This window comes from Anarhichas minor, unplaced genomic scaffold (genome assembly GCF_050575085.1).
Source record: "Anarhichas minor isolate MPS153535 unplaced genomic scaffold, ASM5057508v1 ptg000043l, whole genome shotgun sequence".
NCBI classification, from domain to species: Eukaryota; Metazoa; Chordata; class Actinopteri; order Perciformes; family Anarhichadidae; genus Anarhichas; species Anarhichas minor.
In genome coordinates this window covers 6491781-6543860 of record NW_027466489.1, presented here as the reverse complement: position 1 = coordinate 6543860, position 52080 = coordinate 6491781, and the positions used below count along the sequence as shown (strand labels likewise).

General features: G+C 39.1%; 3 protein-coding genes across 4 annotated transcripts in view; 2 read left to right on the top strand and 1 right to left on the bottom strand.

The window, feature by feature from the left end:
• Positions 1–4107, top strand: part of nckap1l (NCK associated protein 1 like) — a 19578-nt gene extending 15471 nt beyond the window's left edge. The window contains exons 26-31 of one of the 2 annotated variants that reach the window (XM_076110525.1): positions 347–427; positions 1323–1416; positions 1530–1646; positions 2243–2352; positions 3005–3094; positions 3533–4107. In XM_076110525.1, coding sequence (XP_075966640.1) covers positions 347–427; positions 1323–1416; positions 1530–1646; positions 2243–2352; positions 3005–3094; positions 3533–3649 — 609 coding nt within the window. In that variant the 3' untranslated portion in view covers positions 3650–4107. Of the gene's footprint in view, positions 1–318; positions 428–1322; positions 1417–1529; positions 1647–2242; positions 2353–3004; positions 3095–3532 lie in introns of those variants that run through there. The other variant, XM_076110527.1, reaches the window with a different exon arrangement.
• A 6795-nt stretch (positions 4108–10902) lies between these two features.
• Positions 10903–23154, top strand: LOC142970416 (dual specificity calcium/calmodulin-dependent 3',5'-cyclic nucleotide phosphodiesterase 1B-like). Its single transcript, XM_076110625.1, has 13 exons — positions 10903–11016; positions 12502–12684; positions 13139–13205; positions 13339–13455; positions 14092–14232; positions 15311–15411; positions 17312–17437; positions 18310–18411; positions 18591–18711; positions 20537–20618; positions 20856–20973; positions 21918–22054; positions 22527–23154. The coding sequence occupies exons 1-13, from the start codon at positions 10913–10915 to the stop codon at positions 22622–22624; spliced, it is 1497 nt and encodes a 498-aa protein (XP_075966740.1). The 5' UTR covers positions 10903–10912; the 3' UTR covers positions 22625–23154.
• Positions 23155–26395: 3241 nt separating this feature from the next.
• Positions 26396–48418, bottom strand: LOC142970334 (protein phosphatase 1 regulatory subunit 1A-like). The gene is made up of 7 exons (XM_076110511.1): positions 48338–48418; positions 38233–38293; positions 31754–31791; positions 31520–31583; positions 29224–29406; positions 27317–27442; positions 26396–26475 (listed from the first exon to the last, which is right to left on the bottom strand). The coding sequence occupies exons 1-7, from the start codon at positions 48416–48418 to the stop codon at positions 26396–26398; spliced, it is 633 nt and encodes a 210-aa protein (XP_075966626.1).
• Positions 48419–52080: the final 3662 nt, after the last annotated feature.

The following is a 52080-nucleotide window of genomic DNA, read 5'->3' as shown; positions in this document are numbered from 1 at the left end:
TATGTTTTTCTGTCGACCACATGTTGTCATGTGATTGAAGTTCCATAACATGGGATGAGAAATGAGCAAACTCTGCAAGGTGCAGTTGAAAGCTTTGTGGGAAAAAAGTAAGTGGATCTTGAGTAATCTTTTTTTATTCTTCTTTTTAAGTCAAATACAGTTTTACTCTATTTAAATAAAGGAATAACAGTTTAAAAACAGGTGATTTATGGTTCCATGCACTGCATCTGTTATAATATAAAGCTGGAAGAAAACTGCCCTTGACTTAGTAGCTTCAGTATATGAAGGTCTTTACTTGATCATGTATGATCTCAGTAGTATTGTGTCATATAATCCTGTAATCTAGATCCTGAATAAGCATTGTCCAAACCTGATCGGGCCCATCGATTGCCTGATGGACTTCATCTCTCCTGAAGCTGACATCAAGGTAAAAGACAGCTTGTATACCACTTAATGGCAGCTACACTGGAAAAACAGCAACAGTATGTTAAGATCCCACAGAGCACTCTAAGTGCAAAAATCAGGATTTTCACTTTGCATGAATCATCCCATTACAGTTTATCAACGGTATGTTGACAGTTTGCTTTCACAGGGTCGACTTATCGTGGGAGAATTTATGTTGAAGACATATTGTTATATTTGCATTCATCTAAGCATATTTACATTTCAGACATTGGGGGATTGACTGATTTCCATCTTGGGTTAATATTACAGAATATACTAACAGAAAGTGTGCAACAGTGGATCTGAGAGTTGCAGAGGAACAGTTTTTTCTATTCTCTAGTTGCCTACCAACCAAATTAAATTCCTTATCTCCCTCTGGAGCTATCTGTGTGACTGTGACTCATGAACTCCGCCTCCCTTACTTACGTCTAGCCTCTGATTGAGGCATGACAGCCGTGCCACAGCCGCGGCCAGGATAACCCCAAAGACGTCAGCAGCCCCCTCATGCCTCCGTGAGAGAGACTCTGATCGCTGCTGCAGCTCTGCAGTCGAAACCACATCAGTGGAAACATTCTGCCCAGACAGGCCAACCATGCATGCAACCAGAAATAGGGCAATATCAAAACCTGTGTGTCATTACAAAAGCACCCACTGCTGATATAGTGTCATTGCATGTCCAGTATGTCACTTCTGTGGCTGCTACATAAAATACAAAGTACACACCAGCATAATGGCTTTTTTTTGTGGTGTGTATCAGCAACTAAATGCAACTAAATGAGGAAAGTTTAAATGGTGTAAAAATCTAAATTGCACTTTCAGGAGAAGCTTTAAACTGACTATTTTAGCTTTACTTCAACTAATGCTTTATGACCTTACAGGTGACTCTAAGCATTTTTGAGCTGGCTTCAGCTGCAGGGTTGACGTGCGATATCGATCCCGCCCTTGTCACAGCTATCAGCAATATGCAGACAGGTAACACTAAAACTACCAGTGGCACTTCTGCAAACAGCTTGATCTAATGGCTTAGTCATCTGTAATAAAGAGCCTTCTTTCATTTCTTAATGTTTTCTGTGAAAAACCTGCAGATAACACGTCAATTGATGAGGAGTACAAGCTGTCCTGTTTGCTGCTGGTCTACGTCGGCGTATCCCTGCCTACACTGGCGCTGGACCCCAACTCTTTCTACAGCCGAGAGCATGGAGGTGCATATCAATCCATTTATTTTCAGCTGCTACAAACTGCTTGCCAGATCTCAACCAAATGCTAATCGTTACTACTTCCAGCCATTACTTACCAGCCGCTGATAGAGGTTATCCACCGTCAAACATTAGGCTTAATAGCATCGCTGCATCATACTTTCCACATGATCCTCAGCAAACTATGTTGCTTAATGAGAAACACGTTTCTTTTGAGAAACTTTTGTTTACAGATAAGTTCAGCTGACGTGCATCGATACAGTTACTCTTGGCATGTGGCCCTGCTTACCCTAAGCGCTTGGCTCAGAGCCTGGGCAGCAACATTAAGAGCAGCAAATAGCCGAGATTTCTATCAGAGCACAGGGTGGCGTTTGTCTCAGATTATTTTCTTTGTCTCTATTTTCCATTGGCGTGTTGGAAATAGATGTAGCCTGTGAGCCTGAGGAAGTACGCTCAGTATGCTTCCTCTTAAGTGTTGCGGATCATCGAGTTAATTTCGCTAATTGTCGGGCAATGAAAACATCTTCTCTGTGGCCAAGGTTACAGGACACGCTACTCTGTTCTTTCTATTTGTCAGTGCTGATCTCTTTTTATTTCATCAGGACACAACAACAACATCCACTGTTTAGCTACAGCCATAAACCAGCTGGCTGCTGCCATGTTCACCGTTCAGAACAAGAACATAGAGCAGCACCTCAAAGAGTTTCTCATGGTGAGTGGCAAACATTTTGTTTTTCTTTATACAGTAAATGTCTTACTTTTCAAATTAAAATCTCCTTATTTAAGATAAAGCCGAGTGGAGCGTTGGTTATCCTGCATTTCATTTTAAAATAAAAAAGGGTTTGATTTTATACAACTATTAAGACAGTGCTTCCTAGGTGTCACAACTAGGGGTTTCAATCGGAACCTTGGTAGTAAATCAGAAAATCTAAATTCTGCTACACTAAATTCTGTTTTATATTTCTGACTATTTTTTGCTTCAGACCTCTAAAAGAAGCCTCTGGAATGGGAATCACTTCAATTGAACAGTGATAGACCTGCAGCCTGTAATACGTGTCTAAAGTAGACATAGATTTGTATTAAGGTCGAGGAGCACTGACTTCATAACGTGTTTCACAGAAAAGGCAGATGGTCATGCCATGGTGCAACGAATCTTAGAAAAGCCCTAAATGTGACAGGAATATGGCGAGGGATAATTGGTTTCTTGGGCACACTACACCACTGCTATGACAATATTTCAGTTTAAGAGCTTTCTCAATACACTGCCAACCTTTGCCCCAGCTGAGGTTTAGGTCGAGTCCAACAGTGTTGAAACTTTCCAGTTGTTTGATCTGCCTCTTTTTTAACTTTGTGTTATTCCACAGCTGGCCTCCTCCACTCTGCTTCAGTTGGGACAAAACGTGGAAAGAATGGAGAGCAAAAACCGAGAGTCCATCTACCTGCTTCTACACAGGGTAGGTTTCACAGTAAAATCATGTATTTTTAAATGTACAATAAGACTTAAGTGGGTTTATAATTGACTAATGGGAAAACCTATGACCTTTCATTAACTTAGGTTTTTCTCTGTGCAATAAGCCATCACACCTGCAGTGTTTTTTATAATGGATTTATTGTTTATCTTTAAAGCATTAATACATGAATGATAAACAAAAAAAAATACAAACAATTATTGCACCACTTTCTCCTGTTTGGGTAACGTTTACTTAAAACTACGGTGCCCAGCTGTTTTGAGAAATGGCTTAAAGGAAACTATATTTTTCCAGCCTAAAGATTTACATCTTCAATAGAAGTGAATGAGCAGACCGATTTTTGCCCTTTTAATGGGATTTGTTAACAATAATAAAAATATGGAGTAACTCAAGATTTAACAATTTTAACACTAATTCCTTCAGATTGTGGAGGAGTCTCCATTCTTGAGCCAAGACATGCTGGAGCGCTGCTTCCCGTATGTCCTGCTCCGAAACGCCTACAGAGAGGTGTACAGGTCCTTCATCGTCACTCTGGGCTGAAGACTGTTAAATATTACTAATGTAACATTTATTTATCCAAGATACTATGTGCATGCATGTTTTGTTTTCATTATTGTTAAGTCTCTTATTAATACAGATCTGTATGCTGCTACCTGCTTAACCATGGCCTTAGATATTTGTATATAGTGCTTCCTGCAAGTCAGTGTTCCTTATGTACCCACATTACAAAAGATCCTGCCTCATTTTACAAACTCTAGACTCGCTTTTACGATGCTTATCTGTCAGGATTATTGTGTAGATTCACGACTGCTGTTGTATTACTAAAATCAGGTGTATTCTGTAACGTCCCTCTTGTATTTTACACATCAGTGCCATGACATAAAGAAAACACGTTTTAAGAATGTAACCACATTTATTTCGATTTAAATCATTGTATTAATAGTTGGTGTATAACATTCTTTCTTACACATTTTACACAAATAAAGATGATAACAATATACTACTTGTTTTTTTTCTGATCTATATACAACAAGTGGGATTGTCTACTTCAAGTCTGTCCTCCAACCCAAATGTCCTCCCATCCTTCCTTTTTTCATGTACAATTTAAACAATGCACTCCGGTTTTGCAGAACCAAAAGTGGTTGTCTCTAAATTTAGACGGAACTTTAGTGATTTTATTTTGCAACCAGCACATTCACTATTTCCTTCCCGTTTCTTCTATCTCCTCCCTTCCCACCCTATTCTGAAGCTATACCCATTTGGTTGCCACATTGGACATCTGGATGTTCACACCTGTTTTACTGCAGCTTGTGTGTGTATGTCCAAGGGGACATGTTCCCCTCGCTTTTTCAGGATGGAGTGTTGTACCCCTGAACTTGAACAAACTAGAATTATCGCCTCATGGTCCGTCCAAAATGTCATGACTTCATATTATTTTATTAGGCAATTGTGTGAAATTGACATAATCAGCATTATGCATTCTTGAGTTATGGCCAGAAACATGTTTTGTGAGTTCACAGTGACCTGTGTCACTAAAATAATCATCAAAAATGGCATTGTATAGTCATTTTATTGTTCATAATAAAAAAGTGACATAATAATATTACATTCTCAATTATATTTTTTGTCATTTTTATAGCATTTGCAAGGTACTATATTCTACCATATTTTCATCAAAAAATATGACATACTATATTACAACATTTTTTGTGAAATATTATGATTTTTAAATGTTTGTGACATATTTAATGCTGTACTATATTATGCCATTTTTATGACAATTTTGTAAAACACTATGACTTTTGTCATGATTTTGTAAATGACAGACAATATTATGAAATTTGTAATGACTTACTATACTATAATATTATTTTTGACATATTCCTGGCATACTATAATTTGGCTTTTTTATGACATATCATACTTTAAGATTATTTATGGGATACTATACCTGCTATCAAAGTATCAAGACAATATTTTGCTTCACTGGTGTTTCCTTATGCCTAATTCGTCCAGCATCGATGTCATCTTAGAGCTGACTGAGCTGCTTCGGATTGGCCTCGCTGTCATTCTCCAGCTGTTTCCTCCAGCACTTTTCTGGAGGATACACACACAATCATTACTTGAAAAAAATCTTAACATGCAACACAACTGACAGTTAAATTAAAAGTCAATAAATAAATACATTGTAGTAAGAGAGCCAAAAAGTCAAAATAAAATACCTGGCTTAGTTGACCGTGTCCGTCTATTGATGTTGTCCTGGTGAATGACACTACTAACTCGTTTATGTTATTTGCTGTTTGTTTGAAGCCTGCTACTTGTCGCTTCCATGTGAATTTTTTATGATGTTTTTTTTTTACTTTTTGTTTTTAGGTCTGTGTTAAGCCTGTTTGAAACTTCTATGCTGCCATCTTGGTCATGGTCCCCTTGGAAAAGAGATCTTAAATCCCAATTGGATAATCCTGGATAATTATTATCCTGGATAAATTAAAGTTAAATAAAGGGGTAAAATCTCTTTCAACTCCACACTAACACTCACTAACCTTACCAACCTGCCACCAGTCTTGTTCATCAGCAAGAAACGTTCTAAGGCTCTGCATGAAAATTAACAGTGGATCCTGTCCTTAGACCCTGAGGACAGTTAATGGTGGAAACTGGTCCTGAAATAAGTCTCTCTGCTGATTGTGTTGGTGACACAGAGCCTCTCCTGACACTTGGCATCATACACACACACACACACATACTGTACACACACTGCAAAATACAGTATAAATACACAGAGCAAAGGACTAGATGTAACCGAGAGTGTAAACACAGAGCAGCATAGATTAACATAAACTACAGCACTATATACACACATTCAAACAGAGGACACATGCTGGATTTACAGTAACACATACAGGCACAAAGCTCATTCTGTGTTTCTGTAACACTTTCACACACACACGCACAAATTGTCTTCAGCAGCGTTCAGAGCCGAGGGTCATGACACCGACTTGCAAGATACACAGAGCAGCTGATAGACATCTCAGTCTTGTGACAAGGCGGACCACACTGGAACGGTAAGACTGCCTTTATTGGTTTACTTTTCATACTGTACACTTTACTAAAGTTTTCAGTCTCGCGTTGTTGTGGACCATAAAGTAGCAGAAGAGTTAGATTTGTTTATTCAGTGAATGGTGTCGTGTACAGTGAGGTGTCACTGTGTTTTCTTTTGCAACATGTAGACTTGTGATGGTTCTCATCAATGATATGACAACTAAAATACAATACTTAGGATGTTGTCTTTTTTACAACCAGTTCAATGTTAATGAATTACAAACAAACTAAATCATTTACAGATTTTCTCCCGTAACGCTACTGATTTCACATTTCACGGTTTCTTCATGTTTAAGTTCAAATTTAAGATAGAAACGATATCGTCGGAATGGTAATGCTCAGATTGTAACATGCTCGCAATAATAATGCTTACTTGCTGTTCACAATACCTCTTACCTTCACTATCTTAGTTTTACATGGTAACATAAGATTAGTTAATGAGCTCTAAATACAAAGTTAGTTTTGCAAGAGTTTGGTCATGAATCAAACTATTGGACGAATTAAAAATTTGACCGAATGACAGACTTAGAGGGAAATTCAAGATATCACCAAAGTTTCATGGCAAAGCACATCAATAGTGGTAGAGATATGAGTCCTGACCAAACTGGTGGACTGACCGAGCGACATTGCAACGGAGTCACACTGCTAGTGTGGCAAAAAAAAATATATATATATTAACATATCTTCAAAGAGACAATGTCCTTGTCACTCAGTGTGATCCATAAGACACACTGTCGATAGTGTTCAAGGACTATTTCTTTGGTGAAAAGTAGTTCCAAAGAAAATTATTTGCAGCATATTTTGTGGATTATTTAGAACAAGAGGAATACTGTTCCTTAAAGGAGAGATGTGTGGTGAGGTAGCAGAATACTCTCTCGAACATGGTTGACTTGGTATAAGGTTCATCCAAGAGAAACTTGATATAATAAGCCTTTGACCCTTTGACCATTGTATTCAGTCAAAAAACCCTTTGACTTGGGTAAAATCCCTTTGATTCCACTCTCCGTGCCCCTCAGTACCCTCAGTCTCTTGAACATCTAGTTCCCACGCAGAGACACGTCACATTTAGATGATTTATGGGGCCACATAGTCAGATTTCTCTCCCTGAAGTGTAGGCATAGTGAGTAATAATTGGCACATATCACTGAGTGGACAGACAGAGAGAGAGAGATCAGAGGGATCGTCATCATCAGAGGGAGACGGATGGAGAAAAAATAAATAAAACAGTTTACAGTGTAAAGCAAGCGGCTGGCAAGCACACAAAGGGAAGATCGTATTGAGTTTTTAAAGGACTGTAAGTGACACTAGATTAATTACTCTTCTTAAATGTTGAATTGACATTACAGTTTGAATGCTGTGTAAGTCTATCGCAGGAGCATCATTCTTTGGCATTCTTGATTCTCTTTTTTTGCTACATTAAAACATGTTGGTGAAAGCAAAACAGCTCAAAGTGACACAGGAGATGGAGAATCATATGTTGCGATGTTACTTCTCATCATTTTTGCAATATGTTGAGCCATGTCAAAGAGCATGGGAGCATGAGAGTCAGTCTGACCCAGCAGCCAAAGCAAGACAAGCAAGGAGGGAGGCGGACAGCAGGCAGGGGGTTTTCCCATGCAAGCCACGTTGTCGCACAGCTCTCACAATACTCTATAAATAAAGACTGGTAATGCATTTAGGACCTAGAACTATAAAAGTGTTTAGGGACGACGTTCATTGTCTCGTCTGATCTTGAAGGTTTGTGTGCTTTCCATTTTTGGTGTCTGGACAAAAACACGTTTGTTCTTTTTACTGCCCAGAAAACACTGAGTTTTGTTGTTGTGACATTTCCAATAAAAATGTGTTGACACCGCTTTTAAAGTAAATTGTTGATATGATCCTAATTATGATTTGAGGATCTGTGCTGTTGATTGAAGGTGCCACTGCTGGCTCTGTGGCTGCACTTTTTTATTTTGTAAAAAAGGTCTCTGACACCATATTTATTTTCTTTTTGCAAGGTGAATTCTGCAAATCAACTTCAACTAAAACAGATTAGTAAAAAAAAGAAGCAGTCAAAGGAAATGCATTTAAATGTTTGGGTGGCTATTTCCTGTGCAGTGCAGTATCAAGCACAGCAGTTAACCTATCTAGCTGTTGTGGCTGGCTTTCGGGGACAAGCTTTGTTTATGTATTTTGGTTTAGGTAACTGGTGGGTTTCAGTGAAAGACTCTCTGTGTAGTTCCCTAATTTGCGGCTACGGTGGAAAATTCTCATCGGGGATTTGAGTACACGCGGCTTGAAAGCCTCGCAGTCAACACTTCATCAGTGAGTGAGGTCAACTCACTCACACTTCACTCAACGTGTGTACACGTATACACAAACACTCACTCACTGACAAAGACGCACTCTCCTCCCCCCCACACACACACACACACTGACACAGTTTGGGCCTGCATAACCAATCAGAGTGAAGTGGAGTCGGTCCCCCCAGAAGTGGGTGGGAGAGCTGGTGAAACAGAAGTCTGTCTCAGGACACACAAAGTTTGCGTTGGTGGTTTGGAGAACTTTTCTGCTTAGAGCCTCTGCAATCATTTTCCTTTTTTTTTGTCCTGTTATTGTTTTTCTCATTGAACTCTGGGGTCCATTAGGGCACAGCTTGAGTGTGGAATGGCTGAACTGGTGCGAATCCGTAAGAAACGGCTGCAGATCCCCATCTCTAGGTAAGACAGGGTAAAGATTAGCACGGATGATATCATAGTTAGATACCTACACGTCCAGCCGTTCTGTGACTGAATTAATAATGCTGGGGGACTTTACCAAACATGCTACATCTTTAAATGTAAGGCGGTCTGCATCACATTCTGATGTAGGAGTTTTCTTGTTTTGCACCAGTGGAAATATGTGAGTCAAAAATACAACCTGTACAGCACAGTGATGAGTGATAATGCAGCAGCACTCTGCAGATTCTTTGACTCAAAGAATTATATCTTTACCTTGAAAAGTATCCTATAAACAATAGAGTTGCCCTCTTATTTTTAATTTGCAAGAGATTTTACATATTTCATGCATTCATCAATATTTTCTCCAACTACACTTAGCAGCATGAGAGCAAACACTTGTCACTCCAAGTGGTTGCGAACACTCATCTTTACTCATGCTTTTTCTGTGGTAGGAAAATGTGCTGCAGAAGTGATAGGTCATGTGGTTTTGTTTTGGTTAACACAATAATGTATTAGTGTCTGCAGTGTTCAGAGCTGCGGTTATTGTTTGCCATAACTTTATACATTTCTCATGTCATGAAAGTCTTTTTTTTGTTTCAATTCATAGCAATTTTATGATGGTATGAAATATGATCTGATATGGGTTCATGTTAGCATTTTCATTCTCAATAAAATTCATGCAAACACATGAATATATTTCTATTTTGATTTGTGCTGACAAATCTGATACCATTCAAACTCTTATATTGCTGTGCACCTAGTAAAAATGGCACTATGTGTAGATTCAACAAAGCCTGGGCCAAAGGAGGATTTGTCATTTCTCTCTATAAACATAGTTTCACAAGTGCACTTGACAAGTAATTTCCTGTAAACGTCCTGTCTAGAGGCTCTTCTACTGTGAACAGCTGAAACAAAAAGACTGTGTTATCATGAAAGATTACTTGAGATTGAAAGTGAGCGGTGGCATTCAGATGCGTGCTATTTATATGACTCAACAGCTTTTGAAAGCCTCTGCCAGCGTGATAAACACTTGAAAAGCTGTGAGCGTCTCATCCCCAGGAGTTGTCTCCATGGCGCGGTTTGAACACAATCCTTCTGGTCACGTTAGCGTACGCGCAGCACAACAACATGTTGAAGAGAAATCATCTGTGTTATCAGATCAAGTTCATCTCTTTCAAATGACTACAGAGAAAATAAAAATCCAATCAGAAAAAGATAGAAAGATTCCACTTCTATAGACTACAGGTGATATTTTTCATCAGAGCTTTATGCTGCTGTGAAAGCTTTTGGATTGACTACTGTGATGAGATTACATTAACACGCTGCAGGTGGGCAACTTTGTAACATGTGCTACAGCATTTGCTTTTTATCGTGCTGCAGGAGATTAATTCTGTTCCAACAGTTCTCTATGGTAATTCGATTTAACATTTCAAATTGAGCAACATGTTCTCAGACAAGATCAGAATGTGGCCAAGACTCAAAAACATAATTTTTCTTGGAGCCCACTTTGACAAAATGTGGGTTACATAAGACCTCAACCATGGGAAGTTTTCCTCTCATGGAAAATTTGGCACTAATGATGCCCTTTTGCCACTGGCTTTCTTTGGACAGCTTGGCATTTCAATCACTTCCAAATGAACTCTTTCCTTTCAGGAAGATTTCTCAACCTGTTAAAGCGATCGTTTCACCAACTCAAGACAATCTTGTCAATTTGTGTTGTCAATTTACAGAGCTGTGCTTAGAAAGCTTGTTTCACACAAAGTGCCCATTTTGTACAAACTGAGCTTACTTTTGGAGCTATAACTTTTATTGCTGTATGCGGTGGGATGTAAGGTGAAGACTTTGATGCCAAACTGCTGTAACCTCCAACCATTTTCACACAACTATTACCTCTCGGCAACTGCTGTTTTGAGAGGTGAAAACAGTTACAGCACTGCATCTGCCTTTTTATTTTGCTGTGTTCACATCCAAATAAATGAGTGTGTTTCCTTCCAGGCTGAGGAGCATGCTCAAGCAGCTGGAGGAGAAAGATGTTGACTTTGAAGAAATCAAAAAGAATCTGGATTTCACAGCGTCATTACTGGAGGCAGTTTATCTCGATGGATCAAGGTAGAATATAGTGGAATAATTTGATGTTGATATCTTCTGCTCTCTTTTAGCTCTTTCAGTGAACAGGTCATTAATTTGAACTTGCATAGTAAAAATGCAAATAGGCATAAAGGTTCCACAAATGTCCTGAAAGGGCGTAAAAGACTAGAACTTTACTAGAACTTTACTGCATCTAGAGCCACTTATCTTTAGCAGGGTCGCAGGGGCCTGAAGCCCATCTGTTCACACTGGGCATGAAGTGGGGTACACCCCAAAATGGTTGACGGTCAGAGTGAATGGTTAAGACAACCATTCACTCTCACATAAATGGGCAATTTTGTGTCACCAAATTTGCAAACCTGCATGCCATGAGAAAACTGGCGCACCCAAAAGAAACTCTTATAGGGGGTTGTTAGGCGACAGTATCACTTGTTATTTATCTGAAAAGATGTATTTATTGAAAAATAAAAGCACTTATGGTGGCCTCAAATAACTAACAAGGCACCTGTAAATATCAGTGTAACACTGATTATCAGATGCAAAAACGCCAAAAAAAGTCATGCATCTTTCACATATTGGCATTAATTAAAAAAAAGTCCAGACCATCTACAATAAGTCACTTTTAAAATTTCAGGAAAACAGTAATTGTTCTGCTGTTAAACGAATGTGACGCTAATGTGGTTACACATGAACAAACTGTAAACTGACTGGATTGTTTCCTTTAAAAGTTAATGGATATCATAAGCACTACTGTGGAATAGTTTCATCATGATCACATGAGACATGTTTCCACTGAAAAGGTCTAACTGAGCGGTAACCTGCAGTGCTGAGAAATGAAGCCAACACGGGAGTCAATCTCCAAAGTAAACATGTTTACAGCCTTGTACAGAAAACAGTTAGCTAATATCTTTGTTCTTGACGACTGTACGGGATACATTTTTATACAACTTGCCCGTTTACATTATATCAAGAATTACAGCTTTGAGTGACAGGTGGGTGCGGTTTGAGGTCACTATCTGCTCGCTATCTGCTCTGCTGTCGCCCTAACTCGCCTCAGCTCCACCAACGATTCACCTCTCTTTCCAATTTTAGAGTGCGACGCCTGGAGTCACCCACTTTGAGCTTCACAACGGCTCCTCAGCCAACCTATGGGTGACATCACAGAAACTATGTCCTCAATTTATACAGTATATGGGTCTAACACACTACATCACTTCTTCACTCTCTTTTTCACTACTCCCTATATAAGAGACATTCCAGGATTTACTCTATAATGAGCACACAATTGAGATTTCGGACGGCACATCATTTTGAGTCACATAACTTTAGCAGAAAGCAGTGGGCGCTATATAGTGAATGCTGTATTAACACACTCGAATGAAATGGTGTTAAATATAGTGCATCATGAATAGGGAGTGATTTTGGACACAGCGACCTACAGAGCTTTTATCCAGTATTTGCTGTCTCTGACTATGTTGTCACACCCTTGTGTGTTGTCTCTCTCAGGCAGTGTCTGGAGTCTGAGGACGACCTTCAGCAGCTGCAGTCAGACGGCGTGCCTTCAGAGGTCACCGACTGGCTGGCTTCCACCTTCACCCAGAGGGTTCGGCGGCCTGTACGGCGCCCAGATGAGAAGCCCAAGTTCCGCAGCATTGTGCATGCAGTGCAGGCTGGGATATTTGTGGAGAGGTAAAATAACACTTGTAAATTTTATCTTCTATTTATAGGGTCATGCTTTGTATGTATGATTAGTCAGGATGTTTGATACTTGTCTGTAATAATGCAGCTGCTGCAGAGAAGAAACAGAGCCAGTCACACAGCTATATGTTTTGTATATGAGACTCAATAAAATGAGGAAACTATAATCTCATACTATAAAACTCACATTGTAAATGACTGACTTTCACATCTGTCCTGTAACTCTAATATAAGCTCATGCCGTGTTGTTACTCACACAGCCACAGAAAACACAGACAGCTGCACTGCACTGTGAAACATTAGCCTCCTTTTCTCTTTAAAACATCCTTGCAAAGGGGACAGGGACTTTGGAGGATTTATATAAACAGCTCCTGAGACGAGTTAGCTGCACAGTGTCAACATCTGAACTTTAACTGAACTCAACATAAACACTGCATTATTTCAGGATGTTCAAGAGGGCCTACACTGCCACCATGCCAGACGAACCTGCAGCGGTCGTAAACTGCCTCAGGGTAAGCCTCCACTAATCATCAATCTCTCCACGCGTCGAGTGTTTTTGCAATAAATCGGACATCACAAAAGGGATCGTATACACATCACAAGTATGTACCAATAACACATTTACTCTACCCTCCTTCTCTTCAGGATGTTGACCGCTGGAGCTTTGACGTGTTTGCTCTGAACTCCGCCAGCTCTGATCACTCCCTACGAACTCTGTTCTTTGAGCTGATCACCAGATATGGCCTCAACAGCCGTTTTAAGGTCTTTTAACGTTGGACTTTATTGCACAGTTTATATATTGCACTTCCCATAAAATATGTTATGATAGAAATCATAAATCATAAATCATTGCTTTGGATAACAAATTTTGCAGTAATATGATAATTATTTTTCTGTAACCGCAGCTATTTTGGGAAATGTGTGTTGTAACTGCAGATTTAATCAGGCATATCGAGGGCCAAAGCGCAAAACCTCCTATCTGCAGAATTTTCTGATTGCCGGATTTCACTTTGGATGATGAGAACAAGGAAGGCTGTTCATATTCAGTCTGTCTTAAAATAATCCCGCCCTTTGTTGAAACTTAATTTAGAGCATCATTTTGTAGAACCTCTTCCAACTTGCACCAAGTGCAAAATATCCTATCTGCAAAATGATCCAGGCATTTTTCAGATAGGAGGTTTTGCTTTTCGGCCATCGATATGGGTTTTATTATCAATTTGGAACAATGGGTTTGCCAGATTACGTGTGCAAATCACATGCATCATACCGTAAACCCTGTCAATCCATAGCCACGACTTTATTACAACTGCCTTAGCTTTTATTGTTGACACAAACTTTGTGAACATTGGATTTCAAAGCTTGACTGTGACTTTAATGATTAAGTTATGCACTTTGCAGATTCCCATCTCATGTCTGGCAGAGTTCCTGTCTGCATTGGAGAGAGGATACAGCAAACACAAAAACCCCTACCACAGCCACGTTCATGCTGCTGATGTGACTCAGACGCTGCACTGCCTGCTTCTGCGCTCTGGACTCGTGGTACACCTGGCTCACCTAAATACAATTTATTTTGGTGCTGCATCACATTTTGAAAGGATGAGGCTGGTGTTTTTGTATATTGTCTCAATTGTCTACACATCCAATGAATAGACCGATGTTGTACGAACTAGTTCTGAATTTGAGCATAACTTGACCTTGAGTCTGTCTTTTAATACTTTCAATTTCTTATTGTCAAGCAATCTCATGAAAAGACCCAAATCAACAATGCGTTAGTCTGTGTCAGACTTCCCTATCCTGTCTGTGGCACTCAGCTGCATGCCCATTTGTTCCTACTGAAGATTTCAATTTTAAAAAACAGTTAACAAATGTATAGCCATTTAAAAAAAAAAAAGGCTATGTACTTTTCTAAAACGGCTGTCCACTGTCATTTTAAGCAAACTTTACACACCATCACTCTTTTGGTGACCATTTTCAGCTGCACATTGACACACATTTGGTTCACTTCTACAGTCTTAAATATAATAGAAATAATGTCATGTGGATGGATGGCCACACATTTTGCAAAGGCATTCATGATCCCCAGAGGATGAAGCCTAATGACTTTGGTGATCCTGTGATTTTTCTTCTAGCGCCACCATGAGGCTGACATTTGTGGCTTTCAGTGAAATGTCTCAACAGCTACTGGATGGATTGCCCTCTGGATAAATAATCTCTTCATTTTTAATCTAGTGGCATCAATACAATATGCAATGACAGTCTATGAGGAAACACATCTTAGTCTTAAAACCATTTTTAACATTTTACCTGTAAGCTTAATATCTGTATTTTAGTATTGTCCTAGTCAGCATGTTAGCATATGACTTGTATTAACGTTTTGGGACAACAACGGATATATATAAGGTGTATCAGGCTTTGGCTACACAGGTAATGCTTAAAAGGAAAAATGATTTGTGGGTTTTGGTCTTTTCATTTGATTTGTTGACGATAAGAAAAAGAAGCCTCATCATTTCAATCAAAGTGATTATGAACTGTTCCTCTCACAATCCACTGTGTGCACACTGCTACACATACAGTTTGTTTTTTATATCTATCTGTTTCGTCCCTCGTATCTATCAAGCACTGGCTGACAGAGCTTGAGGTGATGGCGTCACTATTTGCCGCAGCCATCCATGACTATGAACACACAGGGACCACAAACAACTTTCACATCCACACAAAGTAAGCTCCTATTCTGAAACATATTTTACTAACCTTGTCTTATAATGCACTGGCTCTATATATATATATTTATATTTATATATTTATATTTATGCTGCATCCTGTTGTGACATTTGCAAAATAGTAAGAGATGTCAGGCAATGTAGGACTGGTAAGGTAGTGTTTCTTAGATGCAATTTTAGAAAGAGTGAATAGAGAGAGACCACTAAAGCAAACACATCTTCATGGAGGGAACGCAGTATTTTTAGATGTCGATTTTCCACATAGGAGGGCTGAAGATCGTAGTCTCTTGGCACCCATCATCATGCCTTATTTTGGAAAAAATTATCGTCCACAATAAGAACACGTCTTATTTTCAGAATATAAACCCAAACAGTATCTATCCTAAAGTCGTACTCCGCCCAAAATATACCTTGTTAGTGTCCTGCAGGCTGGAAATACTGTCTGTTATAACTTAACTGTTGTTTCTTACTTCATGAGGAATATTAGCTGTGGTCAGATTGAATTCATCTTGGTAACAATTAATTACATACAAGTAGTCACGTATCAAATACATCCATAGAAACCTTTTAAACCTCTCCTGCTGCAGAACGCACTTCTCCACTGTCCATATGAACCTGTGTATAACACTGCAGGACTAGACTAGGTTACATTTGAAGTTTCTATGTATGCCAAAAAGGGGAATTAAATCCCAAAAGAGTCAAGGTAGAAAGAAAGCTTTTATTACAAGATGTTCTATGTATGTTTGTTACTGTAAGTCTTTATTTTATGGGTACTATAGTTTCCTATATTTTCCTAACTGATTAGTGACAGTAAATTCATCTGAACGCGCCTCAAAATGACCAAAATTGGTGGTAATTACACAATGAACGGACAGTGTTTAATTGGTACATTTCTAATCAATTGATTCATATTATAATTAATTGCTATCATAATCCTTTAGTCACTGCACAGCAGCTCAGCTGACCTTTAAATGTGTCTACAGGCAAGCACGTTCTCAAAGAAAGAAACAAAGTTTTATTTATTTCTTAAAAGGTGCAACAACTAATGTTGTAATGTTCTTCAAAACCATCACTTTTCCTAGACAACATTGTAGAAGACAAAACAGATTCATTTCTTAATTTAGACCTTATTGTTCAATTTATTTAATCGCTTGTTCACAAAGTCGCCTCCCTCAGGGGAAGGGGAAATCTTTTCAAATGATTTCCAGTATAATTACAGCCAAATTACATAGTTTTTACCAGGACACTATATCGTCCGAGGAAAGTAAGTAAATGTATTTGGAAATTACGGATACGGAGAATAAAGTGTTACTTGAGGTTGTTTTTTTTTTTTTTACCATGAAATGTTATAATAATTAGAAAAACATTGTAACCATCATGAATTCAAGCTGACTGTGGCGTCCCTCTCTGTGAAGAATAAAACTAAACAGCCCCCAGAAGAGCACTTTAGCACATAGCTGCATGTTTTCTTTGAAGACATTTTCACAAGTGTTTTATTTTATGTTTGGTTGAACAAAATTATCACTAATTGGAAATCTTTTCACAATGTACTTTGTTACCCGTCTAATATTGTAGATTATGCAAATGAGTGGACACAGAATGCCTAATTGAGAAATTAGTTAATTAGCTTGCTACACTGAGTCATTAATACCCACATGGTGCCTGTTTTTATCACATCCTACTCTCTCTTCCACACTTCAAATTCATCATTACAGTCATTGTGCTTAGATTACTCCCTGAGGACTCTCTTTTTATCTCATTCATTCTCACCTCCTCCCTTCTTCACCACAACAGAATTGTACAACTACACTTCAATGCTTATGAACACTCTGTAAACTCCCTTTCTCTTCTCTGTGCTGATCTCCTCCTCTCTTGCTCTTTCACTGTCCGTCTGCCAGGTCAGAGTTTGCGTTGATCTACAATGATCGGTCGGTACAGGAAAGCCATCACCTGAGTGCAGCGTTTCGCCTGCTGCAGGACGACCAAATGAACATCTTCACTAATTTGACAAGAGAGGAATGGATGTAAGACCACTATGTTTTTACCATCTTAAATTCTGTTGCTTATCGTTGTTTCAGTCAGAGAAACTTAGGTCGAGAGATTGACCATTTATGGAAAATAGTTACGCAGACTTGGCAGAAAAGAGCTCTTAAAGAATCTGAGCAGCTACAAGGCTTCCGTGAGGAGATCTAAACCCCCTAATAACGGATAAGTAAACATAGAATAGTTAAAGGGGACATTTCATTAAAATTTCACCTGCAGAACAAGTTTGTCCCCACATGGTGCCTCAGTGTGAAAGGGGCTTTGGCCATAAAGGGGACAGAAAGGGGCTCCACAGGGGCATATATCATCCGACATGGATTGTCGTTAAATGAGACTTTTAGTCCTTACCAGTTACAAGGCCGCTCCTCTAGCTGACCCTGACCTCTGACCTCTTGAGATCAAATTTCTCCTTCAGAAATCAATAAAAGATCACGTTACTATTTCTGTTTTGTGACTCATCCACTAAACAGCAATAGAATAGAGATTGAAAGATACTGACTGCAGTATCTATCAATCAGAGATGTCATCAGTGAGCTAAAATCATCCTGCACTGAAACATAGTTTGTGAAGAGAAAATATTCAAGCTGTTATAAAATGTATAATCATGGAGGCTGATGCTTAAAATATCACACATACAGTATGTGACTGTTTTATTCATGGAAGCGCTCTGCAGATATCACCAAAGAAAAACACCAGCAGCATAATGTAGTGGGCTTTCAAAGCAGTCTGCATTACCATGGGAACAAGAAAATCCATCAGGAAATCTAAAAGAGCTTACCCCATTGAGTCTACTGTTTTTATGATCTACAGTTACTTCCCATAGTGCAAGGTCTTTGTGTGTTTTTGTTTTTAGGGAGCTGCGATCACTTGTTATAGAGATGGTGCTGTCCACAGACATGTCCTCCCACTTACTGCAAGTCAAAGGGATGAAATCCTGTCTACAACAACAAGAAAGGTAACACTAATGGACTTCGTGTTCGTTCACACCATTGTGGTGCACAATTAAGAGGCCATGAAATAAACTGCGATTCGGATGATTCCTGCCAAAAAAAAAAAAAGAAATTAGTGTCAAGCCGGCTGGTGTCAAGTCTGCTTTTTTTCAAAAACAAGAAGTGCATCATGTTTTTTCAACAGGATTGACAAGCCAAAAGCACTGTCTCTGTTACTCCACACGGCTGACATAAGCCATCCATCCAAGCCCTGGGCACTGCACTCTCGCTGGACCACGGCCCTGATGGAGGAGTTTTTCAGGCAGGTATGAACTCTAATAATAAACCTGAACTGACAGTGTGACTCTTTCTCTCCTTCTCTTAATCTCATTCTGTTACTATTATCACACTTTGATTCAGTTGTGGAAGAAGTTTTAAGTGATAATTTACTTCAGTAAAAGTAGCATCAACGCAGTATAAAAATACTCCATTACAAGTAGAAGTCCTGCATCCAAACTTCAGAATGAAAGTACAAAAGTATCAACAACAAAATGTACTTTAAGTATCAAAAGTTAAAGTACTAACAAAGCAGAGTGGCTACTATGTACTGTTTTATTATTGGATCATTAGAATTGATGTGTTTACATGTTAGTGGTACTTTTATGTTGTCGTTGGTCAAGTTAGACTAACTCTTACCCAATTCATTAACTTTTGGTAGTTTAATTTGTAACAATGAATCATATTCTATAAAACATAAGCATATGCTTTGTATGTACAATCTTAATTTGAAAAATAACTATAGCTGCTAAATTGTTGCGAAGTGAAAAGTACAAAATGACTCTCTGAGATAAGTATAATTGAAGAAATAAGTAGCATAAAATGGAGATACTCAAGTAAATTACAAGTACCTCAAAATTGTACTTAGATGTAGTACTTGAGTAAATGTATTTTGACCACCACTGCGTGGATTATTGTTGTATGGCCAAAAACAATAGAAAACAAGCCAGAATGCTACAATGCATTATAATGTAATGTACAGTCAATCGTACTAGAAGGGCTTTTGAGTTATTGTGTTGTTTGCTGTCAAGTTTCACTGTGAGTGGATGTCAGATCTTACGTGCAACATTTCCAGTCAAGCATTGTACATTAACTTCACATACGCTCAGATAATTTCTTCTCTGTTCTTTTATGTCCTACTATAAATCTTTATTTCTCTGAAGGGTTTGATCTGTTGTCATCTTGGCATGATTGATCAATCAAAAGGTTGGACAACTAATAACAGCTCGACAGTTTTGTAAATCACTCAACTAAGTCAGAAAGGGGAATGTGAAACCTTCAAAGAGATGTATTAGTCAGAGCTAAATAAAACGACATGAATAACACAGGTATGAAGCAGACACAGTCAGAGGAAAGACTCTTTGAAAGGTTTATTGAACATGTACTTTGTGTGCTTGAAGCCACTTTAAACATTCCCAGCTCAGATTGTATGCCAGATGTAAGTCTGGAAAAAAATCCTCTGAGAAACGAATGCGTCAGATACCAAACTATTGTTGACATGGTGATGATACCTTTCAAAACTCCCAAACCTCCTGGGCCATTATAATACAAGCTAATGATAAGCATCATCATCATCATCATCATTATTTTAAGTCATGTAAATAATTTGTAAGCTTATGTCAAAATGACTGCAGTTACTGAAGATTATATGTCAAACATATTTATGTTATTGTTATCCTATGGACTACACTATAACCTAATCAATCACATGAATATTAATTTATTGGGGAAAGAAAACATTTGCGAGTTTGCAACATGTTGGTGAAGGTAAAAGTTTTATTGATAAAGAAGAATTAGCAAATGCCTAAAAACAACTGCATAAAAACAACAACTGTAGCTTTCAAAGTGTTTGGCCACTGTCTGGAACAATAGTTAGCCTACAGCAGGACTACAGCAGAATCGAATCTTACCCTCTTCCTTCTTTGTCGACTTGTGTTACTTAAAAAAAAAAAAAAAAAAGCTTGATATTCTTTGAACAATCCAAAAGTCTCAGGTGGTGAGTGTTGCAGTCAAATACCCTTTAAAAAGTTATTTTCAGGCGACGTGTGGGATGTTGTTTAAGATGTTTTTTCTCTCTCTTTCTATCTTTGTCAGGGTGATAGAGAGGCAGAGCTCGGCCTTCCCTTCTCTCCTCTGTGTGATCGAAAAAGCACCCTGGTAGCCGAGTCTCAGATCGGTATGTCTCACAAAACCTGTTTCTTTCACTCAGTCCTCTTCTCAATGATATTTAGATTTAATTTTCATCCACACTCATGTTTGGTAAAGTCTTGAAACAGCAGTGAAATATGTCATATTACTTTAATCACTGAGTTACATTTGGATTTCTTTAAAAAAACAAAAAAAGCAATCATATTTCAACAGCTCAGAAACACTTTATTTTCATATGTTAATAAGACGACATTTTCTCTTAAAGGTTTCATAGACTTCATTGTGTATCCTACATTCTCTCTGCTGACGGACATGGCTGAAAAGATTGTTATTCCTTTGGTGGAGGAAAACCCAGGTCCACCAGACCCCTGCAACAGACACAGGTACCACATTAAGAAGGCTTGTACCCTTTTTGGAAATGTACATTGTACTCAGGTGGCAACTTCCGAGTCTCAGAGGTGAAGCCAATGCAGAAATGGCTGCATAGAATGTGTATGAGAAAATTACTCATGACTTGTTCAGAGTTCGCTTGTACTTAGTTCCACCATCTCATGTACCTTCTGGTTACAGAAAAACAAGATGGTAAAAGTTAAAAAACCAAGATGGCGATGGCCAAAATGTTGAACCCGAGGTTTCAGAATGTCAGTCCACAAACCCATGGGTGACGACATTGTGACGGTCTAAACAATATATATCTGCCTACCCTGCCAGCCCCTCTAAAGATCACTACTGAACGATAAGTTGTGGTTTTACAGGTGGTCATGGTACATGGTCTTTCTCTGCCATGTGCAATGACTTCCTGGTAAGCATGTTTTATAATACCATACGATGAAGCTGGGTTAGCTGTTTTCATCTGCTTCCAGTCATGTGCTAAGGTAAGCTAACTGTCTGCTGCCTGTAGCTTCTTATTTAACAATCTTCTCATCTAACTCTCAGCAAGAAAGCAAATAAGCGTAATTTCCCAAAATGTTAACATTTTCCTTTAAGAGGCGTTTCGGTCTAGTGTGTAGGATTTGGCGGCATCTTGCGGTGAGGTTGCAGATTGCAACCAACTACGGCGGCGAATGCGAAAACGTGAATGGCCCTATGTGTTTGCGTTGTCTGAGAAAAGAGGATGTAGAATGTAAATAGATAGACGTACGTAGATGTATGTAAACGGCTCATTCTAAGGCAACGGAAATACAACAATTATTTTTCATTGGTTAAAGATATTCCATTTCCATCAATTCCCCTCAATGCTACACACAAAACTCATAGATGAACGCACAATTATCTAAACATGAAAGAAAGAACCAATATCTCTAAGAGCACTGTTATTTCTCAACAGTAATCTGTGGAAGGAGAGCTCCAGAGGTCTGCAGTGGAGTCTCGCTCATATCACAGCTGAGCTGGTGAGCTTCCGCTCCACTTGGACACGACACACCGAAGACAACAAGCTCAAATGGAAGGAAAGTGGCTCAAATGGTACGTTGTTTATTTATTATCATACATGATCTTACATGATTTTACTTAAACATCTATGTTAAGGTGAAATATTGAAGAAATAAAGAGCGCGTCTTAATTCTATTGATGTCTTTATTTTAATATTGTATTGATAGTCTCAATTCTATCTAATTTACAGCAGGGCTTACCACATAACAATCCTGAGAGATGGTTGTACTTTTCTGCTCTCATCTTTTGCAACAATTCAGAATTAAAATGATCCCCTATGAAAAGTTTGACATCTGCTAGCAAAATACAATATCTTTGTTCTAGATGTGTGACAGATTTGGCAGAGCCAAAGTCTCTCTGCCCCATAAATGTTCTGCGTCTCCTTGATTTGATCAATCAAATCATTTCACAGCGATCTCATGAGGAGATTAACAGATACAGATATTGTTTTCCATCCAGTTTAACAAAATTTCCAATGCCTTTTCCAATCTCCTACATCCTTCAGGATTTTCAGACCCTAGTGTGACAAAAGGGCAGAGATCCAGACAAGAGGAGCCGTCAGAAAAATCCCTGCAAGACCCCACTACAGATTCAAAACAGTAGACAGAACTTCATTTATTATGTGCTTCTTTTTTTTTTTTTAAATAGAATATCGTTAAAGATGGTTAATGCCGAGTCACTGTTTGTAACAAATCCTTCTTATATGGTGATTGTGAGAGCTATTTTTAAGGTTAAATTCATCTTTCACAGAAATGTCCTCATGTCTTATTTTATAGTTTACTCTGATAATTGAAATGCAAAGTGTACATGCTGGCCATGGTATACCGCATCGTGCATGTTATTAATTTAATTTGCCACCGAAACACTTGTAAGGAACATTTTACATGTAATAGTTTTACCTGTACACAAATCATTTATTGTTAAAACCATAAAACCAATAAACGTTGAAATGTACGTATGTCAATATGTGTCATATGATTCATTATAAGGCTGGCCTTGTTATGGTGGATATTGTGCCGTGTTGTTTTTTGATTAAAACATTTTAAAGTATTTAACTGCAAGGTCTAAGGCCCTAATCTTTGATTGAACTGAAGCTGCCATCTTGCATCATTTTAACTAAATTAAATTATTATATTTAGTTCCACGTCTGCAAAATGAATTACAACAGATTCAGTGGCTTATTCAGCAAACCCATAAAAATAATTTGTTTTCAGCCCAAAACGTAGTGCACATTTTGACATAAAAGGCCAACTCAAGTGGTATCCGAGATGGTTTTTTTTTTATATGGAATCCCTTTTTAAAGTAAAATAAAATATGTTATGTGTTTAAAAATTAAACACATAACAACTATTGCACTTCTGTCCATCCTGGGAGAGGGATCCCTCCTCTGTTGCTCTCCTTAAGGTTTCATCCTTTTTTTCTCCCCGTTAAAGGTTTTTTTGGGGGAGATTTTCCTGTACCGATGCAAATTTGTGATTATTGCAAATTTGTAAATTTGCTACACAAAATAAATTGAATTGAATTGAATTAAACCACTTGCGAGAATTCAGTCAAGCAAAAATAGTTTGACTGTAAGAGGTGATGTTTGTAGCACATACATTATGACCATGTTTGGATCTAATGAAGGTGCTAAATGTGAATGTCATTGATATAGCACTAAAAAACAATTTGTTATATAAAGATATAGCGGAGAAGAGCATCATCCTGAGCAGAGAATTAATTCACTCTCCCTCTATATGTGCTGTCATCCGAGCTTCTCTGCGCCTTGTATATGGTCCAACCGAGCGTGCACGTTTGTGCTCATACGGTGGTTCTCGATGAAAACGCAGCATCGCCACAGAGGCATATCCGTACACTATTAGTAAAGCAGGTCCTTGTTTACATGCTTTGGACATTAAAGACTTTGTTTGGAGCAGACATCATGCTGAGTCTGACTGTCAAACATACTTTTAACTTGACTGGATGCAAAATTCCCAGATAAGTACGAAAGAAAAACAGCCAATGACCAATTTAAACATTTTATTATATCAAACAAATTTAGATTACAGATGTAATCATTAATCAATTCAAGTAAAATTGGAACAAAACTCCCTAGATTAAATCCATGTAAAGTACACTATTACCATTCAAAAACAGAACAAACATTACATGGTCCATAAATATACTGCAGAAGAAGAAAACAAAAGCTTGCACAGGAATGTTTTCATTGTCTTTCTTGTTCATTGTGGTCATTGCAATTATCAATACTAGAGTGGCTTTAGTTTACTGTTTCAGTCTGTTTTATTTCTTTCAGGCATGTCAAGTGTTAATGTGAGTGTCATGAAAGGATTGTCACATAATCTACATAATAATGCCACTTCAGTGATACAAATAACAGATGAAATAACATTTAAGAGTGAGTTGACAACTTTATAATGGCATTGTTTCAAACAAAACGAAAAGGAAAAGGGAATGCCAGTCAATAAAATCGTTGTCTGGTATTTTAAATGTTTGATTCTCTGTTGAAATAAGTTCCCCTACAAATGAAAGCACAGTACAGAGAAGTCACTGTACATCCAGTGCCATGCAGAAAAGGTTTTTTGGTAGCATTTAGTTTCCAGAAAAGCATTCAAGTGTTAAAAATTGGGTGCAATTTGTACATTTTGGTTATTAGTGTATTACTGTAATCAGACTCATTGTTGTTAATTGGGATATTAGCAGTAATTACTTGCTACATTGAAGTCCAACAGAAATCACATTTAGTTATCCCTTCATGCAGTCAAAAATGAATGTCAAAATGTTTTTGTTTATTTTAAATGTGTTTTAAAGTTTTTCTTATTATTAAAAGGAATAAAAATATCAGAAATATTCCATTTCCTCTCAGTAGTTGGGGGCGCGTCTGTGTTTGATTGACAGCAGCTAGTAGGTGACTTCTGGAGAGACAAACTAAAAAAAATGACCTGGTAGCCTCCACACCATGACAGCGTGCTGTTAGCAGTGGTATTGAAGAGTAAATACCACACCATCATCTAACTGCTCATTTGCATGTAAGTTTACATGCTGTTAAATGTGCTGCAGCAGAGCAGCTAGTTACCTAAAAAGCCTGCAATCTGACTTTGCCAGAGCAATCTTCTCTTCTGAATGTTTGGTCGCTCATCCAACAAGTCAAATTGCAGGACAAGACGTGTGTTCACATTTAAGAGTTATGCACGACAGCTGATGTGGGTTGTTGTTAAAGTTTGCGGCTCATGTTGTGTTGCAGGCTTTGCTCTGGCCGTTCGAATGAAGAGGTTACTGTTTTATGCAAATATTATTTAGAATGAAGACCAGAGCAGTATTGCAACAAATCAATAAAAAGTTCTCTCTTTTGATTTCTGTTTTTTTTTTTTTCTCAAAGTTGAACACAAGACAAGTAATTAGCTGAACAGATGTGTAATGCTGTTAGAGCTACAACTAGGGATTTTTTTCAGCAAAGAATCTTTATTATTTTCCTGAAAACAGATAAAAATGAATTTGAGATGACGTTTTCAAATGTCTTGTTTTGTCCAATAAACAGTCCAAAACCCTCAAATATTTCATTTATAATAGTAGACCACTAAGGAAACCAGCAAATCCTCACACTGGCAAAGCTGGAACCAGAGAACCAGAATTATTCTGAAAAAAATTAATTTATGGAATATTAAAATATTTGCCTGTACATTTTCTGTAAATTGATAAATTGACTAATCGTTGCAGCGCTACATGTTGTAGCAATAAAATAACATAATAGTAATTTCATTTGAGTTGTACTGTAAGAATGAATTTGTAGCTGTCCAATCAAGTAATTAAACGTTTAAACTGTCAATCAACCCAGATGTGTCACTCACTCACTCAGCATCTAACTTACTAAAATGATTTGAATTTAAAAGTGGTCTCAGCCCCTGTTATTTATGAGGTACAAATACATTTTTATTGCTTTGAGATGGAACAATAATTGAAAGAGTCATGGCACATTAACGATAAAATGGCACAAAAATGATTTGTTGCCTTTGAACAGGTAAAATTGTGCACGTAGCCTAAGTGGTGGTAGTTTATGATAATGCCTGTGTGACAGAGACAGAAAAATACTTTCTCTCTTTCCCATTAACTAGATAGTATCTCCCAGTCTGGTTCACATACAGTAAGCTAGTTTTAGTTTGGCGTATCATCATGATTAAATCATTCTCACAGGATCTTTATAAGTGTAAATAAGTGTAGAAACCTTTGTTCATGTTCTCGGGGTGGTAACTAAAACCTGACTGTAGAGGAACATAGATGCCCTGATGTACCTAAAAAGTGGATTTGCAGACACAATCTTCTGTCATTGTGTTGGGCTGGCTGAGAAGACTGAGCAGCTTTGTGTTTCAGAAGACCGCTCTATTTCTCTTTCTTCAGAATGCATTTCTTCGTCTTCTCCTCTGCCGGCTGACTCACACTGGATGTTGCTGCTTTTGTGTCTGAAAAATATAAACGTAAAATACTGAGGCACAAAAAGAGAAAGGGAAGAGGCTGACTCAGGAGGCTTTGATGGACGCTTGCAGCTTGACAAACAAATAATTGTGAACACTATTATTCCAACATTATTTCTCCAAATGGAGAAAGTCAGCTTTCTGTTACTTGGTGTTTAACTACATAGAAACAAATGTCCAAATGAATATATCAAGCCCCGAAGTATTAGATCTCTTTAACCAATGTTCATGTGGCTGGAATAAGAGTGATACATTTTAAGAGGGCAATGTCTTGTTTTTACTTCGTCAAAACCAGAAATTCAAACACAAAAGTGTCATGGGGATAAGAGATGTATCAAACAGTGTGTTCATCTGCTCGTTAACATGTCCAGCTAAGTAGCTTCCATAAGCTAGAGTTACTGCAAGCACATCATTAAATGATGTTGTTGGGATACTAGTTTACATAAGAAAGACTAACTGGGAGGACGTGACTCGAGTCGTGACACAATCAGCAAGAGAGAAGACCCCTCACTCTGTTTGAGTTTTTGAACCATAAAAAAACAATCTGTACACGATTTTACAGTGATGTTACAGAGTCGAGCGTCTTACCTCACAAATGATCTTGGGACATTTTGAAATCGCTCTGACGCATCTTTCATCAATCTGTGCATTCAATATTGTCTTTCCATTGATAATTGTGCCACTTCACAGGTGTTTGTTGACAAGCCATGATTACATGTCACAGAGCCAAGCCTGTTGAACTGTAAACATATCGAAACCCCGCCTGGTGAACGGGTGATGAAGAGTCCCCTGAGGGACAGGATTGTAAACACGGCTCCTTTGACTCTACCTGGTGCGTTGTTTTGTTGCGATGAGGGATCTGCTACGTTGGCAACGCTGGAGCAATCCTCCTTCTCCTGGGAGAGGGGGCACTCGAGCCCTCCAGCAGCTTCTAATAGACTTTCCCTCGAGAACTCTGCAGGGGGCAGAGAGACAAATGGAGGTTGAGATGAAGATGAAGTAGAGAAGAGACCATACACTTTCCATCACACAGCAGTGGGGATAAAATACTCTATTCCTATATTCTCTGTTAAATTATGTTAGAATATAGAACTTCACCACCTTGTCTGAATAATCAATGTCAGTTGACATTTAGAGCTGCATGTTTTCGAGTCACGGCGTGAATTCAAAAGGCTGATCTTATTAAAGGGAAACCAACTTCGACTGGACTCTTTTTAATGGTCATTGATTTGTTTCCCCCAGCGTCCCCTTTGCTCCTTTTATCTGTTCTCAGAGCTTTATTAGAAGCTCCTTCATAAAATGGGAGCAATCCATACAAAACAGAGTCATCTCTTTACAATGGAGTATGTTTTTGTTGTTGTGTCCCAGTGAATTAAAAGTAAAATAGATAATATCATCAACTAGAATAGAATATCGTATTCACGCAAATGGGACGGACGTGAAATCACAGTGACCTTTGACCGCTAAAATCGAATCAGTTCATCTTTGAATCCAGTTGGATGTTTGTGCCAAATCTGATTAAATTTGCTCAAGTCACCCCTGAGACACTGTGTTGGCGAGAATGCACCGGATGGACAGACAACCCGAAAACATAATGCCTCAGGCTGCGGCTATCGCCGGCGTGGTGACAGAAAAGCAGCCCTCCTAATGCATTAGTGCTGGGTAATTACTGAGTGTGTGAACAGTATGTGCTGCGCTCAGTAACCATCTACTCACCTGCCATTAAAGTGAATTATTTGGCTTGAGCTGAAAAGCTGATTCCCTGTTTTTTCTCATCAGCTGTTAAGGTCTTTGGTACTGACAGGAGACTGCCAAGGTGGCACTTTGAACCATGTAAGTGTTTTCATTAAATGAATGGTTCAATTATACGCTTTCTTGCTGAGAGTTAGAGGAGAAGGTCGATACCACTCTTGAGTCTGTACACTAAATGTGAAGCTACAGCCTGCAGCCGGTTAGCTCAGCTTAGCATGAAGACTGGATACAGGGGGAAATATCTAGCTTGGCTCAGTCCAAAGAAAACTAAATCCACATACCAGATCCTCTGAAACTCAATAATTATAACAATGTTACATCAAATGTTTTTAATCTATACAAACAATGTGAAATAATGACACACATGTGCACGTAACACTGGTATTGTCATTTTTACACTAACATTTTGTACATAACAAACAAATGTGAGAATGTGTTGAATTGTGAGTAAAAGTGTTTACCCCAATCTTTTTGTTTCACTTCTTTTAATTTCCCTCTAACTCCCAAAGCCTATCATGCATTTTACATACACCCCTTGCAGACATTTTTCAGCTTTCTGCCTAATTTTCTGCTTAACTTTACCGCTCCCATTTTCTCCCAATTCTACATCCTTCCTTAATATTAATTGTTATGAAAAAGGTCTCATCTTGTCCCTCCATCTGCTCCCTTCTCACGGAACCACACCATCTATTTTTCAGAGGCCTCATCTGTCCCTCCTTCCCTCTAGCATCCTCATATCCTTGGGTATCCGTTTTTTTCGACACTTTTTGCCCAAGACATATTTTGAAAATCCAAATTGACAAATACTCACTCTACTTCCTACGCGATTCGTTTAAATTGTGTGGAGGAAAAATATATGAACATATTCTAAGGTAAAGAGTATTCTTGTTCGTGTTGTAGGTTTTAAAGGAGGTTTGTGTTGCTGAATAGGCAGATACAATGCAGTAGACATGCAGATAAAATCCTTACAGACTCCAAACATACCCTCCATTTGGCAGCGCAGTTTCTCAAAGGCCTCTGCAGTGGCCTCATCATCGTGTGGGAGCTCCTCCCCGGGGGGAAAGGAGTCGGGGCTGGGCCGGTCCGACAGGCAGCTCTCTGAGGAGCAATCGTCCCCGGCTCCCTGCTGCTGCCTGTACAGGTGATGCTCTACCATGAACTGCAGCTCTGGGAGGAGGGAGGTGGAGATAAAAGAGGTGAGAGAGAAGCAGGGAAAAGAAAAGTTGGTTGAGAGGGAACAGCTCACAGGAGAAGGAGAGGGAAGATGAGAGGGGAGAGGAGTGGATTGGAAGAAAGAGTGGAAAGTAAAAAGCAGAAAATCATTGGGGAAATGTTGGAAGACGGAGGACAAGCAAGAAAAGAAAGTTGTGTGAGATGAAGGGAACCAATGGGAGAAAAGACATGTTCTGAACTGTAAAGAGAGATGAAGGAGGAGACTCAATGAAATCCAACACTTCAAAAGAATATTGTAGGTTGAGCATTTTTAATGAACTAGGGAGAATTAATTAACATCCAGCAGTGTTTGAAGTGAGGGGGCAGGTAAAGATACATTAGAGTTGGGAGATGATTTGTTTAATCGCTTTCTTCACCTTCCTTCATCCACGGTTGTATTACTCTTAAGTCTTGCAGTGGGAAACTAAAGCACACCGATTATCGCCTGTTTCCTTTAGGAAGCGACTCATCACACTGGAAGCTGTTAAGCTGTGAAACTAATTGAAGAGTAAACCTCCAACAGCACAAACTTTTACTTATCTTCTCATTATTGTTCCCTTGCTTTGGTTTCTTTGTTGGAACTTATTCACTGTTGTAGCCTACTGCATAAATCATTACACTATGTATTTGTGTTAAATTGGATGTTGACACTTCAAATTATATTTCATTTCATTGCAGTTTTAAAAACAAAAAAAAGCCTGCAGAAATAGTCAAGTTCTGGGCTCTGTGTGTCCAGTTTTACAATCATCTTCAGGTTTTCTTTCGGTGGTACAGGACCCCTTGTGCCCTAATCTCACAAAGATGCACTTTGTAGCTAAAAAATGGAAATTGGGAGAAATTCTGGTCGGGATAATGAGTGCCCCCTAAGGCAAGTGCAGCACTGACTGACTCCAGGGTTGAAATAGGACACTCGGGGTAGACCAAACTCCAATCATTAGCTCAGCTACTTCACCAAGTAAGTTTACGTTGTCTGCCTTCTGACTTCCTAGACTCTATTGGACATGCTAATAGCTGTATCACATTAAAGGTTGACATTTTTTACATTTTGTCTTAAAACAATACTGACGTGCCCATATCTATGTTGAAACAGATTTAGTCTCTCTTGTCCAAATTTCCCAAAAATGCTGTCTAAAGTTCAGCTGAAGTTGAAATGAGGCTTCAGCAGTCTGAGTTAGCCACATCTTTTTTTTAATATGAAATTGTCTCTTTGTGTTTCCCTGCACTGTTTCCTTTCCGAGCTTCGATTGGAAAAGTAGTAACATTAACTGTAGAGAGACAGTTTACAGCAAGCAAAAACTGTTTCAATGCACATGTTGATGGACATGCACATGGCCTGTCCTTTAAACTTTATTACATTCACATTGGTGATTGTATCATTATTAGACGTTTGATATTCCAATTGTTGGAATCAGAATCAGAATCATAAACAATGAATGATAAACAATGGCATTCTTGTTGCAACGTCTGGTGTTATTACCATCCTTTGTACTTCTGTTATTGCACACCCAGCTGGTCGCACAGGATCTTGGGCCTCTCCCAAGTTTGTTTTTGATATTCTGCAGCGATGTTGTTCCCTGGGTTGTGAACGGCTGCTGTAGGCTTGTACAGCCTATTGAGACGTTGGGCCACATACTTGACTTGACAGGACTTGTGTGGCAGCATAGGCTATCGTACTAGTTTGGTTTGACTCACAAATTGTACCAACTGACACCTCCTTGTTGTCCCTACAGCTATGAACAGCTGTACCCTACTTCACCTTCGACTCTGACTGATCAGAATAATGACAACTGCCAACAACATCAACATCGTTTTCTCTTGTATTTCATCTTCTCCAGACCTCGGTCATGTGAGCCATAAGAGACTCAGTTTGGCTTTGATGGTTATTATATGAGGTGGTACAAATTACAAGACAAGGCCTATACGGTCATATGCCAAAAGATGCTTTGTGGTCTCTAATTGGAGTGTATTATCAATCAACAAAATACAAGTACTGCAATACTTTGATGGCAGTTTTGTGATCTAACTCATAAAATGCCAACATCACACATGTAACTATAACGCACTTTACCTTTCATTGTAGGTGTTCCCTTTGGCCCTTTTCGCCGTTGTCGAGGGGAGTTTAACAAGGCTGCCTGTAAAACATCAATGTTTCTTATCAGCTGGTCAGAAAGCACAAAGATTGAGGAGATCGTTTTAAAACAGATGCAGTCAATTAAAAAAAGAAAAAATAGAATTCCCATAATTCTATTTCTGTAACCTTATTCAGATAAAATGGACCCTCAAAGAGCATGAATTAAATTACCTTGTACAACTGGTTTGGGAGACGATCTTCATCTATTTCTGTGAGAAAGCAAATACACATTTATGTACAACACACAATATAACAATGAAAATGAAGGACTTAAAGCAAATACAGAATGAACAGGCAAACATGGCACGGTTCATAATAGCACAGTTGACCTCTTCAGTGGGTCAGTGTACTGTAGCTGGAGTGCGGCTGTATCTCCAGACACCAGAGTGGATACAAGGTGACCCCCGGCCAGATGGTTATCTGACACACTGCAAGCCAGATGCAAGTGTTTGCTCAATTCTTTTTATCAAGCGTGGTGAGCGGAATTGTTTTGATTATTCTCCACTCTCATCTTTGAATAAAAACAGACAATCTGAATGACTTTTTGCAAACAAAGGGGATGCTAATCCACTCTCGTCCTCTTCCAAATAGATCCCTGCATGCAGGCAACTGCCGATGATATAAACAGTTAAGCACTGTTTATCCAAAGCCCCTTAAGGGAAGGAAGTAAGTGTGTAGCATACTGAAGTGTAGTCTGGAGCTGAGTTGATTTACAATCAGTTGGCAGTGTTTTAGATACATCTAGCTAAAGCTATTGCAGTCGACAGTGAACTACAACAGTCCTGCAATAAATCCTACCTTCATGTTATGTTTCTAATATTTTGACCACCCTATTTATATCAATGAGGTAGGTAGCTAAATAACAGAAACACCTTTGTATAATGTAACAACAGCACCACACACACCCTAATACAGTTGAATCAACATCTCTCTAAAAAAAAAAAGGTTTCACCAAAAACATTATAATTTTATATTTTTATATTTTGCATTATACTCTTCATGAAGGTAGGATTTAATGCAGGACTGTTCTGCATTAGTTTGATCTGGATGTGACTAATAAACTGGCAGCTGAGTTTATATTACTACAGAAAAAGCAGCTGCAGTGTGTCTGCGTTCACACAGCAGAGATTATTTGTGTTCAGGAAAACAAGGAAACTCCAACATGATACTGCGCACACGTGAAGCTCATGTGACTCCAACTGGATTAAGATTGATCCTCTGGAGTCAATATGTGAAACAGGACTCTGTGTTCACTAAATGAAAGGACTGAAATAGAAACAAAAACAGTTGACTGGAGTACAGTAGAACCATTAACTGTAATCAATAGTGATTGCGTTGAACCCGCATCCACTTTGTTTTCAGCCTTGGACATTTTTTTCTAGGACACCACCTTGTTGCTTGGCAACCTACTCTCTCTCTCTCTCTCTCTCTCTACGAAAAAACACAAAGCTATTCACCAGTGGTGAATAAAAACCTGACACAAAAGCCATTAAATTTCATTTCAAGAGGGATTCACCTTCATGCTGTGCGTGTTAACAGTGATGCTTGAAACTGAATCATATTTTTAGAATCTCCCAGGAGTTTGAGAAGGCTCATGCAACCATTATGGATTTAGTTTCAAATCAATCACAGGGAATATGCGGTCTTGAAATGTTCTTTTAAGTTACAAAGCAAATCCTAAAGATTTATAAACTGGTATTGACAGACAGCTGTCAAACTATGGCAGTCTGGAAATGGAGTTGTATCCAATCAGTGCAAAATGTAATCTGAAACATTTTGTGCAGCCATAAAAAAGGTTCCAAACATGTTTGCAAAAAGAGAAAGCAAATATCTCTTTCAAATATCTTAATTAGTGTCGGCGTAATAATCCATGGTTTCAGCCCACACACCATTTCAGTCTTTCTGTGTTTGACATTTACGCGATATTTTCTTGCTGTTTAAGCTGCTTGTTGTTGTTTTTTAAATTGTTATAATTTATTTTATAAATCAACATCATTCTAACTTAAAGACCGAAAAACAATCTAAAATACTGTCGCTATCAATAACACAAATGTTTCCCCTCCAGTGATGGTGGCAGCTTTAACTGCAGAATTGTTGCATTTTAACCTAAGAAGCTCTTGTAATTTAACATCTGCAGAGTAAAAGTAGATACTATATTTAAATAAGATGGAGGTCTTCTGACCCTGAAAAGATGAAGCTGTGCTGTAAATGTGTGCAATTTCAGAGATGATGTTTGTGCACCACAGATGGAGTGAAATTGGAGCTCTAAATGTATCTGGTGTCTTCTCAGGTTTTCAGGTATGATTGAAATTGGTGCATAGTATTGATGTACTCCAGCTAAATACTTTAAATCTTAGAACAGTGAGCTTGAATGAAAAATGGAAAAAATATTGTTAGTCGTAGTAGTAGTAGCAGCAGTAGTAGACATGTTTGAAATATAATTTGGGTCAACAAAACATGTCTTTCACTCGGCTCATATTCAGATTTTTTTCTCTGTGTATCGAGCCCATCTGTGCTGCAGAACGAGGAAAAAAAGGCCGTTCCAGCAGTGATGAGTCTATCACTGCAACTCCCAGCTGACTGGCTGTCTGACACAAAGCCAGACGGTCTTCTGATTCCACTTTATTCAGCCAAGCAGCTCTAGTTTAGCTGCCTACTGTGGCTGGTGTCGATATATATTTTCTGTACTGCATTTGATGAAGAAAAATGAGAAAATCAAAAAATCAAGAAAACGCTTGCACTGTGTCTTCAAACGAAAAAGAAATAGAAGTCTTAACACAGTCAGTCATGCATTTAAAAAGGGGTGTATGTATACAGTATTTATATATATATATATATATATATATACAAACAACAGGGATGATTGCTCACAGTTTAAGATTATAGGTCAGAATATGTCAAACTACAACTTCCAATGCTCGATCAACAAAGCTATACAACTTTATATATCGAGCGAGATAACGCTTGAGACAGAACTGAATGCAAAACTGCAAAATGTTTTTAATTTGATTGACTTTGTGGTGGAGAGCAAGCAAAAAGTTGCGTAAAATCAATTTACTCAATTTACAACTATTGTCAGGATCATTTTGTCAACTAGGATCAAAGTTGCCTGTTCATAATTCTTGAGGAGATGTTCACTTACAAAGAAACTAAAGCTTGTAGTTCTAATATTTCTACAATATTGGTGGCTGCAGGGTGAGCTGAATGAGGATATACTTTATAGTTACACATTGTTCAAATAAAGGGAGAATGAAGAAAGGGCAAAGTGAAGAAGGATTAGTCCAGCAGTTTGCATGGCAGTAAAGAAGATCAGACAGCGATGCTCATAAACGCAGCATGTACACAACATTTGAATTTGGTCAAATATAAAGTCGTAAACGATGTGCATATGTCAGTCACAGTGGTAGTGAATAGAAGAGAGACACTGTTGTCATCATTGTAGCTTCTGAAAACCATTTTAAATTGAAAAGTACTGTATAGCCAAAACTTGCCTATAGTGAACAAAGTCATTTCCTGCGCCACACTAGTTGTTGTGAACACCCAGTTTGCATCAGTATTTACTTCCTTTATGTTGTATGTGTTTGTATGTGTAAGATTAGAGCTTCATGCATTTGCCAAAGTGCTTCAGGTGGCAGCATTCACTCCACCACAGAGCAACTGGTGCTTGTAGAGATGAAATGATCTCATCTAAAGGGCACCACTCAACGTGATCGTTTAATGTGCGATCGATTTGTGGTTATTTCCTCCTGTTTATGTTTTAATTGCAGTAGTTAGGTATATTTATAGTGTACTCTAATATTCTGTATTCTATAGATATGCATCGCTCTTCTAGTGTCAATATGTTTCTCTATTATCCCTGCCAGGAAGAGTGAGTGTGCACCTCTGTGTCTGTCCACGGCTGATCTCACATTCTGCTGGAGCAAACTGCATACTATTTCAGGTGCCCACTTATGACTGCATGCTCAAGGACCTCTCATGGTTGCAGTGACGAATACTTTCTCAAACCAGCTTTTATTTCCTGTTTTATACTGCCATTGACTGCCTGTAGACTCCTCACTCGCTACTCTTAACAGGCCCCGACCGGAAGTGGCCGCTAGTGATAACACAGCTGTGTGCATCTGCTACTCTGCGGCCAGGGACACAGTGGGGGGAAAAACTTTGCTCACTTTTTTTATTGTAGTGACATTGTGTTTTGCGCTTAGCGAGCAGCTAACGGAACTACCAGTACACACAATGCTGAGTACATCACTGCCACTCAGACGCTGACAGCTCGTGAGTTTAATTTTGTGTTGGCAAGATTGTATGATGTGTCCTATACGACGACTTCGAGCCGATTGCCTGGATTCATCACTGCTTGTTTTGAGTTAAGTGTGTTTTACGACGCCTTACAGCCCATTGGTGTCTAGATGGGGGTTGGTCAATTGTGGGTTGAATTTATTCAATCACACAATACAGCAGTGGTCATGCAGACACACCTGAAAGAGAACTGCACTCTACTCAGTGCACCTTTTTACTGTGTATTTACTGTTGTTACACCTGGATAACATGCTGCTAAGAAAATCCTTTCCCAATTTAGGAACAAAGTCCATCCATTTAACCATCTCTTCCAAAGGACAAACAGTAGTGCACTGCTGTTGCTCTTCATGAAACACAAAATACCAAAATAGAAGTTTGTAAAGAAGACATTATAAAGTTTTATGTACTATAATAATACATTTCATTATTCTTTTTTTGTCAAACGTTATTTTATCCCACTCAAGTTGTCTCTTTGTCTCTCTCCAATAATCAATAGACATGAATCCTCCTCTTCAGAGAAGATCAAATAAGTTGTGTGTACATCTGTGGCTGTTCCTCTGATGTGCTATTGGGGTTCACAGTGCACAGGGCAGAGCAATCTGCAGATCATTAAATAATGCAGGGCTCTGTCTGATGTGTGGCACAACATTACTGCGCAAGCACAGCTCCTCTCCCTCATCATCATCATATCTATTCCTCCCCATCCCCGTCCTCTCTGGCACATCCTCGTTCTCACACACTCATAACTGGAACTGTCTGAATCTCTGATTGTGTCTCTGTGCCTGATTTGATGTTTGAAGTTGATTTTTTTGAACTCCTATCTGTTCCATGGCATGGCTGTCTATCTCATAATTTCTCATTTTGAGGACACACACACACACACACACACACACACACACACACACACACACACATACAGATGCAGCTCAGTGTGAGGCATTGCTTTTCTCCAAAGGCATCTTCACCCTCTCCCTCACTGTTCTGCCATAGATAATTAACTAACAATTAAATCTAAATTCAGTTCAAAGAACTTTCTTTTCTGTTATATTCTTTTATAGAGGTAGAGCACGATACAACCAAAAAAAACGAACAAAATAAAGTTTAAAACTCGAACTCAAACTAAAATTAGTATGAATGTAAAATAACAACATAATATAATATATAATATCTGATAAACAACACACTTCGTCTTTTCCTAAAATCTTATTTATTATGTCTCAGTATCTTTTTTTCCCATGCCTTCACTTCACATATGATTTCATTGCTTGATAAGTCTCTTCTTTCTCTTTTCTTTCTTCTTGCCTCTGATCTACTGAGCAGGATGGATTGTTAAAGGTTTTCTCTGCAATTTCATTCAGAGATCAAGGTTGACTGAGACACTCCGCATGCTCAGTATCCAATTACTGAATAAAAACACACGTAATCCAACACAAAGACACACATTAAGCAAACAGATCACAGGCACAAGACTTCTTCATCAGACCCAATTAGAAAGACTCTTTTTTCAATATAAAAACACTCAACTCTAAGAGATAAAATGCTGTGAGTTAAACAATACAACAATGGCAGTCTCTGCTAATATCCTCAATGACGCATCAACTCTTCATTTATTCATACAAAACAGAATACCACCCTCTGTTTTCTCACCTGGAGAAAATTACATTCGCCGCCCTACATTCCCAGCTGATCATCTTATAATTTGGGTCACATTACACACTCACACATCGAAGTAGCAGAGGCAGTGGGGGAAGCAGGGAGCCACTGGATGACTCACAGAAGAAGACAACTCTCTAGAGGAGCACTGCTGTGTTTGATCATTAAGATCCCGTGAGAGGACACACACACACACACACGGTGGTTTTTGTTGCTCTAATGCAGCAGGAAGATTCACTCGGTGCAAAATATAATTTAGATGGTGCATCACAGCAATCATAATAAGAAATAGAAATGTCTGAAATATTTTGAAGAATAATGTGGCTATGTTAACTTGTTATTCTGTGGTCATGTACCTGCATTAATCACATTGTGGGGATTTATCTCCCATCTGGGGACAAAAAGCTCAAGGTCAAGCTGTTATTTCAGTGTTCAGACTTTCTTTTATACGGTTTGTTTAGGTTGCCTGTTAGTTGAGCTGCACATGTAGCAGTCAATGTCCTCGGGCTTCAGTAAGTAACTTAGTCAGTACAGTTAGCAAAAAACAATGTTGGCCAAAATTACAAATATAAGACGCAAGCTTTAATAAAACAGAATTGTCAATGACGTTTCTGGTGACCCCCAAGATAATGAATACAATGCCCTCACAAATGACAAAAATAGCCTGTATGTGTGCATGTGTTTGCATTTAGGTGCCTTACCAGGTGATGATTGATCACTGGATGCCACTAAAGTGGCAGGTGTGGGTCTGCGTCTTCTGATCTGAAAAAGTAGAACAGTTTCATTTTAAAGTGAGAAAAAGAAAACATTACAAATGTTTGCTGGTACGACAGTAAAGCACATTATGAAGCTTTGTGAAGCTAATCATCTTAACACCTTAAATTTGAAGGTTGTTCTTGAAGAACTTTAAGTTTGAAGTGAAATACTAAAATCTTGCCTAATAAATCTCAAACACTTCCAGGCTGTAATTTCACACAGGCTTTGACCTCCAATGGCTTGTATTGGCTCAACCAATCAAAATGCTAAGCAGTGCACTGAAACGTGTGTCATTACTCAGCCAATCAGGGCAAGACTAGCCCTGCTCCCTCAGTACCGGTCGTATGGATAACTCAGCATCCACTTTCTGTCACGATGCTGGCAGACCATAACACAGCCTGTGTGATCCATATTTTGGATTTGGTTGTCTCTGAAGACGCCTGAGTTGGTTGACAGCAATGCTGGATCTCAGCAGTGCAGTGAGATCAGCAGGGCAGTCTGCCACCTACTTGCTTCTTGGCTCATGACTAGTGGAGTGTGGCAGCTATGGACCAATTCTGGGATAATACTTGAAAGTACACACACATTTCGCAGAGCTGTGCAGCAGAGACTCCAAATCTACGGTTTAATTGTTAGAAAGATCTGCCTGTGGATGTAAAAACTAGAGTTACAACCTTTGTTATTTGTAACTGTGAACAGACTGAAGTATCCATTAGTGTCCATCCAAAAGAACATAAGAGATGCAAACAGCTTTTTGCCCATCAGGACTCCGACTAACCATTCATACCTATTCATACACCGCAGGCACAGCCCAAGGACACATCAACATGGACTAGCTGAGCTGGGGATCAAACCACCGATCCTCTGATTGAAGGACGACCCTGCTTTACCAAGCAACAGTCGCTCATGCTGCTTCACTGCATGCTAAAACTACAAGAAACTTCTTCATTTGACTGTCAACCTAACTCCAATTAAAATAAGGAGAAGGGAGGTGAAAATAACGAGGGAGAAAATAAATGGTGACACTCTTAACAACAGCTTTAAAGTATCCAGTAGGGCTGAAACACAGTGGAATATGCACCGCAAGGTTCTGCAAATCTGAAATGAAATCAGCTTTGCATCTATATCTCCAAAACTATGAGACCACATATTGTTGCACAGTGATTAATGTCCAGTCGCCTCCAGGATGAGGTAATTACTTTTCCATTTCATCCCATTTTACTCATAAAACTAAAAAGGCTGTGATATGGGAATTTAAATAGAGTCAATTGCACACACACACACACACACACACACACACACACACACACATGCACACTGATGCACTCCTCACACATAGCTGACAGGGTTGCTGACTAATGTTGGAAGATGTGCAAGCTCCAGTCCTCCATGCATCTTTTCTAAATGCTGGTTGTGCACTTATACAGCTGTGTAGTCCTCTTCAGCCATCCAGCCACGAAGCTTAACCTCAGCCCGCACAGTGGAGCATCACATTGTACTTTGTGAGGCAGTTTAAATCAGCTAGTAGTTAAACTCCTTTCTATAAAGATGAGAAACTAATGATCAAAGCAAAAAGATAGGATTCCTTTTTGTAGCAGGTGCATTCACAGTTAAAAGGAAAAAGTGAGAGAGGAGAATCAGAGCGTGAATTGTTGCCCTTAGATCCAATTTGCAGGTTTGACTTTGAGGCTTTGCAGTGTTCAACAAAATGTGTGAGGAAATTATTAAATAACACAAAACATCACTTTAGACTGTTCAATAAAAAATACAGATGTAGCTGCAGGAATAATGTGCAGTAATGAAAAGGGAGCAGTCAGTAGTATCTCATTAGCCAAGTCTAATTAGGTATTCAGATTTTAAGAGGCTTCATCTTCATTACCTTTCAAATCACAGCCATGGAGTACAGGAGGGCTGAGAGAATAAGAGGAGGCATTGAGTGACTTTTCTTTTCTTTACCAAGCAGGCGGAGGTCTTTTTTACCTTTATCTACCCACAAACCGTACAGGACATGTATAGTATGAGGTGTAAATGCAAATGAACAATATTTCATAATCCAGCCGATTTAGCCATGCCAAATAACTACAAAAAGAAACCAAGATGAGGCACTAAATTGCCCCCACTGTTCTCTTTTATGTGTGCATGTTGGACTGTAACTGTTTATTTTTCTTTTAAGCAGAGGTCACACTTTTTCCAAAGATTAATTAAAATCATAATGAAGCAAAAAACAATCATAAGTAATCAAGTCTCGAGTTGCCCTGAGTCTCCTATGTAACTGTTTCACAATTAAAAGTTTAAGACTATATAGACGATTCCAGGTCATTGAACAGTCTGCCCCTATGGGTCAGGTCAGCAATATCTGTGGAAAGTTTTAAATCACATCAAGTGATCAAGTTCTGTTTTTATAAATGTTTCCTGCTGACATTTTGTTTTTGTCAAGTTTTGTTTTACAGTATGTATTTTGTGATTTGTTCTGTATATTTCTGTGAAGCACTTTGGGACTCAGGTTTATATTTAGATATCAAGATGTATTTCCTTTTGTATACTATAGATACATGAACTAATATTTCAGCCTTGTGTGTGTCTTTTGTTGTCATTCCAGAAAACTCCCCTCACGGCGCCCATTATTAAACCACAACGAGCCATGGCTGTGTGGAACTGATTGAGCCAGAGTCATTGTTATTCTGCTCACCCGGCAGCAAAGCAAACTCCCTGATCTTTCGCTCACACAAATACCAACACTTACTGGACAGGCTCTTCCCTCAAACCGCCGTGAATGCCTTTCATCTTACAGTCTGTTTAAAATGCAGTTCTGACACTTCTCACAACAACGAACAAAAGCAGCCTTCAAAAAGTGATGGGTGGGTAGGAAAAAGCCGTGCATGCCTGATGTTCTTGTGTGGGGGCAGCAGCCGAAATATACTTGGCTGGAAAATATAGGTCAGGCTAAAAGACAGCAGAAACAAAGTCCTGTTTCATATTTAACACTTGTGTTTGTTGACATTGGCTTTATTTCTTAGTTGTTTGTGGCCCCACAGACCCCAATGCTGTCTGTGCAAAAAATCAATTGCAAAATCAACCCTGAAATAATTTTAATTCCTTCTGACCTCATTAAAACCCGATATGTAGAAAACAGCTGAAGTGTAACACTTCCCTTTGCCGCCAACTGAACTTGTACATTAGATGAAGAATAGGACCATAAAAACATTGTTTTTATGGCAAAAAAGGATATATCATCTTTTATATGTTATACATTATGTCACATTCTGCATTTCTTTCATCTGTCTTTCCGGAAAAAAAAACTGAAGTGTGCTCCTGAGGTTTTCTCTCCATATTCAAAGACAAATCTACAACCTCTACAGCATTAACCATTAGAGATTGAAACCTTGGTGGTTTTAACAAAGTTAGACAAAAGGTGCAGAATTTGAAATTCAGTTCATTTCTATCGCCTCTCAACATGGCGACAGCAGAGCCGGCGGCTCGCAGCCAACGGTGCCAACAATGACAACAGTGCTGACAAAGCTGGCAGTGTTTACCTGAGATGGGTGCTACAGACTTCCATGATGATGGCATCGGTTGGGACAGCGTTATATATTTTTTTACCATATTTCAAATGTCAAATGGAATTTTGAATGATAATTTCTTACTTTTGGAACAGAACCAGGAAGTTCCTGTTTCACCCCCAATGGAACTAATGTGTAATCTTCTGTATAGGACTTTTGAAATATGCCATCATTTCAAAATCATGTTTTTAAGCAATTATTGTAAAATTAGGAAAGTCCATGAACTATCAAGCTGATAAAACAATGTCCAGAGCCGAGGATCTCAAGTTGTCTCAGTATTGATATTTAGTAGGTTTTTGGTATTTGTCCATGTATTGTATGCGCAATGTCCTTTCACATTTAAATTTCAGTGGAGGTGAATGAACAGGGTTGAAGGAGCTTCAGCTATTGTTCAGGTTTTATAGCTTGAAACAGATTTGACTTTGGGAACTATTTTCTTATCGTGGAACAACCAAACTCACAACTAATTGGGGTGACAGAGGTAGCAAAAAGGTTTGTAATTCAAAATGTACTGTAGGGAAATTTTAAGGTGTAAAGCCTTTACCTCCTAACCCCGATTTCCCTTTGAGAAAAACACTGGTAAATGTGTAGTATTTGTGCTATCAGAGTTGCCCTGTGACCTTCACCAGAATAATGTGTTTGCACGAGTCAGTGCCATGAATTCACACCCAGTAAATTGTTGCAGAAATAAAAAGGTTAAAGAAAACGTTCCCAGCACCTTGTTATTGGCTGGACCGAGGCAGTACTGATCTATCAGTAATTCAGTACAATGCACAGACAAGGATTCACGTGATTCCTCGTCCTGTCGTTTGAAACATGATCTTGGTATTGTTCAGCCTAAAATCAGTGCTCAGCCATTATAAATCCTTACAGACCCTCTCCAACTGTGGTCTCATTTGGCTCTGAATAGAGGGAATTACTGTATTCACAGGGCATCAAAACCCCAGCTCGCTGACTTCTTTTTTCTTTTATCTGAGTTTCTTCAGTCCTCTGCCTCCCTCTCACTTCCTATCAATCCTTTGTCTTCTCCACTGTTAACAGCCTTCTTATCATCTTCCCTTTTGCTGCATATCACACAACCAGCTGGAGGGAGCAGGGTTGGATGCAATGCACAAGCTGCAATTTAATCGCTGTAATAATATCTTTTTGCTGAGAATCATAGCAGCAGTTTATAATTTAATACAAATTGAGAACAACGAGGGCTTAATATTATGTTTTCAAATGAAGGCAGCCTGGAAGTTTTCCACTCAGGCCTGTTATTGCGGCAGCTGTGAACGTGTTCAAAGAACTGGAAATTGAATCAATGGGTCCTCGATGAGAAGTAGACAAAAGAAGGCTTCTCATTTCCTGCTGGCAACTGTCGAGTTTTATAAATCAACAAATGTCTCCGGCAGATTTTATCAGCTGTAGTTGATTGCTAATTAATCAAATGATGGCTCTATGAGTTGGTTGAAAGTCAACCTCCTTTTGACTTAAAACAAGAACCTTGTAAAAGGGGTCTTAGATAAGCGCTTGGTGGCCACACACATTATATTGTGCTAAAAGAGTGACAACGCTTCCGTAATAACATACTATGGACTACATACTTCATAGGTGTACCATCATGATTCAACAGTGAACTGTAATTACCCCGTCACTACACATGACCCGTGATATTTATGCCGGCGTAGTGTCCAGTGTTTGCATACTGTAATATTTCCCTGGAAATAGTATGCAATTCACATACTATTGGTTTCATACTAAGGTTTCATACTAGCTAAAAAAAATCTAAATAGCATGTTAGTATTGAATTGAAAGTCCCCGCAGTCCTTACATTAAAAGAAAGGTAACTCTTAACCCTGTTTGGCTGCTTAGCTTACTGGTTCATATTGTCAAATTAGCCCATGTTTTAACTTTTAACGTTGAAAGAGGAAAGGATTGGAGGATGAGGAGAAACCAATAGGTAGCTAGTTACAGTAGCTGATGATACTCCTTGACCTTGATAGTAATGCTTGGTTATAGTGTTGGTAGAATGTTAGTTAGACATGCTATTCATGTTTGCAGCTTAAGCTAACAGCTAACCTTTAGCTCGATCTCCTTACACTTTTGCTGATGAGTTTTGGGTTTTGTAAAGGCGCTTTAGCGTGTCAGGAAATCCAAAGCTGGACAGAAGTTATGGTTGCTATGCTGTGATTGGACAATCACTGCTCTGAGGAGGGTGCAGCCAACAGTCAAAAAGCAGGAAAAGTTACAAATAAAAATATACCATTTGTAACCTTGCAAAGCAGTATGCAGTATGTAGACCTAACCCATATATTTTCCATTTAACAAGTATTGATTTCCTCAATGAGCAAGAGATATTCATGGGGTGATAAATATAATACTGCACTCAAAATTTCTTCTTAGAAAATGGCCTTCCTGAGTCAATACAGAGTATTCATTATGTTCTCTGTCAAAGACAAAAACACATCAGCATCAGGAATATTAGGGAGGACACCATCAACCCTGACATTAAAGGACATAACCTCAATATGTCACAATTCCTCATCTCATCATCCATGAATGTAGATTTCTCAAGCAAGGGCCCTTTATAGGGCAAACATTTTAGTTCAATATCAAATGTCTGTTGGAGTGGGATTAGATTTCATTTGATCCGTGAATTGTCACTCAAAGTTGTAAACATGCAAAGAGAAATTTGAGTTTAATTTAGAGGTAAACCAGCTGTGTTAATCATGTTCGGCATACTCTATTAACAGCCTTAATGTTAGATAATAACCTGGTGTTAACATGGCTAGTTCACTAATGCTGCCTCGTTTTGTTTTTTACTGATGAGTGTGTGTACGTTGGATATAATGTAGACATAAAGGCAGAGTTAAAGCAAAAGTTTGACATTTTATGAAATATTTACTTTGCAGTCAAGAGTCAAACAAAAAGGTTGATACCACTCTCACATCTGTCCGTTGAATTTAAGACTATAGCAGCCAGTTAACTTAACTCAGCACAAAGACTGGAAACAGGGAGAGCCCCCTATCATGCTCCTTTATTCCTTTATTGCTTTATTGCCTTATTGGCCTCTGTCATGTTAAAAGAAAAGTTTAACGTTTTGAAACATATGCTTCACATATTCTCTTTCTTGCTGAGTTAGTTGAGAAGATTAACATGACTCGTATATCTGTGTGTTTGATATAAAGCAGGATCCAGGACACGGTAAGTTAGCTTAGCATAAATACTGGAAGCGGGCAAGCTGGCTCTGTTTAGAGATAATATCTGCCTACCAGCACCTCTAAAGCTCCAGCTTTCCACCTCATTTGTTTAATCTGTACAAAAACTATGGACTGGTGCACTGACATACTGGAGTCTGGTCGTCTACAGTATGTGAGCCGGCCTTGCTGTCCCCATTTCCAGTCTTTTTGCTAACCTAAAAAAAGCAAACCATCTAATGGATCTAAAGAGATTGGTATTGGCATACATTTCCCAAAATGTCAAACTATTCCATCAGTCAAACCGTAACAGAACCTCTTTGAAACGAACAAAACCTACTTCCACTGGTGAGAAGAATATCTAAATAACCGCAGCAAAAATAATCTAAAAGAAACCACTATCCACTGACACTATCAGGTCTTGACCTCTATCGGGTACAGTCAGTTTGTGCTCGTAAACACACAATGAGCTCTAATGTAATGTCATTACGATAATGGTGGAACAGACTGTGTCTTTCTGCAGATAGCAGGATGAATGTGTGAATGCTGATGTCGTGAAGGGTCAAGGGTTCTGACTGACATGCAGGTCTCTACGGAGGCTGATTCACTATGTCGGGGGGACAGGTTGCAAAGATCACTGAACCAGGGGTGAGGCCCCCTGGCGTGATATTTAGAAGCAAGATTGTAAACACAGAGACAAGCACAAAACACACTTGGTTTTTTTTCACTTTCTCTATATCTAATGGTTGCGCTGTTGTCTGTCACACATACACAAAAACACTTAAGACCAAGCATGCCCTGCAGACTCGTTGGCCACTCACAGTAGTCGTATAATAAATAGAAAATATATCCTAAAAAAGATAAAGTCTCAAAGGCAATCATCCAAGCTGTGGCCATGCTTATTGAGGCCGAGAGCCCAGAACTCTCTTGAGTCTTATCGCTAAAAGATCTGTCTGCAGGTGAAGAAGAGAAGGTAAACACCAGGCTTGGAGGTGTTTAAGATCCTGTATTGACCGGCTGCAGCCTGGGATCAGACGTGTGGCTAAATAAACACAGACAGTGGACACCGACTCCCAGACATGCAGACACAAACAGGACAGACACGGAGACCTAAGCGACTTGAATTACATCTGTATTTTTCAAATGATATACAGAGGAGAAGAACAAATGAGAGAAGACACAGACGCAAACACACTTGTTACAATTGTACCACAGGCACCAATTTACATACACAGTGTCCTTAATATCAATTACACACGTAATGATGCTTCTTAGTTCTAACAGCAACATAATCAAACCACACTGGCACAAACCAATAAGCTTCAGGTCCGGATAATCATGCCATCCAACCTCTGTGCTCATCTGCTGGGAGTTTGATTAAATACATAATCAGTGATTTCAGTCCTGGTTGGTTTGGAAGCCAATGATTATGTTAAGTTCTTCATTTACCATGAGAACGCATCACAGGTGACTAATTATGAGACTTCTAAAGCCGTTGACCTTTTTCACAGCAGATATTTTGGCACGTCATAGCAGGAAAAGCATATCGGTGTAATTGATAACATAACAACGGCACTCTACTTAAGTGAGCTTCATGTAGGACATTGGTATTGTGCACGCTGGCTCACTGTCATGGCGTCCTGGGACACTTGATGGAACTGAGCCAGCGTTAAAGAAATGTGTTTCACCTGTTTCAAAATGTCTGCTGCGTAAAAGGCATGTTGGCTGCAGCAGTGATGATTTACGTTTGTCCTGTTAAAAGAGGTAAAATAGTATCCTGTCCTTTATATTCATCCATCCATTACCCATAACCGCTTATCCTTTTCAGGGAAGCGGGGGGGGGCAGAGTACATTGGGCTCAGGCAGGGTACACCCTGGACAGGTCGCCAGACTATTGCAGGGCTGACACACAGAGACAGAACATTCACACTCATTTTCACACCTATGGGCAATTTAGAGTCGTCAATTAACTGCATGTCTTTGGACTGTGTATAGAAGCCGGAGAAAACCGGCTTCCCAACAACACCGTGCAGCCCCTGTACTTTAGATCTGTTATTAATTCAGAGCTTGTAGTAGTCTATTTTAATTTTGACATTTAAGTTTGTTTTGTTGTTGTTTAATGTGTCAGAAAGCCACGTTAAATTATCTTCTATTCAAACTTGTTTACCCATAAAACATGAAAACTGGTCTTTTCATACTGTAAAATTACAAACCACAACAAATTATGAAAAAATGATGTGTGCATTTGAAGCTGTGCTCCTTTTTTATGGTAATTCCAGCTGAGGGGGAACTTTTATGCAGAGAAGGACATAATAGAGTATGATGGTTAAGGTCTGCACATTCAGTTCCTCACATCTGAGCCTCACAAATGACTTAATCATACCAGTAGCTCTAACTCAACCTGAACCTTACCCCAGACCATACTGTATTACCAAACCATCCAATGAAATGTCCTCATGTCTCTCATGTTATATGTCTCTCAGAGAGAGACATATAAATGGGGTGTAGTCAGACTCATAAATCTTTGCTGGTTTCACTTGAGGCTCATTTGTTATTAATGACCAGTCCATGTTATATTTATAAAAATGTGAAAGTGGGACACATCTTTTCACTACATTCTCTAAAAACACATGAATTGTACCCATTGGGCTTTTCACTCACATATAAGAGTTATTTGGTCTTGTTTCTTTAAGTGATGTTGAGTTTATAAGATCCTAAAAAACAAAAAGAAACTGATAAATAGCTTTAATCCGAGCTATGCAGCTACAATCTATTATTTATACATATTTGAGATTGATGTGATGAAATTATCCCAATTGCTGATAGCGGTTTGATTTGGAATGAGTTTATCTTGTGATTGCAGGCAACTTTTGTCAGTATATCACTGATGTACAGTGCGTGCCGCCAGACACTCAAACCAAAACAACGCCAAACCCCTGGAGACGCATCCATATACTGCAACACCCCTTTTTCTGAGATGCTGTGTCTCGAAGAACCTGCTATGATGACTTAAGCACCACATTCGAAAGCTTGCTATTTAGGTGCAGGGGAGTAATGAGTTCCGGAAAATGTGGTTTCTTTAAAGCGTCAATCAGACTACACACATTTGGACAGAGCACACTGCATCTTTTTATTCCAGTTGAGTTGCTCAGCTTTGTCTGCACCCACTTGGTTTGTGTGACAAGCATTGACACTGATTTCCTTTTAAATCTTTCCACATTCATTTTGCTAAAAGTCACTGACGCATTAAAGGAAACCTTCAAAAGCCTGGATGTCCCGCATCCCTGGAACCACCTCCTCTTCCTCCTCACCTGTTCTGATGCCTCTGGGTCCAGGTGGGTGTCCAGCAGGGGAACGGTGAACTGTATCTTCCTGGGGCTCCCGGTGTCCATGGTGGCTCTGTCTGTCAAAGAGGAGGACAGGACGAAGAGGAAGAGGAGGGGAAGGGAGAATCCGTAAGAGGAAAGGAGGGTAAAGAGCTCAGTGAGGGTGGCTGAATATGAGTTGGCTCCAGCTTAGGAAAAACTAAGATTGCATTATAGTTTCTTCCTGACTATTTTCTGTTCTTTAGTTCTATCTTTTCACACACTTTTCTCTGATACCCTAGCTTTTTGTTTGGCACCCTGTTTGTTTCTATCCTCACCACCTGCTGGTGTCTCAACCCCGGCTTCACTCTCCTCTCTCTCTCTCTCTCTCTCTCTGTCAGTCTCCCCTGGCTCTCGGCGCTGAGGCAAGGGCATTATGGGCTCGGAACACCTCTCCTTCGCTCTCATTCGCTGTGCCCAACTCCCTTTTCATGCAAGTCCCGCCCTCTGTTCACATTTCTTTCTGTCTGTATTGGATGTCTGAGATGAGGGCTGTTCTGCAGCAGCCCCCGCACAGCCGGGAGAGAGAGGATGACAAAGACACCCTCTCCCTCTTTATCTGTTGGATGGGTAGAAAAAGATGCATGATCCGGCATCTGCTTTAAGAGAAGGTATTTTTAAAATACCCTTCCTACACGTGCTTAAATATAAACACAAAGAGGATCAGTCAGAATGAATCATCTCTCTCATACATACACACACACCCCTGACAATATTAACTACAGCAATTTCTGTGAGTGTCACAGACAAATGTCTTAGCATGTTTTTTTCATAAACAACAGCTATTTGACCCAGATCCCTGCAGTATATTTTATAAATAATAAGCCTCCATAATGACAGTTTTGAGCCAAAACTGAGCTTCTGAAATGCTCATCTGAGGTTTGTTCTTATCTGACCAAGCATGTCCTCGCTGCCGCCTGGCCAGCACAATCTTTATTGATTCCCTCTTAGAGTGTCCCTTTATCACACGTCTACTGGGCCCTGATACCTGACACCAGCCAAGAGGCATATGGTGGTGTGCTGTTCATCCAGATTTGCAGCACATTTTGGGGATGTAATAAAAAACTAACTAGACAATCATATCGCCAGATTATATTTCTTGTTAAAGCAAACATTCAAGTTCAATCACATAAAAACAAAAAAAAACTTCAAATCAATATCGTTTGATTCAAAAGCTTAAAGCTCATCTTGGAAATTGATGAAGAGGCGTTAACAGTTTTGTCCAGACACTAACTGGTAGCTTAAGAGATGATTTAGAGAGGATGACAGCCACATTTAGACCACTATATACTATAACTGTGTAAGCAATATACATCTCGTAAGATGTAAGACTGTATAAGACCGACAGCAAATATGAGAAAAGGGTAAGAGAAGAGGGGGGTGGGGATATCCTACAACAAAAGGTCCCCAGCTGGAATCAAACCAGAGACACTGTGGCCATATGGCACAAGTCCTAGATCACTAAGCCACAGGGGTGATTTTAAACTTGGCTCTTGTTTTGCCTATAACCCCTCATTTATACAGTACTAAGTGTATGGGATGGGAAAGACCCATAAGCTAGATAGAGAATATATTCATCGTCTGACATCTGAAAAACTCCTCTTTTTTCTTTACTCAGCCATTACTGTTTGTAGCTGAGAGTGAGAGAGTGAGTGATAATAAAAAGTTGCCACTTTAATAAGAGCTTTTATTGAATTATGTATCTGTCATCGAACTAGAGAAGTGTGTTAATAAAAGACCACATGCTCTGTGCATCTCTGTGTGTGTGTGTGTGTGTGTGTGTGTGTGTGTGTGTGTGTGTGTGTGTGTGTGTGTGTGTGCACGCGAGTGAGAGAGAGAGAGAGACAGAGAGAGAGATAGAGAGATAGAGAGAGAGAGAACCTCTTTCCTGAAGGGAAAACTCAAATAAAATTGTACAATGTGTGTTATCATTGCAGTGTTTGTGTCTCTGGTTGAGCAAACTTCACAGAAAACAGCCCACAGCCATGCACACTCACACACACTCCTACAAACTGGTAGAGGTCCTAATCTAATACTGAATGTTGTTTCATTATTTTATGTTTTTACAGTCCCTGCCAACAGTTTTCATTTTAATCAGATATGAAGCTTAGCTGTCTCATTTTGAAGCCAAACCATGAGTCAGAGAGCGAACAATAAAAAGCCTCAAACAGACCTAAATATTACCTGGAAACATCAAACCAAACCATGCACATACATGTGCAACTACCTTAAGTTTCCAGCCAATTATCTCTTACGATAGAGGGTAGAGTGCTGCATAACATGAGGTTGTGGTCAGTTATCTTGTTAAAATCAAACCATGTTTGTTTTTTCATTACTGCTAAAGAGTGTCAATAGACTATGAATGGAAAACAAGGGCTGCCCGGAATGATATACAATCTTAAACACAGCAGCATGGTTTGCCATCTGGTTTTGTTGCAAAGGAAAATAACTCTTTGTGATTTTAGTCATGCAGGATAGCACACCTTTGCAGTTTACCCTTTCCACTGACATAGTTTTTATTTTTCACTCACCCTGTAGCCATTAAAGCCTGTTTGTGTGTGACAAATTGTGCTGTGTCATGGCCACGGCCGATAATGGCTGAGACCTCCCTCTGCTCTGTTCAAGATGGCTGCCTTCCAAGATGATGACCTTAAGGGACAATGGGAGCAGGGGGGTCGGGGAATGGTCAGCGAGCCATACAGTAGATTGAGAAGGCCATAAGATAAGTGCAGTTAGTATATTTTGTGTATTGTATTGTATATTTTTCAGTTACTGTATACAGTTGGTGGCAATAATACAATTTATATTTATCTCTCGCAGTCTCTTATCTCTCTGTAAGTCTGTGTGTCTGTTATAATTGCTGCACACAGACTTTTTGTCTGAACCCCCTGCGACTCATGAAATTCAGATGAGTTGAATATTTCTTTGACTCAGCTGTGCAGATCAGAGGCTACAGCTGTTTGATCAACAGCACCTACGCCCTGCTACCTCTGTCTTATCTTTTGTCTCAACATGTTTCTTGTTACCTCATATTTATTTCTCTTATTTCCTTGTCATTGCTCTTGTTGCTGCACAAGTGTACACCTTTTGCACACTCAGACGTCCTGGTGGGGGATCCCTCTTTAGCAAAAAATACTTTTTGAGCCGAAAATGGCTTGGGTGTTTTTCCCCCAACGGCCCACAAGGGGAAACAATGAACCCATATCACTCTCGAAAAACGTCTACAAGAGACACAAAGATCAGATGTATGTTTGTGCTTTTAAATAGTATTTTTCGGAGAAGTCATAAAGAATTAAGAATAACTTGGTAAATGTAGGTCAGGTTAATTGCCCCAGCTCCGCTAAAGAGCAGTACACAGCTGCTTCCCTCAGGGCTGGCCCCAGCTTGATTCCAACCCGTATTTCTACTTACTGGCCGTGGGCTAGCGTAGATACATGTTGTTTACGAAACATCAATAATCCTAATCTGGCAATAGAATATATATTATTCTGAAATGGGCCATTCTATAAACTGTTTTGGCCTGACTCACTTTTCATCACTTTACCCTCGGGGGGATGGTTTGGAGGAAGAAAAAGAAGAAAGAGAAGAAGGCAGTCCCCTAAATGAGAGATTCAGCACACACCATGTCTGTGATACTGTTTGTTGTCCAAGAGGGGGCGTTGTTCCTTTTGATTTCTGTCTTGTGACTC

Bases quoted from the DNA above. Each gene is read 5' to 3' on its own strand.
- LOC142970416 (XM_076110625.1), top strand. From the start codon at position 10,913: ATGCTCAAGCAGCTGGAGGAGAAAGATGTTGACTTTGAAGAAATCAAA. The intron at 15,412-17,311 runs GTAAGCTCCTAT...TCCGTCTGCCAG, and splicing joins AACTTTCACATCCACACAAA to GTCAGAGTTTGCGTTGATCT. The intron at 20,619-20,855 runs GTATGTCTCACA...TTTCTCTTAAAG, and splicing joins GGTAGCCGAGTCTCAGATCG to GTTTCATAGACTTCATTGTG.
- LOC142970334 (XM_076110511.1), bottom strand. From the start codon at position 48,418: ATGGACACCGGGAGCCCCAGGAAGATACAGTTCACCGTTCCCCTGCTG. The intron at 27,443-29,223 runs GTATGTTTGGAG...TGCCCCCTGCAG, and splicing joins ACTGCGCTGCCAAATGGAGG to AGTTCTCGAGGGAAAGTCTA. The intron at 26,476-27,316 runs GTAGAGTCAAAG...TATATTTTTCAG, and splicing joins GCAACAAAACAACGCACCAG to ACACAAAAGCAGCAACATCC.